Source organism: Ambystoma mexicanum, chromosome 7q (assembly GCF_040938575.1).
Source record: "Ambystoma mexicanum isolate Mex_15411 chromosome 7q, UKY_AmexF1_1, whole genome shotgun sequence".
Lineage (NCBI taxonomy): Eukaryota > Metazoa > Chordata > Amphibia > Caudata > Ambystomatidae > Ambystoma > Ambystoma mexicanum.
This window is the reverse complement of record NC_090941.1, coordinates 705,292,793-705,364,881: the sequence shown is the minus strand read 5'-3', so window position 1 is coordinate 705,364,881 and position 72,089 is coordinate 705,292,793.

Here is a 72,089-nt window from a genome sequence, read left to right as displayed (position 1 = left end):
TGAGGTTAAGGGAAACATTTTGAGCCACTGGGCATCAATGTGGATGCCTGTGATGGCGCACATTTAAATATTGTTGGAGGATTCAAGGCAAAGTTGGAGTTTGGTGTATCAGCAGCACAGATCAGTGTCTTTATAGCTTGCAAGGTTGAAGGCTGGCTTGGCTGGAACTAAAGACTTGAATGCTCTCTAGCAGGTAAGCATTATTGGACCCAGGGTTCTGTTCAGTAGAATAGGAATTGTTTAGTGAGGTATTTTCTGAAAACTTACGTTGGCTTAGGTTTCCAGCAAATAATCTGCCTCAAGGCAGGGGTCATACCGGTGGCACCAACGGTGTGAAATGTGACAATTAGTCTGAAGACAGAGTTAATGCAAGAGTTGAAACATCAGGGTGTGGTTGAGCTGGTAGACACTTCTGAGTGGGTACCCATATTGTTGTGGCTAAAATGCCTACTGGACAGATAAGATTGTGCATCCATCTACGTGGGCCAAATAAGTGTTAGTGGATAGTTCTAAGGTGCAACCTCCAGAAATCAGCGGGCTGCAGCTTCCCCGTATTAGCCCCCAAAACTGGAACTCATTACCCACGCATCTCAGAGATGTACCCTACTTCTTTTGTTTCAGAAAGCAGATAGAAATCTGGCTCCTCACCCAAGAGCAGACAAAGTTCACCTTGGGTATGACAGTGATCTCTCTTGTACATATCTGTATTTGCGACCTTACTGCCTTCATCACCATGATACCCATATGTACTGCACCACTGTATTTATATGTGTATTTCGGACTGTATCTTTGAATATATATATATATATATATATATATACATAAAAACAAAAAAGAAGGAAAAGGAAACAGAATATCGCTTCCTGGACGGCACTCTTCCTCAATCATAGAAATCATCCAGACACGTCAAAAAAGGATCTCCATCAAACGTCCTTTATTTGTAAAGTATAGTGGACAAGTTGCTCAGGAGAGAACAAAAACAACTACGCGTTTCTATATATATATATATATATATATATATATATATATATATATATATATATTGGACTGTATCTTTGTGCCTTATTGTACATAGTGTATATTCCATCACTGTTCTTACCTGCATTACCTGTACTCTGTTAATTGCCTAATGCTTCTGTAACCTATGCGCCTAGATACCCAAGGGTTTGGTGCGCTTTATAAATGAATAAACTAAACTTTACCCAACAAAGAGGAATTGTTGGAAGGGGGAAGGACACATTCTTTAGCACAGTCAATTTGGGATCTACATACCACCAGGTAAAGTTGCATCTAATCTTTGGTCCCAGAATGAAATCAATGAAAACACAAGTGACTCACCAGCTGTTAGCAGGTTGTGGGTTTATTCAGGATAAACACATTGCCGAAGGGGCAGTAGCCCTCAGCCCTCACCTGTCCCCACCGGAACTAATCAACCCTAAGCCTTCTAGAATACAAGCACTGCTCCCATGGTTCCACCACTGACACGTCTCAGTTTACAATGAACTACAATGAGAGCCTAACACTAATAAGCGTATAACAAGGAGAGATTATGAAAAGGATGAGGGAAAGATGGCCTGAAACAGTACTTGCAGGAGAACATGAAGCCACTATAGAAACGATGTACGATGTTTCAGAGGGCGGGCACAAAATATCGCAGATATACGAACTCCTGAGTGCTAAGGCGGGGCAGGAGCTGTCCCAATTGAGGCTTGACAGGAAGAGGGAGGTGGGGGAATCTATGACAGAAGGGCAAAGGGATAGAGCCCAAAGATACCACAAGAAAGTGTCCTGGAATGCGAGACTCCAGCAGATTCAATTATACATCACCCACAGAGCGTACTTGACACCTAGCAGAATAGCTAGGTTTGGCGGCTCAGGTGCGGAGAGGAGGAGGCGGGGCTGTTGCACATGTTCTGGGCTTTCCCGGAGGTGAGGAGGTTCTGGGTAGAATTGAAGACACAAATGGCCAGCTGGGGTGTGGTGCTGGATGTGGAGTCGGCTTGGGCATGCATGCTGGGGAGCTTCCCTAGGCCATGTACCCTAAAACATATTAGCAAAATGAAAGACTTGGCTTATATTTTGGCCAAGCGCAGAATAGCGATGAGTTGGAAAGCAGCCCACAGGCCTAGGGTTGAGATGTGGTGGGCGGATCTCCTAAATGGGCAGAGGCAGAAGCAGTGGTCTGGTATGAAGCAGTCACTAAAGGAGGGTAGGAGGAGGTAGGCCCTCTGATAGCCTGGAGGCAACTGGTAACCTCAATGGCGAACCCCCATCGGGGTAACCATGAGATGGAAGACCAGGAAGTGACGACGATAACCGAGACACCTGCAGATGCTCAAGCATATGCGACGGAAACAACGGCTCAAAGTTTTGGGGTGGGAGGGGGGAGGACGAAAGAGGGTAGTGAATGATGCAATACATTTAATTTGAAAATGTATGTCCGAAATGGTTGTAATGTTTGGTGTGTTGGTTGTTTAAAATAATAAAAAATTGTTTAAAAAGAAAAAGCATATAACGAGTGCTTCATGTGATGAATTGTTTGAAGCATTTGCGAAGGATGGTGTTTAACTTGAGCTCTGTTGCCTTTCAGGTACTGAACAGCCTGGCATATTTCTGTCCTGAAACACCTGTAAACTTGTGATTTTCAACTGCAGCAGACTTTAGGTTTCTCTTTTGTATTTAGCTAGGGCTTTCTAGGCATTGTATCCTCAAGGATCTGTTGAAAGCATACAATCAAGTACTATTTGGTGATATCAGTATTTTTTTTATTTTTTTTTAAACACATTTTATTGTTTTTCAAAACACACAAAACATAGCCATCACACCCAACATTTTCAGTTACAAGTTTTTTAGCGTACATTTGCATTTTATTTATTAATGTCTTCTCCCCACTGCCCCATTTTAACTCGAGCTTCCACCTCATTCTCTGGGCTTCCCTTCTCTTGGGGTTAATCCCCTTCACCGCTCTCGGGCGTGTCGCATTCACTGGAGTTGGCCCGGGAGGATCCTGACAGTGTGGCTACCATTTGTCTCCATGCTATCGGAGGTCCTACTTCATCATCCTCCCCCCTGTTAGCTGCCTCATACCATGCTACTGTCTCGGCGTCTGCCCATTTCAAGATATCATTCCACCATACCTCTAATCTGGGTCTGCCGGCTGCTTTCCAACTCATGGCTATTCTCCTTTTGGCCAAAAAGTAGGCCAGGTCCTTCAGTTTGCATACGTGTTTCAGGTTGCGTGGTCTAGTAAATCCCCATCATCATGCACGCCCACACCACTTCCACATCTAGGTTGATTCCCTTTTCGGATAGTCGTAGCTGGATTTCATCCCAAAGTTTTCCCACCTCCGGGCACGCCCAGAACATATGGAGCATCCCGGCATCCACCTCTCTGCACTTAGGAAATTTTTGTACTTCTGCACTTCCAAACCTGGCAATCGTTCGAGGAGTCATATATGCCCTATGGGTGACATAACTGAATCTGCTGCAGCCTTGCATTCCTGGACACCTTTTTGTGGTATCTGAGCTCTTTCCCACTGTCCATCTTGCATAGATTCTCTCACCTCCTCCTCCCAGACCTGTCTCAATTGGAGCAACTCCTTACCCACTCTGGACATTACCAGTTCGTAGATCCGAGATGTCTCATGCCCTCTCTCCGAGATGTCATACATAGTTTCTATGGCAGTATCAGGTTGTTCTGCTAGTGCTCTTTCGGACCACGTTTCCTTCACCTGTTTGATTATTCTGGTATATGTCATTTGTTGCCCCGTGTGTATCCCAGTTTCATCCACTATCATTTGAAAGTCCAGTGCCTCCTCCTCTTGCCATATGTCTCCCAAGGTCGCAAGGCCTACCGGCTCCCAATATTTACAGATCCCTCTCCTCAGTTGCTCATCCACCCCGTGTAGCGCCACCAGTGGCGCCTGCGGGGAGTATGGGGTCAGGTTTCCTATAGCTCGACATGCTTTTTGCCACATCTTCCACCCCATTTCCAACAATCTCTATCACCCATGCATCTCTGGTTTGGGTAGCCATATCAGTTCTTTTACGAAATAAGGGTCGCATTCGCCGCTCAACAGGCTAGATTCTGCTGTCTCGTCTTCCGACACCCACCTAGCAACATATTGTAGCTGCGCTGCCATGTGGTACATCTCGAAGTTCGGCAGTTTTATAGCCCCTCTATCATACGTATTCTGTAGTTTCCATAGGCCCACTCTGTTTCTGGAGTTGTGCCACAGGAAGCCTCTACATAAGCTTTGGAGTTTGGTAAAGAATCGTTTAGGTGGCATGTGTGGGATGTTCACGAAAAAGTGTAGCAGCCTAGGCAGGACCACAATCTTGAGTAGGGCCACCCTCCCCACCATGGCTAGGGGGAGCTTTGCCCAGAACCCCATGCTGTTCTTGATGCCTTCTACTGCTCTTTCTGTGTTATATTTGTGCTCATCTGCAATTGTGTGATATATGTTGATCCCCAGGTATCTAAATGTTCTGGTCTGCCAGGCTATCTGCAAGATAGGTAGGTTCTCCTGCGGAACTCCTCTATACCTCCCCAGGGGGAACATACATGATTTTTCGGAGTTCACTGCTATGCCCGAGAGAGTCGCGCATCGCTCCATCAACTCCAAGATATATTGCAAGATTTTCTCTGGGTATCGCAGGTATAGCAGCATATCATCCGCATACAATGATATCAAGTGCGGTCCCCCCCCCCTTTAGTGCAGACCCCTATTTCTTTGTACTGTCTCAGACAGATTGTTAGTGGCTCTAGGGCAGGATGTACAGCATCCTGTCTCGTGCCTCTACTAAGTTGCCATTTGTCTGAAATTATCGCTCCTGTTTTGACCTTGGCTGTTGGGGAGCTATACACCATTTTCACCCATCGCAGGTACCCTGGTCCCATCCTGTATTCTTTCAAGGCCGCCATCATCCAAGGCCACCTTACAGAGACGAAGGCTTTCACTGCATCTAGCGAAACTACTGCTATTTCACTTGGGTCACGCTCTGCCTGTTCTATAATGTGGTGGAGCCTCCTGTGGTTATCAGATATGCTCCTGCCTGGGACATATCCGGTTTGATCAGGGTGTATGAATTTATTTATTACCCGCTTAAGTCTATTCGCCAGCACCGACGTGAGAATTTTGCTGTCCTGGTTTAGCACGGACAGTGGTCTATACGATCCACAGTCTGTGCTTGGCTTGTCAAGTTTAAGGAGAGGAATAATGACCGCCTCCCTCAGAGATTCCAGCAGTTTCCCTTTATCGAAGGCCTAGTTTAACATTGCTAGTAGCGGGGGGAGCACTTCTTGTCTATATGTTTTATAGAATTCACTAGGGAGCCCGTCCACCCCAGGGGCTTTGCTATTGGGCAGGTGTATTACCACTGTCTCCAACTCTATTGTAATGGGGTCATCCAGGTTCTCCCCATCTTCCTCGCTCAATTTGGGAAGTCTGATGTCCTCTAGCATCTCCCGAGTCTCCCGCTCTGCCTTCTCTCCTGTATCTTCATATAGGTGTTTATAGAATCTAAGGAATCCCTCATTCACACTCTCCTGGGTGTTCCAGACTTAGCCCTCTACTCCCGTTATCTCTCTAATTGCTATCCTTGGTGTCTCATTCTTGTATAGCCAAGCGAGCAGCCTCCCTGGTTTGTCTCCCCCGCGTGTTGTCCCTCGATGTATTTTTCATAATTCAGGTTGCATAATCTCTCCCATAGCCCAGCACGTGCCTGTTGTAATTGGCTTACACGTTTGGCATCCTCCTGTGAGGTGCCCCCATTTTTCATAAATGCTTCTAGTGTCTTTTCTGTCTCCTGTAGCTCTCGCACTATCCCCCCTTGAAGTCCTTTGGATTTGGATATGGCCGCTCCTCTCACCACCACCTTAAAGGCCTCCCACAGAGTGCCCTCTGACTCCATGCTTCCTGTATTATTTTCGAAATACCCAATTATCTCCTCCCTTAAGTCCTCTCGGAATGCAGTGTCCTTCAGTGCCTCGGCTCTAAGCCTCCATGTTGGCTCTGGGGGGTTGATGTTGCCACGTCAGAATCAGAGGGGAATGGTCCGATAATATTCTCGCCTTATATTCTGAACCCGTCATTTCCCCCCACCAGTTCCGGAGCGGCAAACATGTAATCCAGCCTCGTGTACAGGTTGTGTGGGGCGGCATAGTGTGAGTATTGCCCACCATTCGGGTGTTGCTGCCTCCATATGTCTTCCAGCCCGAAGTCTCTCAACAGGGCTTGTAGCGTTTTCGCTGCGGGGGTGGACTTATCTAGTTTCATGTCCGACTTGTCCATTTTCGGGTTCAGCGTACAGTTGAAATCCCCCCCAACCCCCATATGACCGCTCCTCCTATGTGGGGACTGATCTTACTGTATAGTGTCTTAAAATAGGCCACTGTGTCTTGGTTAGGTGCATATGTGTTTGATGCACAATTCTCTAGCAGCCCCCGAATTGCTACCATCCTCCCATCCGGCTCCACTGTGGCCTGTAGCATCTGGAAGGGCACATGTGGCGCCACCCAGATGATTACTCCCCTGGCGTATGCGGAGTAGGTTGCTCCTACAGTGGTCCCTCTCCATTTTATGTTTCCTGCCTCTTGCTTCTCTTTAGTGAGGTGGTTTCTTGCAATAGGGCTATGTCCACTCTTTGCCTTCTCAGGTACATCATTACCTTGTTTCTCTTCAGATAGCTGTTGAGTCCTCTGACATTCCAGGTTACTATTCTAAGATCTCCCATTATTGTCCGTATCCCGTCCCTCCTCCCTTCCGCCTTGTCCCTCACCCCAGTTGTATTTGAGTGAATCATGCGAAGGGGCCCATGGGTGCAAGCTCATTCCCTAACTACCCCTACTACCATAACCATATACACTGCAAACCCCACCAACATTCTCCCCTCCCGCCTCCCTCCCAATCCCTAGCTGTAGCCCAGCTCCATCCCTGGATCACAGGCCTTCCCACATCTGGTCCTACCCTATATGTCGGTGCTAGGAACCCAGCAGGAGGTTGCCACACTACTGGCAACCTAACTAATCTATCTAGTGGGGTATGGGATGGGTCCACTGTGCCTCCTGCTTCAATATTTTCTACCCGCCACGTATACATCCTAACTTCTCCCAAATCTATGCAGAGCTATATTCAAGTCCCATTGTCATTATATATACAGTACCTCAGTGTTCCGGGCCGATTCTTCACTTCTCGTCTCTGCTCTCGCGTTGCTCCTCTGCCTCCTGCGCACCATTCTGTGCATCCAGTCAGTTCATGGCTTCTTCTGGGGGTCTCGAAGAACAATGCCTTATTTTTATGAAAGACTTTCAGTTTCGCAGGATACATCAGCATGTATCTGAGGCCCGCCTCCCGCATCCTTCTCTTAACTGCTCCAAAGTTTAGTTGGCGTCTTTGCACCTGAAGTGTGTAGCCGGGTATGCCGTTATTGCCGCAGATGCTCTCCGGTAATATCAGTATTGATGTTAATTTGACTATTTCAAGTACCTCTGTCCACCACAGCCTAGGAGTTAGAGAAATGGTATAATCCATGGTTCAATTTTCCTAATAGTCTTCAATGCCAATGTTGCTGCTTCGCATGGGTTAATCTGATTTCTTATTTGCTGGGTTCTTGATTACTCCTGATGTGGCCCTCCAGATGGTTTGTACTACAACTCCAGTTATCCTACCAAATTAACCAATCTGGCTATGTGTGATGGGAGTTGAAGTGCAAGCTAACTGGAGGGCTAGAAAACAAGTACAATTGATGATTTCAGTTTTGTTGTAAATTGTAATTGGTTATTTATAACGTGCTTAATACCCAGATGATTCTAAGCACGGACGCGGGTATCGAACCTGCGTTGCTCCATGTGTTGCTTCCAAGGTGAGTGCGTTGCCCCCCGAGCTATCCTTCCGAGTAGTGAATAACTCTGCAGGAAACTATTCAAATCAACAACCATGTCAGCCTGTTATATATGAGTCTTTTCCTCTGAAGATTAGGCAAAAGGCAGTGCATCACATTTTTTATGGAACCCCAAAGTGTAGATGCCACTGTACTCTTTCAAATTACTCAATTGGAACAATATGTAATGTATGATATATTGTGCATTTTGAGAACTGAAGGTTGAAACTCTGATGATTCAAAATGTATGGTGTTAAGGGCAGATGTGTGAAACTAAAAATGCTGTGTTATGGAAACAAAAATAGAAGATCACAAAGACACAGAAATGTAATATTTCAAACAGAATGCATCTTAATTCATGCATGGCAAAATGTCACTAATCTCTGTTAAAAGCACTCCTAGCTAGAGAGTGCTAATTGTTAAACCCCAACCCTCACAGCACCTAGCTCTACTCTCTCTAGCTCTCAGGCAGCCCCCAGCTCTAAGACTGAGACTGCCTTTCCTAGCTCAGAGCCTCTCAGCCAGCTCTGAGACAGCCCCCCCCCCTCTCCCTCAACAGAACAGAAATCTACTGTTATACAGAACAATGACACATTCATTTTACAAAATGCATGCATAGAAAACATTCTATGTCAACCTACGTGCATTCTATGGCTGCATGCGTGCATACATAATTTCAATATAGCATTATCGTGTACTGGAACACAATGACATGTTCTTCTACATTATTCTAAGAACAGTGAGCATATTGTGTAACATTCATGTCTTTTTGCATCAAGACAGTCTAACTGCAGAACAAAAACAAAGCAGAGCAGTCAAGGTGGTTTCCTAAAAGTCTGGCAGAAGTCAGGTTGTTATGATAACATCGCTCACACTGCGTTTGGCTGCGAACATATTTGCCTTCCGCGCTCAGCATGAGCTGGATTCATAATTGACAAAAACAAACCACATCTTAGCGCCCTGAAACACAGAATCTGCGCTATACAAATTAAACTAAATATATCGGCATAGACTTTCTGCCTGGCACTCAGCAAATATAGATCTATGAGAGATCAAAATTGTTGCATAGTTATATTAGTAGAATATAGAATGGTAGGATGGAATGTCAACCTCACCATGCCATGTAGAATGTTGAACAGTAGTGGAATGTTTTCCTTTGCTTGCTAAGCCAGTTAGCTGCTGAGGATGTGGGGAAGGATGTGCTCGGGGTCTTAAAGATTATACTTATGGAAATAAACAAGAGATTTTCTTGGCTAACTCAACTGTGTGAGCAGCATCCTTACAGTGGCGATGAGGATGGGAATAAAACCTAGTGCAACATTGCTGTATAAAGGAAATTAGCACAATCTCATCTTCATTGAGGAAATAAGCTTGCAGTAAGTGCATTTAACAAATTAAATGCAGATGGCCCTAGCAGAAGTACCAGGGCCTCCAGTGTTTTTGGCAAGTCCAGGACCTGCAAAGATCAAGTGGGCGGCATGGAAGAAAGGCTTTCTCCATTACATAAAAACTGCCTGTGGAAATTCTATTTTGGCTGAGAGAAGGGTGGCAATGTTAATGCATTTCTTGGGATTTGAGGGGCATAGAATTGTGGAGACACTACCTGACATTCCTCAAATAGATTTGGAGAGTGGAACAAATGAGTTTGAAGTGGTACTTTAAAACCTGGATCGTCATTTTGAAGTAAAAGCTAGTACTGTGTTGGAACATTATAATAATTTTGGGACAAGACAGCAACGGGAGGAAGAATCTGTTGAATATGTTACTGCATTGCGCCAGTTAGCGATTAATTGTAGGTTTGGGGATAAATTGGACGAACATATAAGAGATAAGTTTATGATCTAGGTTTGCAATGATAAGATTAGGGAGGAAGTATGGTTAAAAGATTACCCTGATCTGGATGAAGTGATTTTGATAGCTAAAAGAGTGGAACACACAATGGCATGTGTTGCCAGACTTGGCAAGAAAGAATGACGTAACGCCGTCTGAGATTTTGAGAGCGAGTGATGGAAATAAAGATGGAGGAAGGTAAAGAAGAGTGGAAAATGCATAATCAAGGTGGATTAGATAACATGGAGGGGAAGGTTGAAAGAGTGAAAACATTTAAGAGGTTGTGTTTTAGATGTGGAAGTGCTGCACATTTTGCAGGTTCACCAGCGTGTCCTGGGTGGAAGGTGATTTGCAAGTAATGTAAACGATGGGGGCATTTCGCCATATGTTGCAAGAACTACCCCATGTCTAGGGACAAGAAGGTATATGTGTCAGATGAGACACAGCAATCAGAGGAGGAAGAATGTGTTGAGGTTGTCACAGTGAATATGGTGATGTGTGGCGAGGAAGAGTGCGATAGTCCCTATGCAGATATATGGGTGAATGGGAAGAAAGTGAAGATTATGGCAGACTCTGGGGCAAAGCTTTCACTTATGTCTCAGGACATTTCTGAAACAATTGTTGGTGCAGATGTTGGGAAGTTACTTCCCTCATATAGGAGGCCAGGAGGATATTTGGGTAAAATTGATGTGATAGGGTATTTTACACCAATATTGAAGTTTAAGACGCAAGAAACACAAGGGAAGGTGTATGTGACAAAAAGTGGGGAAACATTGCTCAGATGGATGGAGCAAAAAGGTTTACACATAAGGTTGGATCCCAAGGCGGTTGAGCAGGTGTTACATGTGGCACATGAGAGTGATGATTTACAGATTGTTCAAGAAAATCCTTAGGTATTTGCAAAGAAAATTGGATGTGTGAGGTGTATGCTCCACAAAATAGTTTTGAAGTAAACCTGTTGTGGCGAAGTTACGTGCAGTACTAATGGTTTTGAGAAATGGTGTAAGGGAAGAACTTCGGAAATTAAAGGAGGCAGGTGTGATTGAGCAGGCAAGAAGCACGGAGTGGGTGTTGCCCATAGTAGTGGTAAAAAACCCAGTGGGGAGCTAAGACTGTCAATTTGATGGCTTTAAACAAATGGGTTGCTGCAGAAAGCCATCCTCTACCCAATATGTCTGAGATGCTAGCTACGGTAGGGAAAGGAAAAATGTTCTCAAAATTATACATGTCATCTGCGTATCATCAGATCAGGTTAGATGATGAGTCCAAGGAGCTTACTCGTTTGTTACCCATGAAGGGGTATTGTAGGATGCCATTCGGCCCAATATCAGCTTCTTCCATATTACAAAAGGTGATGGATTGTTTGCTTAAAGGTCTTCTTGGCGTTTGTTGTTTTCAGGACGACATACTTGTATGTGGTAATGATCAAGAGAGTCATGATATCAATCTCAGAAGAGTAGTGAGTATTTTGAGTTAGAGGGGAGTGACTCCGAGTGCAGAAAAATGCTTATTCGGAAGGGAGTCTATTTGGGCCATGAAATTTCAGGTGAAGGTTTGAAGCCAAACAAAGATATGGTAGATGGTATTCAGAGTAAAATTTCCGAAAGGAAAAGCAGATCCGAGATCATTCCTCGGTCTGGTGGAATTCTACCAGAAATGTGTTGGTGGATTTACGGATAAGGTAGTGAAAATGAGGTTTGTTGCAGAAAGGAGTGGATTTTAATTGGAATGCAGAGTGTGAAAAGGAGTTTGAGACAATAAAGCAAGAGATAGATATGGCTAAACCTCTAGCCATGTTTAACACCCAGAAAAAGAGTGTGATATCAGTGGAGGCCAGTGATTTTGGAATTGGGGCAGTGTTATCACAAATAGGAGAAGACAATGAAGAGTTGATGGTCACACATGCATCAAGAATGTTGAGAGGGTCTGAAATAAATTATTCAGTGGTGGAGGTGGAGGAGGAATTGGCCTGCCACAGGGCGGTGGAAAAGTTCAAACATTTTTTTGGGGGATTGGAATTCGTGATTAGAACTGATCATAAGCCCCTGAAGGATATATTTGAGAGAAAAGGGATGGCGAAAGTGTCGAGAAGATTTGTGTGTTGGGTTGCGAGAACACAGGGACACAAGTTTTGTATAGAGGTGGTGGCTGGAAGAGAGAATGTTTTTGCTGATCATGCCTCAAGATTGGTTGTGAATGAACATCAAGGTGATGAAAAGAGAGATGAAGTAATCACTGATACTTTGTTTGTGAATCATGAGGGCATTATTACCAAGGAGGAGTAGGTAAGTGCTATAAGAGAAGATGAGTTTTGTGAGGACAATACAATTTGTGCATGTGGGTGGCCTGAGAAGAGACTGTTAATTGGAGAGGAAAGAGCTTTGTGAGAAGTGAGGATGGAACTAAGAGTTGAAAGTAATCTTTTGTATAAGTTTGATAGGGCGGTAGTGCCCAGGGTTTTGAGGAGGAGGATGGTGGAGGCGGCCCATGAGGGTCACATAGGTATATCGAAGGCCAAGGGAGTTTTGCGAAATGATTATTGGTGGCCAGGATTCGATAGAGCTGTAGAGAGGATGATTGGAGGATGCATTGAATGTGAGACAGCCGGTAAAAACGCGATGGCAAGAGAACAACCCATGATGAAGGTAGATAACCTGGACAGAGTGTGGACTGATCTAGGATTGGATATTCTGGGCCCGGTGGACATGGGGCGAGGACGTGGACATTTTATGTTGTTGTATTTGTTCTCTAGATGGACAGAATTTAAGATTCTTATGGACATTTTGTCACAGAGTGATTAATTTTCTGCAAAGGGTGTTTGAGAGGGAAGGCTTACCAAATTCAATTTTGACGGATAATGGTAAACAGTTTGTGAGTGCAAATATTCAGGAGTATTTGAGATTGAGTGGGGTGAATCATAAGAAAACTGCTTTGTATAACCCACAGACCAATGGTATGGTTGGGAGAGTAAATTGATCCATAAGGGATACAGTGAGGATGGCAAAAGTGTGTGGAAGGGACAGAAAAACTGCAATTAGAGAGAGGATTTATGCGTTACGATTGGCGCCCCATGCCAGTACTGGGATAAGTCCATTTGAGCTCATGAGAGGGAGGAAACCGAATACCAGAGTGGTAGCTCAATGGTTGGAAAGAGCTCGAGAATCTGACAATGTGGTGGGAATGTGAAGGCCAGAATGGATGCCAGAAAGAAAGGTTAGTTAAGAGGGTGAATTAGAGGTTTGAAAGAAGAGAGGTGTGTGTAGGCGTGGGAGATTGGATAAAAATAAAGAAGGGAGTTGTGAGAAGAAAGAGAGAACCATTATATAGTGAACCCGTCCAAGTAAAGCAGGATTTGAAAGGAGCAGTGAGAGTGGATGGGGGCCAGGTATGGAATCTGGGAAGAGTGGCTGTGGCGAGTTCAATGAGACAAGATGGTCAGGATATATAGATCATCAAAATAAAATGTTTCCAATTTTAGTTATGTATACCAATTGATGATATTATTTCAGATGGAACACGATGGGTAAACGTTGACAACAGTATTGATGTTCACCCATAAGATGTGTATATCAATCTTTGGAACAATTTATACTGTTTTGTGGGACATGTACATAGTTATAGAATGTATATAGTTATGCATGGTGTCTTTGTTATACACGTGTAGATCGTATTTTTTAGAGGTATTACCAACAGAAGGAGATGTGCTGTATAGTTATATTACACTATAAAGAAATGATGCACTTGTCGCGCTCTTCCCTGTTTTTCTAGAAGCTATTTCCACATTTATAAAATCCTATGGTTGGGGATAAACCATGTACTCTTATCTTTTGATGTGTTGTCACTCATCTGTAAAAAAAATATTCCTTTTCTTGACTTCCCTCTGTCCTCCTGTATACCCTGATGCGATATTGGTATGTAAATCATTTTGTTATTTGCTTATTTTTAATTATGGTACAACAATTGATGTAAATATGTGACTCAAACATGACATTTTGGATTTAATGTTACAAATCCATTTTGTGATGTCAGCCTTGAAAACGACTTTGTCGAAACACGCGTCGGCTGCTCTGGCTGCTCAATAAAGTCAGGCTGCTCAACGAATTCAATATCAAGAATACTATTAATTGATTACAGATATACAATTCAATGTACTGTTGTTACTTCAATAGCTTCTAGAAAAACGGGGAAGAGCGCGACAAGTGCATCATTTCTTTATAGTGTTTTCTCATTGCCGGGTGTTAGTGGGTACGCCTAGCTTTTGATGCCAGTCACGCAGCTCAATCCCACATTTACTCAAGGGGTAGGCAGAGCGCATTCACAGGTCATATACCCAACCTTACACTGTATAGTTATATTAGTCGAATATAGAATGGTAGGATGGAATGTCAACCCTCACCATGTCATGTAGAATGTTGAACAGTATTGGAATGTTTTCATTTGCTTGAGAAGTCAGTTAGCTGCTGAGGATGTGGGGAAGGATGTGCTGGGGTCTTAAGGATTATACCTATGGAAATAAACAAGATGTTCTTGGCTAACTCAACTGTGTGAGCAACATCCTTACAAAAACAAACTATAATTCATACTAAATGGATGCATTTATGAATGAATGGATTAGTCCACGCTAAATAAACCATAGAAAAATGCAGACCAACAAATGTAGATGAACTCTGAAACAGAAAATGTTCCAACTTGATCATTTTTTGTTCTTGCTGGGTATTCATGGCTGACTAACAAGTAGTTTAAAAAAGGTATACCACTGTTAAAACCATTTATTATTAAAAGTATATCTTCTTAGGAAAAACCTGTACTGAATCTGGAGGATGTGAGGTCAATGAGCATAAATGTTACAAATAAATAGTATGTTGCAGATTGTGTTCTCATAAGGATAGGATGAACAAATGCCAGTCACTTATATAAAGGAGAACCCTTGGATTGAGGAGGATGGGAAATGTCTTGGGAACTTCATACTTATCAATCCAACCTACCTCCTAGGCAAGTGAGAAATCCTGATGTGACATCAGGCATCCACTGAATCACTTTGAAACGGTATGTGGAAAGACATGAGCCTATATTGATGTGTAGAAGCACCATACGAAATATCATGTTTTGCAATAGTTCTGTAACACAGTAAATGGTGATTTGGTACCAAGTATGTTTTTGTGTATGTAAGCGAAATTTAAGTTTTATTAAGGTAAACCAGTGTTTTTTGTATTAAAAAAAAGACAAAGGGGCCTCATTATGAGGTTGCTGGTAGGCCACCGGTAGTACCGGCAGCCTACCAGCAACCTCGGCTTACTGTTTCCGCCACCCGGTATCCCAGGATATTATGGGCGCCGGCAGAATGGTAAGTTCCCATTGCTATGGAGTCCCATAGGACTCCCATAGGATGGGAATCATAGAAGCACTGGCACCGTTGTTAACGGTGCAGGTGTTAGAGTAAATGATCTACCGGTAGGGGCCTGAACTACTGCAGGTCAGGCCCGCCGGTCGTTCACAGCCCCTTCCGGCAGACACGGAGTGAGCCGGACCAGAAAAGGTGCTGGTAACGTTATCAGCACCTTAATTCCGGACCAGCTCACTTGTAATGTCCCCCAATGTTTTTTAATCACAGCCTTCCAAGTGATTGTAGGGTAGCAGCATCTTCTGAGTTATATAAACTCAGACATAAAATCTTTCAAAAATATAAACACTGGTTAATCTCCCATAAAATACTGGGCTAACAGTAGTTAAAGGAAAAAATGATACGTCATTGTGTCTAAAGACTAACTTTTGGAAATTGATAAATAGAAAAGGAGGAGACAAATAAGATCCATAGCATGCCAATTGGGGAAAATAGCTAGACTTCGTAACCAATTAATTTGGTCCTCAGCAGTGTTACATTTGGGTAACCACGGTCATGTTTAAAGTTCATGTCTAACTATCCTGCCAGACACTGTTTGTGAAGATTAGATAACATTAGTATTAGTGCAATTATTATTGTTCAACTCGCCTCTCTAAGGATTCGTTTCAATGGTCTTGATTTTATGTCTCTTGCAGTCCCAGCCAACCTGGTACACTAACCTGCCAGGTACTGACACTAAAAAGATTTCCTTGGATGTAATCTTCATATGGGTGTGGGTCCTAGACTCGCTTTTCTTCTGTCTCCCACCTTCCTGGACTACTACTTTGTCCACCAGGGACTCTGATCCCGTATGTAGGGTCTCTCTCCTTCAGGCAACTTCTGCTACTACTTCTCAGGGCCGCTCCGTATCTACCCAATAGCCAGCATACCTTGCTTCTTGGTCCCCAATGGCTGCAGGTCTGACGCAATGCCAGCTGTCTGCTGTGGGGGGTTGGTCTCCATCCTCAGACGCTCCTCCGTAGACCGGCAGAGGCAAGTGAGGCTTTGGGGACGCGGTTTTGCTTCCTCGTGTCTCCCCATGGCCGGGCACACAGGAAGCTTCTGCTTCCTTGCTCAGAGAGCGGCCTCTTTACTTAGGACCGTCTTCTCTCCTTCTCGGTGTCCGAATCCAACTGCTTTCCGAACTTCCTCATACAGTGCTTGTTACTGAGGTTCCTCCAGGGAGGGCTTGACCTTGTGTCAAGCCCTTCTTCCATCTTTATACTGGTAAGCCTTCTCAATTGTCCATATTGACTAGACCGCGCTGTTAGTGCTTGCGCCGCATTCATCATTCTTCCGTGCTTCTTCGCCCTAGTAGTTAGTAGTTTTACTTTGATGTTCATATGGGTAGCTCGTGTTCATCTTTGTCTCATTACATGGTGTGACATTCATGTAGTCTACTCTGCAGCATAACATGGGGGAGGTAAGGATTAAGTTACCCTTTGGGGTGTGTAAGGGTATGGGGGTTTGATAAGGGGATATCTGTATACCGTGTTCTCCCCTCTATGTTGTGCCTCGTCACATGAGGGATATCCCTCCCCATGTGATTCACGGCTGCGTTCCACCCCTAGGGGGATTATTGGACTATGGCCGCACTGCCCTGGACACATGAGAAGGATTCTCCCCATGGGAGAAGGGACGACATCCAGGGATTCGTCACAGCAGATAATATACATTAACTTGTCAGAGCCAGGATTGAATCGGGCATCATTGTTGTCGATCATCCAAGACTGTGGCTAAAATCGCTTGCAAGCTCAGCAGGGCAAGGTTATGTCCATCTTCAATATGCAGAGTCTGTGATGAGCTGACTATGTTCCCAGAATTTAACAGAATAGAATAGAAATGACTTTCTCAATTTCATGGTGTTCATTGTAAAAAGAAATTGGGCTCATGCCTGTGCCCCTGTGTGACCTGCTTGTCGGTGAGCGATATGAAGCAGGACATGACCCCTTGCTCACAGCAGAGGCCAAGGAGGCTAGTTTTTCCCTTGGGAACATTGGGATGTACATTGCATTCTACAGCATTGGCACCTGGGGGTATTGCAATAAGCCCAGACCAACTTGAAAGTGTGGGGCTCCTGCATGGCTTTCAGATATTGTGGCACCTTCTGGGGCCTTGTGAGCGGTGGTTCAGTTTGGTAGACAATTTGTGCATTAGTATGGTAATGGAGAGGACACATTGTTTATCCATTGTCAGGTGTCTTCCAACTTCACTACTCCAGTACAACGCCAATGTGGCTAATATGATGTTTGCAGATCTTTTCACATCGGAAGCAAAATAGGCACACTGTGTACACCTGCTTGCTATCGCAATGGATGCGATGTGGTAAGTAAACTGCTCTCCACGTTTGCTGTTGTGGTTCTGGCAACATTGATCTGTGTAGCGCTGGTCGAATTCCACAGTGGTTCTGGGCTATAAGCCTTTACCCACCCACTCTCAACTTACAGAGAATATCTACCCTTGTTCGCAGAATGACCCCTTTTTGGGAGAGGCCCCAGAATTATCTGTGTGTCTATGTATTGCCAAGTGAGTAACAGGATACGTTTTTAAAAGAATTGGCAACTGATCAAGGACGGAATAGCAATCAAAAAAGTACCACTTTCTGCATTCAAAAAAGGAATGTGTGTAGAAAAACATCAGACAATATTTGCCAATTCACAACCACTTCAAAAGAGTTTGTAAACAAGAGAACCAAGTGGCATTCTCAGAATGGGTTTTATTGTATCATGTGCCCATGTGGGCAACTTTGCATAGGGCACGCATCACAGAGCGGGAGGATAAGAATTGGTAAACACTAATCAAGCAAATGTGGTGTGACAGTCCCTACAAAATGAGCTATACACTTAATACACCTACTGACTGAAGGTGAACGGAGAAGAGATATGGAACTGGCTCTCCATAAAAGAAACATTTTTAGTTTCAGATCCTAAATGACATTCATAGTGGTCAGACTACTCTGAAGGAGCATTACATGATGGCGAGGAGATCACCAATTTCAGGGCAATGTTTGAGCCAGGAGTAAGTGTCTAGTGGAGGCAGAATTGCCTATCCCAAGACTAGGATACCTTTGGTGGAGAATCATATAATTTGCAGACCTCTACCTTCCAATATGGCAGCTGGATTGGCAAAGTAACAGACTTCGATGATATGCCTTGTGCCGGAGTAGTGTGTGAGCACATGACAACTCACACCAAATGGTAAGAAATTGGTGACTCTGGAGCACTTTTTAGAGGTACACATACTTGCGAATTGGCCCTGGTTTGAGAACAGGCAGTGTTTCAAAAGAAGAACGTGGTCTCTGTTGTCATTCCTATAGGAAGAATAACGCCTCTGCACCGGATTGACTAAGACAACACAATATGAAGTGAGAAAACACTTTAAGAGTGACCAGATATGTACTTAAACAGGCATTATACAATTTGAGTTATAATTAGCATCTGCATTAAGTCAGAGAAATGAGTGTAGAACGTTTGGATATAAATTGTACCAGAGAAAATATATGGCCCTGAAATTGAACCTTTTTCAAGGGGAATGCAGAAGAACAGCAATTCAAGCCCCCCAACTGGTTCCAAAATGAGGCTATTGACGCTGTATATTCCTGACCTCGAGCCAAAATAGACAGACTTTGGCAAGCACCATCTGTAGCTAGAAATTCCAATGCACAAAGAGTTTGTTAAAGGGAACGGCTGCTTAGGGCTTGACAAATATATACACTTAATAAAAAGTTATTCTATCAAGTGTAAAGGAATGTTTGCCGTCTGGTAGGTAATGCGTCCATGAATTTAAAGGAATGAACACTATGGATTGTGGTCAAATAATCTTTGAAGCCATCACAATAGTGGGTGATTGGTTCCTTCAAATTAATTTAAATCAGCACTTGGATTTAGTAAAGTGTGGGTCCTCAAACTAAGGGTCAGAGGTGTGATAGGAGTAGACTACCTACAAATACCATTAAACACATCAACCTGATGACCCAAAGATACAAATTGTAAAATGTGTTTATGTAACATTAAGGCACTAGACTTATTATCAGAGAAAGCACAGTTGGTGTGAGGAAGGACAGTGATTTTGTTAGGATAACGGGGCAATTGACAAGTTATTAAAATGAGTCACTGTAGTGACTAGAGTACTCAGTCCCGTTTCCTCCATTCTTGTAGGCATTCCGAACATGGGGACGGCACCAGAACCTTTGGCAGTGAAAAAATGAGCTTCCCCTTTAGTCCATGGCATAGCCCCGAGTGTGGGAACGCTCCCTGAGGGTCCGCCCTCCGGCACCTCACCTCAGACCCCTTGTAGCACATCAGACGCTAAAATACCTGGCTATACGGAATACTTTAGCCCCTGGCATTGAATCGGGGGAAGGTGGGTGGGATGTATGGTGGAAAAGGGACTGAGGACTAGGAGTACTCTAGTCACTACAGTGAGTAACTTTAATTACGCATACGTCCCTTCCCCTTTCCTTCATCCTTGTGGGTGATTCCACTGAACAAGACCATAGGGTGGGGCTGTGACAACCTGCCTCATATCTAGGATGAAGCAAAAAGGTTCTTCAGAACCGCCCAAAACTCTGCATCTCGCCTGGAGCAGGTATCCAGGGAATAGTGCTTACAGAACGCAGACAGAGTGGCCCAAGTGACCGCTCTGCTGATGACATCCCAAGAAGCAGGTCGCTGAAACATGACAGCCGTGGCCTAAGCTCTGACTGCATGGGCATGAATCCCCTCAGCAACTGATTTGACCATGGCTGTACACGCCCCCGAAACAGTCTGGACAATTCAAAGGGCTATAGAAGCTTTGAGGTTTGGGCGCTGGGAGACGTTCTCCCAAACGTGAACAGCACCTCAGACTGCCTGAAGGATTTTGTTAGGGAGGTGCAGAACTTGAGGACTCTCTTGAGGTCAAAGGAATGCAAAGCCCTTTCAGCATCTGACTGTGGGTTCAGGAAGAACACAGGCAGGCGGATCTCCTGATTCAAATGGAATGCAGTGACCACCTTGGGCAAAAAGTTTGGATGGGTGCTCAAGATGACCATGTTATGATATGTGGTGAAGGGCTTGCACGATTACAAGGCCTGCAGTTGCTGACCCTGTGCGCCAAAGTGATTGCGACCAACAACACTGTCTTCAGTGTCACCAGCCTGATGTCCACCGAGGTCATCGGCTCAAAAGGCTTGCACTGCAAGGCAGCAAGGACCACATTAAGGTCCCAGACCGGATGATGCCTGTGTACCGGATGAAAGAGCCAGGCCAACCCCTTGCGGTGGACCTTCACCACCGGGTTGGCCGCTGAAAATGGCCAATTAACGAGGGGGGTCCTGAGAGTCCCTCTGCCAGACATTAGTACTGGTTACGAGAGCATTACCCATGATCTGTTTGGGATATTTTTCCTCTGTGAAAGATAGTGAGCTAAAGAATCTGGGTAAGGCTCTCGAAACCAGGACTAATGTCTGGCAGAGGCACTCCCAGGAACCCCCTTGCTAAGTCGCTGAAAAGGTCTGCCAGATAGGTGCAGCAGGTATCAGCCTGAAAGCCGCAACGAGCCAGATGTGTGGAAAAAGCCAAAACGTCGCCCAGGAAGCAGGTAAGGGGGTCTAGCCCCTTGTTGCGAGCCCAGTGGCAAAATCTTGTCCACTTACTCTTATATTGAGCCCACGCAGAGAGCCTCCTGACCTTGTGAAGGATATCCCAGATGTCCTCGGAGAACTGCGCATGATGGAGTCTCAGCTGGTTAGGAACCAGCCCACTAGGGCCAGCCTGGTCGGGTCTCGGTGCTCCACTGCCCCACCCTGCTGCACCAGATAGTCCCTGCTGGGGGATTGGAAGATGGACCAGTCCCTGGAAGCACAGCTGCAGAAGATCAGAGTACCATGCCCTAGACGGCCAGTACGGAGCAATCAAGGTGAGGCTGCATTCCACCGATGCTCAGAATTCGCAGAGGGTTCACTGGAGTAATGGTGGAGGAGAAATCGCATAGCACCTGCTGCAGTCCCAGCAGAGCTGGAACACGTCCGCAGAGACTCCTGAACCCAGCCTGCCCAAGACACAAACTGGGGGCACTTGGAATTCAGAGGAGATGCGAATAAGTCCAGATCCAGAAACTCCCATCTCTGGAACAGGGGTAACAAGCAGTTGATGTGTAACTCCCACTCGACCCCAAACGGCTGAGCTGGTCCTTTTCAGAATTGCTGTCCCCGGGGAGATGGACAGAGGAAATCCAAATCACTTCTGTGAGGGCCATTCCCAGATTGCTGCCGCCTCCATGCACAGGAGGGGGAGGACACCCCCCTGCTTGTTCAGGTAAAGCATTGTCGAGGAGTTGTCAGTCTTGACCACAACCATTGTGTCCCTGATGAGAGGCACAAAAGCCTTGAGGGCTAGGCACACTGCCCTGAGTTCAAGCAGATTGATATGCAGGAGGGCTTCTGCCCTGGACCACATGCCATGAAAGGAGTAGCCCCCCAGCTGGAAAGCAAGGAATCCATCGTCACCACCAAAGTGGGCTAAGGGCTGGGGACCTTATCCGAAACAGAGCAGGAGAGGATGGCAGAGCAAAAGGAACACTGAAGCCTGTGGAGACTATAGAAAGAATACAAGGCCTCTCAAAACAACACTTGCAGCAGTCCTGAAAGAGAGCCAGCCAGCCCCAAACAGGCGATATCTGTTCCCTGACCATCACGTCACTGTTTTTTGGCATCTTGGGCAGGAGTAGAGGAGGAGCAGCAGAGAAAAAACATGCAAAGTCCTCTGCTGCTTCCTCCTGTGGTCACTGGGTGACCTGTCAGTCCTCTGTGCACCATGGTCTCAAAACCTCTTGAAGCCGGTGAAAGCGCAGGATTTGAAGTCGGTCCTGCCCTGAGACCGAGGGAAGGACTTTTGCACTTGCTTAGTCAGGATGGCCAAGGACTTGGAGGTCTGTGTAGAGGTGGTCAACGTGTCATTCAGTGGCCGAATTGAAAAGATCCAATCTCTCAAAAAGAAGATCCAGAAGAACTTAGTGGCATGCATCCAAACCGCCCGTCTTACCTCGACCCTCAGGCACAGCCCTCTGCTGGTTGTATCAATGTGGGAGACCGAAGACTCCATGAGGTTCTGCGCAACTCTCCAGAGGGAGGTCGGGGAGGAACTCCCCAAGCTCTTGACACAGTTTCTGGTTCACTGGAGCTAGGAAGGCATCTGCATTAGCCTTCCACAAATGCAGCCCGAGATGAGGTAGCAACGTTTGCCGATATTCTCGAGGACTTTGTCCTCTTTGGAAAGTAAACTGGAGTCAGCCCCTGCAGAGGGCGACAAAGACAGCGTAGCATACAAGGAGGCCTCTGCCAGAGTGTGGCTGGGGGTGGAAGGCCAGGAGGACTGGCTCCCCCCACCATCTGAAAGCCTGAACGGCTATCCATTTTTTTGTTCATCTGGGCTTGGGCTTCTCCTAGACCTTTCTCGCAAGCTACAGGACATCTTTCTGGAGCGGAATGCCAAAACGGCTCTTGGCGTGCAAGACCAAAAGCTCGGCTAGCACTCCTTACTCCTGGGGGGCTTCCTCTGTGAGGGGCCACACCTTCCCCCCCCACCCCCCCAAGCACTGTACAAGGCTCTGAAGGCAGTCATGAAAAGCCTTTACAGAGGTAGAAGATTAATCGCCCTGAGCATCATCGTTATCGCCCCCACCCTTTTTTCCAGACGGAGGGGAGTCTGGGTCCTGAGACACTGGAGACGAAGGCCCCCCCCCCACCCCGATCTGGACCCGAAGATAGCTGTGGATCCATTGGCACCTGCAGGGGAGGCGTTGGTGGTACAGGAGGAGGCAGAGGGGTTTGAAGCAGCGGCAGGGCCTGGACCGGAGGGGGAACAGGCAACCACACCGGGAGCACCAGAGGAGGAACTAGAAGAGGGCCCAGAGGAGGAGGAGGCCTGGGAGACTCGACCTGTGGGATCACTTTCATGACTATACCCTTGAGCCCCGTCATCTGCAGGGAGCGCATGACGAGGAAGCGCTCAAAGAAAGCGGTCCTCGCAAGCTGCCGGATCTCGAGAGGCACGGCCCTCAGCGCCGCTGGGACACCTTTCCTGATCGTGGAACCTAGGCGCATGTGGCCATAAGGCTGCAAGTGATAGATTTAACCCTGCTGAGACAACCGCCTGTACCGTAAAGTCTGCTGCAGCTTCCAGAGGGAAGGGGACTGGAACCTTCTTGCATAGCCCACTCTGTGGGCAAAGGACCGGGGAGGCCCAAATTCGAATCCGAGATGGCCACCGGCCTAGCAGGCTCAGCCACATGCTTGTCCGCCATCTTGGGCCCTTGCACCATGCCCTGGGTGGGAGTATGCGAAGCCCCTGAGCCACGTGATCAGACATGGAAGCACACTCTTTGGCCCTACCTCAGAGATGGCTCCGGTAGTCTCAGCGCCCTCGGCCTGCTGGCCGATAGTCGAATCGCACTGCACTTGAACACAACCTTGGAGGTGGTAGTTGTTTTGGATTGTGCTACGGACTGACTCAGAGTTAGAACATGACGATCACTTGCCCACTGGGGCCAAAGAGGAGGACAAACCTGATTGCCCCTCTGTGGACCACCCAGAAGAGGCCCTAGTTCCCTCGGATTGAGAGCAGCACCCTTAACGGCCCGTGTCTGCTAAAGCGCTGCAAGCCGCGCATGCGTCCCTGCAGTGGTCGGGCCCCAGGCACTCAAAATAAAGTGCATGGGGGTCAGAGGCCGGGAGCGAGCGATTGCAGGATGCACATCTAGTGCGCCGGGGGAGGCAAAGAAGATTCAAGCAGAAAGTTAAAAAAAAAAAGTCTACATGTCTAGCTGCCAGGTCTGACACCGTCTGTGCAGAAAAAATGACTGAGGAGAGGCACCAAACGACAGGGCCTCGGAGGGGGGTGTGGCCGCGCCCCCCACGCTATACTAAATTTAAAGTGGAAGCTCAATTTTTCACTGCCAAAGGTTCCGGTACTAGCCCAATGTTGGGGGATGCCCACAATGATGGAGGAAAGGAGACAGTATGTATGAGTACACCTAGACCCAGTCAGTTTTACTAAAAATATTTTTGAAATGTCTAAATCACAGATCTTGAAGTTTAATTTAGTAAAAACATTTAAAATGGTAATCCTCATCACTGGTGATTTATGGCGAGCTGTACAATAAAACGTTTAAAACTGTTCAAATGTTTTATTGTACAGCGTGCCTTAGAAGGCCAACTTTGGCGATACACTCTTGTCGTCCATCAATCCCTCTCTGTGGAGGCAATAAGAATGGAACTGGGCTTAGTATTACCTACAATGCCTAGAATCAAACGCAGTCGGTTATACGTTAGGATAGTTGTAGATAATGAGGAAATTATCCCAAACTTATATGCAGACATGATTAGGGCCATGCTTAATGGAAACTTAGTACTTAAGGAATTTCTTTCCTCTTCCACCAGCTTCCACAAGGCTATAGGCTGTACCATAGATTATTCCTTGAATTACAGAGTGTTAAGGAAGCAGCTAATTGATAAAGCGTACTGTTTGGACCGTATTATCAACCCTGAATACAGAACCAAGAAAACACTCACAGAATATGCAGGACTTGGATTCCCCTATTTGGCACTTTTAATTATTTGGTTCCTATTCCGGACCATAGACTTAAAAGCTTAATTCTGCAGCTTCGGTTTAATTTCTTACTCATTATTCTGTATTCTGATAGAATTAGTAGACTGTTTGGAAGAACTACAATAAAGATTGCCCATGCGACTAGCGCAGGAAGTCTTGATTCTATTAAAGACACGGAGGCAAGCATTATGCTTAACTTCTTTAATTACTGCTAACCACAGCTTTTTAAATCTTTCTTTTGTTTCAATGTATTTTTTTTTTTATAACTCGTATAAACAACAGAAAAAATGAAACATGTTAGCCTTAACTCGGCTAAACTACATCCCCCATGAGGCTCTTCAATATGGTAGTCCAATAGCCTCACTCTCACTGTCCAATCAGGCAATCCCTTCTACTATAAGTCACTGCCTCTCTGGGTCCCTTCCTCTTCTTTTGCAGCTCGCTTTTACTGAACTAATGTCTAAAATCCAACTGAGTCTGTCCTTTCTACTCTTGGTAGGATCTCCGTATTCTAACTCCGCAGCTCTGCTGCTTTCATACACTCTAATCTCAGTGATTCTTTTGCTCCTCTCCTATGCAAAAAGAGCAATGTGCACGTTAGGGAGGGGAATACGATTTATCACGTTATAATCAAGAATTTACATAGATTTGCTGCGATATGTCTTACAGTTCATACCATGCCCCTTAGAGCTGTATTCCCTTATGGTGGGATAATGCTCGCCTCTGTGTCTTTAATAGAATGAAGACTTCCTGCGCTAGTCGCATGGGCAATCTTTATTCTATGACAAGACCGGAGGCGAGCATTATGCTTGTTCAAAGCTTTCAACAACAGCAGCTGCTATATTAGATACTGGTTTAAAGTAAAATGTTTTAAATACTGAATCGCTCGACCAGTCTGCTGCTTTCATGATCTCTTGCAGCGGAACTCCGACTGCAAAAGCTCGTGAAGCCATGGCACCCCTGGTAGAGTGCGCTCCAAATTTAGACATGTCTATACCTGCTAACTCCATCACTTCCTTCACCCATCTAGCAATAGTGGCTGACGTAACTGCTTTGTATGGTTTAATACGCGCTATAAGCAACTGGGTAACCCCTTTCGGTCTAACCGCTGCTGTCGCTGCTTCATAACACTTTATACAATTCGCCACACACAATTTCTCGTTATTCGGCCAGTATGGGTATGAGATCACTTTAGAATTGGTCTTTGTACATTGCGCTATGGTAAAGGCTATCCCTTCCGGGTAGTACTTCTTCCTGTCTATCTCTAGGGCTTTAACGTCTGAAACTCTTCTACAGGATACTAAGCAAAGGAGTGTAGCTAGCTTGCCTGAAAGCTGTTTATCTGACAGAAAGTTGTTACTCGGCCACTGCTCGAACAGATGTATGACTTTTTGGACATCCCATAACGATGAGTACTTGGGCGTAGGAGGTTTGCTCATCTTCACACCCTTTAGCAAATCGGGACACCGCTGGGTGTTCCCCTACTGGTACTCCGTCCACTAGCTCGTGTCCAGCAGAGATCTCTGACCTATATACTCCTACAGTTCTGAACGCCCTCCCTGTAGACGGGAGGCTGGCTAAGAAATTCACTACTTGGACTACAGGTGCTGAAATGGGAGATATACTCCTCCCCCTGCACCATAAGTCCCAGGCTTGCCACGCAGAATTATAGCTCCTGATCGTAGATGGAGCCCATGATAGATTGATAAGTCTTGTAGCGTCTTCTGAAAGGCCTGGCAAGCGCCATCTATGCCTGAAATTTTGCACGCCATCAGTGTTAAGGATTGGTCCACTATCAGAGGGTGAGGGGCTCTGTATGCAATCTTCTGTGGAAAATCCGTAGAAAGTTCCATCAGAACTGGAAACCAGGCTTGCGACCAACTCTGGCGTCACTATCACTATCTGAGCTTCGTCTCTGCGCACTTTTGCTAGTACCCTCGCCAGCATCGAAAAGTGGGGAAAGGCATAGTGTCTCTGCGACCCCCAATGATGCATGAATGCATCCATTCCCTGGGCTTCCGGGTCCAGCTTCCAGCTGAAGTAATCCTGAAGCTGTGTGTTTAGCCATGAGGCGAACAGGTCCATGTGCAATGGCCCCCATCTTGCTTCTAATTTCTTGAATATCTCTCTGTGCAGTTTCCAGTCGCTGTAATCTACTAGATGTCGTGAGTTCCAGTCCGCCACTGAGTTCAGGGCCCGTGGGAGATACTCTGCCTTGACTGTAATTTTCTTCTGTAGGCAGTCGTGCCAGAAATCCTTTGCCAATTCCGCTAACATCCTGGACCTGGTACCTCCCAGCTTGTTTATATACCTTACTGTCCATCTTGAGGAGGATGCTGCAGTGCGCTTTTACTGCGAAAGACCCTGCTAGTAATTCTAGGCAATTGATATGTAGTTCCAATTCTTCTTTTGACCATTTCCTGCCTGTTTCTATGTCGCCGCATCGCGCTCCCCAGCCAGACCTGCTGGCGTCTGACTCTATAACTAACCCTGGTATGTCTCCGAAGATGGCGCGGCCGTTCCAGGCTTCCATATTGTGGAGCCACCAGGTGAGCTCTGATCTGCTTTCTTCGTCTAGGGGAACTAGTCTATGGTATCTCCAGCCTTTCCTTAGGTACTTGATCTTCAGCCTCTGAAGAGCTTGATAATGTAACGGGCCGGGAAATATTGTTTGTATGGATGCTGCTAGAAGACCTACTATCCTGGCTAGATAACGAAGAGAGATCAGCAGTTTCTTGAGTGCTGTTCTCAGATCTTTCTTGATAGCTCTCATTTTGTGAGTTGGTAACTCCAAGGTAGCTTTCTTTGTATCTATAGTGAAACCCAAGAACTCTAGCCGCTTGGTCGGCGTAAGCTCTGATTTGTCTTTGTTCACTAGGAATCCTAGGCTGGAAATTAGCTCTATCGCCCATTGAATCTGCTTCTGTAAGCGATCTTTGTTTTTGGCCATAAATAGCATGTCGTCCAGGTAGACAATCATCCGACACCCTTGTTCCCGAAGTGCTGCCGCGATGGGCCTCATAAGCTTGGTGAACGCCCATGGTGCTGACGCTAGGCCGAACGGTAGGCATCTGAACTGCCAGAGTTCGTCTCTCCACCTGAATCTTAGAAAGGGTCGACAGTGGGGAGCTATCAGAACTGTGAGTTAAGCGTCTTTCAGAGCTAGGCACGCGAGCCAGTCCCCCTTTCTGAGTAAGTCCTCTAGCAGATGGATTCCCTCCATCTTGAAGTGCTTGTACACTAACCAGCTGTTGAGTTCTTTCAGATTGATTACTGGATGAACTTTGTCCTTGCGACGGACTAGGAACATATTGCTTAGGAAAGAATGGCCGCTCCCTGTAGCACTCTCTATCGCGTTTTTCCACGCAAGATCCTGGATCTCTGCATCTAGTAAATCTTCTTCGGCCTGTGCCATTTGAATTCTGTGAGGGGGGGCGATCTTGCACCGGATGACCTAGGAATTCTAGAATGAAGCCTTGTACGATCTGAATAACCCATGCATCTGACGATAGATTGCGCCAGTTGTGCAAATAGAGCAATGTCCTGCACCCCACAGGGGGGTAGGTCGCTGCGCGTTCCCTCCCCTGAGTTATTGTTCTGGTGTCGGTAATATCCGCGTCCCCGAGAACCTCGTCCTCTGTTCGGGAAAAAGGCGTCTTGTTGCCGGGTCTCCCAATACTGGGCTCTGGGGCCTTGTGCTCTTCTGTTATTGAATCGGCCAGTCGAGCGGCCTCTACATCGACCGGCCCCTGAAAAAACTCTCCCCGGGAATACCTTCCTAATGGAGGCTTGCGCTTTCTCCAGCGCTGTGTATGTTCCGACGAATCTGTTCATTTCTTTCACAAAAGTGTCACCGAACAGGAGCCCTTGGGCGCTTTCCCCGGCTTCGTAAGACGCCAGGTCTCCTAGTTTGTTATCAATCTTCAGTAAAGCCGATCTACGTCACTCTGAAGATATTGCGCAGTTTGCGTTGCCCAGCATGCAGACTGCTCTTTGCGCCCATCCTGCCAATATTAGAGGGTCGACTGGCTCCCCAGTGTCTTTAGCTCTCTCGGCTAAATCCATTATCTTCGCTATGGGGCCGTCTAGGTCTAACAGTTTATCCTGGCACGTCTTCCATGCCCTATCCATGCCTTTCCTTTCCTTTCCTGCCTTCGTTATGAATGTTAGCATTTTTGCGTCAAGTTCAGGAGTCTCTGCTACTTTCCCTGTTAGCTCTGGTCTCGAACACTCGGCTTTAAGTCTGAATCTAATGTCTTTCTCCATAGGTTTTCTTATTTTCTGGGACATATACAGGGCTACTCTTGGCGATGGGGTCCAGTCCGTTGATCTGGGGTGCCTTATTGTGTCGGGTTCAAACATGTCTGACATGTCTTCTTCGTCCAGAGGGGCCTCCACACCGCTGGCTTTAGGCTCGCTTGTAGTTTTCTGCGAGACTATGCTCACTTTGCTTATGCTCTGATCATCCTCCTCTCCCCTTTCCTGGTCCGAATGCTCTGAGGATGATGAGGTAGCCCCTATATTTGTCGCCCCTCGGGCAGGGGGTACGAGGTTGGGCACGGCTGTCTTAGTAAGTAAGGCGCTTTTCAGCCTATTGAAAGCATCAGCCACCTCTAGGGACTTATCCTTCCCTGTATCTGTGCCCGGGGGAGTAGAAGAGCGTTTCCTCTTCCGGGCCACTTTCTTCCCCTTCTCAACTTGTCTTAGAGGCTCTTGTGTGGAGGTTCCCTCACCGGGGTCGTCGAGCGTGCCAGCTTTTTTGCCCAGTATTTCTTCCAGGACCAATAACCTGTCTTGTAGAGGCTTTACTTCTAGTGCTACGGCTTGAACCAATGAGTCGCCTAGCATTCTCTTGAAGCTGTAGGAGAGGTCTATATCTTCTCCTATGTATTCTACCTCTTGGCTCTGGTTCTCTGTCACTCCCTTCACTCCAAGCCTCGTTATCCATGCTAGTGTGTGTGCCTCACAGAGGATGGCTATCAGGTTGAGAACTGTAGCTCCTCTTTTGTTGCTGGCAACAAAAAATATATTTGTTTTCTTTTTTTTTTTTTTTTCCTTTTAAAAAAAAAAAAAATTCTCTTGCTTTGAATGCCTCTGATGTGCGCAGGCGACCCGTTAACAAAATAACGAGTTTCGCGCGTTCGGGAGCGAAGAACAGGAGCGTAGAATTGCCTTTGGCTTTCTCCGTGCGAGAACAAAACTCTGTGAGAGGAATACAGTAATGCGCATGCGCGCGCTTCTCTTGTTTCTAAGGGGAGTGGGGTTTACCGTGTACTACGCGTTGCCCGCGATACTCTTTATTTCAGTGTGAGTTCTTTCGCGGCTGACTGGCCGAGCCCTAGAGTGAGTGAGATCACTCGCGAGCTCGGCAGTCAGCCGTCCTGAAAGTCCAACTTGTCCGCGAAATGAACACGTGCGTTTCGAACTCGAATACTAATACGTTCGCGCTAATGGTATGTGTACAAATATATAAACTTAACGTATCGACGATTAAGTATCATAAAAACACATCATAGCAAGGTACTGTTAGAATTGATGTCACTTATCTGTGGTGCAGCAAAAAAGAAGAGGAAGGGACCCAGAGAGGAAGTGACTTATAATAGAAGGGATTGCCTGATTGGACAGTGAGAGAGAGGCTATTGGACTACCATATTGAAAAGCCTCATGGGGGATGTAGTTTAGCCGAGATAAGGCTAAGATGTTTCATTTTTTCTGTTGTTTATACGAGTTATAAAAAATAAAAAAGAAATCCATTGAAACAAAAGAAAGATTTAAAAAGCTGTGCTTAGCAGTAATTAAAGAAGTTAAGCATAATGCTTGCCTCCGGTCTTGTCATAGAATCAACCAGACATTTGTTAACTCCATGCACTGCACTTTACACAATATATCATTCCAGATATGCCAATTATGTGAATGGTGTGAAGGATATAGCCACCAATCAGTTTTGGTCATTCATAGTATCCGGCAACTCCAGGGTTATTTTAAACACTGTACCTTTACTATGGAAATATGTCGATGCCATTCTAGAGTCAGCTTGATAGAGAGTCATTTCATTTCATGATTACATTTTTTTTTAGACTTCTCTTAATGCCACTCTTTACTATTTTGTATACATTGTCTTTCTATTGGAATATTTTGAACATTTCACGTATCTGATGTTTTTCCATGTTCTTGATATTTTGAATATTAGTGTAAAGTTTGTATTAACCAAGACACTCAACTGAAACCAATTTATTAAAAAAAAAAACGTTTAAACCCAGTCAATGTAGTATCTAGGGATAACCAAATCTGCTACGATGGACTAAACTGCATAATCAAGTTACTGTAACAAACACAACAAAAGAGACTGGATTACTTTGGAAAAAATTATAAGTTACTCACTGTAGTGACTAACGTACTCTTAGTCCATAGTCCTCTTTCCTCCATATTGCATGGGCGTCCCTCGCGACCGGAGACGGAACCTTTTTCACCAGAAAAATCTTCTTCCCCTCTAATTTTATAGGTGTGCTGAGGCACGGCCCTGGGAGCATGCGCTGCCCTGACTCCGCCCTCCCGCGCCACACCTCAGTCCCCAAAGACACCTCGACAATAGATATACCATTGCCTAATGACACCAGATTATTAGTGGGGAGGATGGTGCTACGTATGGAGGAAAGGGGACTACGGACTAAGAGTACGTTAGTCACTATGGTGAGTAACTTATAATTACTCTTACGTCCCGTCCCCTTTCCTCCATATTGCATGGGCGATTACAACTGAATGTAGCCCCAGGGTGGAGAGGAGACCCTCCTTAAGCAAACAGGTTCCGGAGAACCACCTGTCCGAAAGCCGCATCCGACCTGGAGCCGGCATCCAAACAGTAATGCTTGCAGAAAGTGGATGGAGTGGCCGCCCTGCTTATGACCTGCCAGTGGACATGGCGCTGAAAGGCGATGGCCGTTGCCTTGGCCCTGACCGCGTGGGCATGCATATTTGCCAGAAGGGGTATATGCTGGCCCTCGCATGCTTCCTTGATGGCAGAGACCATCCAGCGGGAAATGGAGGCTTTGGAGGCCTGCTAGCCTGGCGCCTCCAAAAGTGATGAATAGGGCATCTGACTTGCGGAAGCCCTTGGTCCTGTCCAGATAGAATTTCAGGGCCCGCCTGACATCTAGGCAGTGCAGAACTCTTTGAGGCTCCTTCTTCGGGTCAGCTAAGAATGGAGGGAGGACGATCTCCTCGTTTAAGTCAAAGGCTGATGGCACCTTAGGTAGAAATGCCAGATGGGTCTGCATGACCACCTTGTCCTTGTGAAAGGTAGTGTACGGCTCTGAGGGGCCTGGATCTCGGTGACCCTGCATACCGGTGTGAGGCCGACTAGCAGAGCCGTCTTGACGGTAACCAGCCTGATGTCCGCAGACGCCATAGGCTCAAACTGGTTGCGCGCAAGGGCGCCCAACACTAGGTTCAAATCCCACACGGGGTGTGGCTTCCCAATGGGCAGGTAGAATCTAGCGAGTCCGGCCAAATGTCTCCAGACGATCGGGTTGGAGGAGAAGGCCCCTTCCTCCAAATTCCTATAGGCCCCAATGGCTGAGAGTTATGTGCTGCAGGTGTCCACCTGCACGTCCAAGTTGGCGAGGTGCGCCGAGAACGACAGCACGTCGTCCAATGAACAAGCCAGTGGGTCGATATCCTTGGAGTGCACCCAGTGGCAGAACCTGGTCCATTTACCTTTATACTCTGCTCTGGTAGCCTTGCTCCTAGCCCCCTGTATGATTTCCAGATTGGCTTGGGATAGGTTGAGGTGGCTGAGCGTCACCTGCTCAAGAACCACGCTGTGAGGGACAGCTTCTGAGGGGCGGGGTGGACGACCCTGCCCCCCCCCTGCTGAATCAGATGATGTGCTGGGCCCGTTGGGAGGTGGATTGGAGGGACCGCCGAGAGGCTGAGCAGCTCCGAGAACCATGGCCTGGCTGGCCACCACGGGGCTATCAGAATGATGTTGAGTTGGTGAGACTCCTTGAACTTGCAAAGCACTATGTGCATCAGTGGAGTGGGCGGGAAGGCGTATGCTGACATGCCATTCCGCTGGATCCCTAAGGCGTCACCCAGGGAGCCTAGGCCCTGCCCCTGCCCGGTGGTGAACTGAGGGCATTTCTTGTTGTGCCTGGTGGCAAAGAGATCCACCTGGGGGAGGCCCCATCTGTGGAAGATCTCCTGTGCAACAAGGACATTCAGCTGCCACTCCTAGTTGTCCACTCCCAACCTGCTGAGCCTGTCCGCTTCCAGGTTAGATTACCCCGGAAGGTGGACTGCCGTGAGGAAAATATTGTTCTCCAAGGACCATTCCGACATGTTGATCACCAGTCTTCACAGGGTAGGGGACCCTGGTCCCCGCTTGCTTGTTAATGTAGTACATACTAGTCGAGTTGTCAGTCTGGATGAGGACAACCCTTCCCTTGAGACGTGGGAGGAAGGCTCTGAGCGCTAACCAGATGGCATTCCGTTCCAGCCAATTGATGTGGTAATCTTGTTCCTGATCAGTCCACGTGCCGTGGATCGAGAGATCCTCCAGCGTTGCTCCCTAGCCCTCGAGGGAGGAGTCTTTGGTAATAGTCACCTGCGGAACAGGGGGCCTGAAGGACTTGCCCGTCCACAGGTTGTAGTCCTTGGTCCGGGTGGAGAGAAATCAGGATCTTTACGATTTCGTCCTGAAATCCCCTCTCCTGGTTCCATGACGCTGATAAGTGGAGTTGAAGCCTTCTCATCCTGAACCTTGTGTGGGGGACGGCCAACAGTACTGCTGCAAAAAGGCCCAGTAGATGCTGGTACCACGAAGCTGAGGTAGCGCCACAGCTGAGAAAGTGACATTTGGCCCTCCTGATGGCCGAGATCTTGTCCTCCGAGGGGAAGACCCTATCGGAGCTTGTGTCCCAGATGAGGCCCAGGAAGGTCAAAGACTGTGTGGGTTGTAGCTGTGACTTCCTGAAATTGAGCGAAAAGCCCTGGTTGTGTAGCGTGTTCATCAGTGCCTGGGAGGAGTGGTGAACTACTTCTTGAGATGTAGCCCTGACGAGCCAGTCGTCTAGGTAGGGTTATATATGGAGGCCCCGAGCCTGGAGGAGGGCTGCCACCGCATTCATGAGGCTGGTAAATACCCTGGGGGCCGAGTTGAGGCTAAAAGGGAGGACCTTGTACTGAAAATGGCAGCCCAGGATTCTGAACCGGAGGAAAGAACGATGGGGTTGCCAGATCGGGACGTGTAGATATGCGTCCTTCAGATCCAGGGAGCACATCCAGTATCCCCTGCATAATGTCTCTGCAATAAAAGCTGGCGTCACCATCTTGAACCTCTATAGAGATAAGGAGAGGTTGAGGGTGGAAAGGTCCAGTACAACTCTCAGGCCAGCCTCGTTCTTTTCTGAATGGCAAAGATCCTGGAGTAGAAGCCCGAGCCTCGCTGGGCGGCTGGGACTTCCTCCACGGCCTGACTCAGGACGAGCGACCGAATCTCCGCCAAAAGAGTTGCTGTCCCAACTTGTGGAAGAGGAGTAGAGGAGGGAGGAGAGGCAGGAATAGGTAGATGGTACCCCGAGGATACTACTGACAGGATCCAGGGGTCCGCAAAGTTCTGTCACCAAAAGTGTGCGTGAAGAGCAAGCCTGCCCCCCACTGGTGACACGTGGACCTGAGTGGCTCTGTCATGAGTTTTTACCCTCGAAGGCCAAGGCAGAGGAGGGGGACTGGAAAAAGCACCCCACCCTTTTTGATGCTTGCGCCAATTAGGGGTCGGCGAGCATTCCGGCTGCCTGGACCTCTGTTCCTGGAAGACGCGGAAGTCTCCAGATGAGCGACCCTTACCCGAGCGTTGCTGAGACTGGGAGTACGCTTTGGTTGTGGTCTTTGTCAGAATGGATAAAGACTTAGCTGTCTGAGAGCTATTCTTCTTCTTGTCCAGCTCTTCATCTGTGCTCGAGTGAAAGAGGTCACTGCCCTCGAAGGGCAGGTCTAGAATACGTTCCTGGACATCCGGGTTGAACTTGGTTGCACGGAGCCAGGCTATCCTTCTCATGTCCGTGGCAATGCAGATGGCATGTCCAGAGGTATCAATGTGTGCCAGTGTGGACTCCATGATATCCTGAGGCACAAGCTTGGCCTCGGCTAGCCCCGCCTTGAAACGTGATTGGCTGTGGGAGGGGTGTTCCGGGAGGAAGTCGGCAATTTCTCGCCATAGTCTCTGGTTAGCGGCTGCCAGCATGGCATCTGCGTTGGCCTGTCGCAGGTGCAAGGAGGCATTGGAATACAGCTTCTTACCGTATGCCTCCAAGGTCTTCTCCTCCTTGCTTAACAGCGCCATTGAAAACATGGACGACTGAGGCTTGGAGTACAGTGATGCCGCAGTTATCACCGAGGAGTGTGGCTGAGAATGGGAGGAGAGCAAGAGTGTACCCCCTCCATCTGCCTCTACTTGGCGTCCAGGTGGCGGTTGACCGGCTGGACGGAGTGGGGTTTGAGCCAACCCTTCTTGGCAAGGGAGACTACATCGGTCTCAGTGGTATTCCCGTTCTGGCATAAGGGCGCCTCGTGAGGACTTCAGCGAGGATGCCCTCTGCCGGCTGCTCTACCTGGGGCTAGGAGAGGCCCAGGTATTGCGCCAGGCCCTAGATCCGTTTGTGGAAGGCCCTGGCTGATGATGGCATGTCAGGATCCTCCTCCTCATCAGTATCCTGAGGGTCTGGGGGATCCTGTGGAGGAGGAGTATCCAGAGGCAGGGGCGAAGGGACCGCCGCCGGAGGCTGAGGAAGAGGCTGGTATGGAACCGCGTACCGAGTAGGCTGAGGAGCTGGCTGTGCCGGGGCCAAAAGGCGACGGCTGAGGAGTCTGTAGTGCCACTAGCATAGCGGGAAGGACTTCGCCGACTGCGTCCTTGATGATAGCCCCCATATCTGGAGATTTCATGAGGCCGAGGAACCTCTCAAAGATCCGGTCCTCGGTGGCCGAGGAGGATACTGATGGGGTAGCTAGAGGCAGTTGAGGCCGCTGCCGACCCTCTACATACGGACGCAAGGGGAAACAACGCGTTTAAGAAGGGTAGGCCATAGGCTACGTACCTGGTTGATGCCAGTCCCACCTCGATACTCGTTCTTCGCCGAAGTCCTGCAGAGGCATCGAACGGGTATCCTTTTCTGGCACATCGGCCATCTTGTTGAGCTGCCTACCACGTGGCTGCGACTTGTTGCTCGGCTCGTGGATGCAAGCCTCTGCCAATCTCTTATGTTAGCGACGTACGACTTGCCCCGCTCCTCGGGCCCGTGCCCGGGAGGTATGTCCACCTCGACCCGGGGGTCGTTAGAGCTGCGTTCAGGCGCCCCCTTGGACATGCTGCCGGTAACAGGGCATAGCCCCTTGGCCATGATACCGGTACAAGGGCAGAGCCCCTCGGGTGCAAGCCCGGTAATATAGCCTAGCGGCCCCTCAACACTGGCACCAGGAGGATCCGAGGACCCCTCAGCCCAGAGGCCAGTAGCTGTGACAGCCTCGGTGCGTGTGCTGGTCGAAGAACCTGACCGGTCCCTCCCGCGCAGGAGAGGCCGTGGGAAGGATTCTCCCTTGCAGGGTGCGGACGAAAATAAAGGCCCTACCTCAGGCCTGGATCGGAGCTTCACAAAGTGCTTCAGATCCTCAGAAGGAGATCGCTGAAAGAGCTCCCTCCACCTGGCTAGTCTGTTCTACAGCGCTTTCGAGGACAGCGAGTCACACGCCGAACAGGCTTGCCAACCGTGGTCTGGGCCAAGGCATGGGGGTCTGAAGTTGGAAAGGGCCTGTTGCAGGATGGGCACCTGTTGAAGGCGACATGCGCCGGGGAGGAGCTGTGGCGTCTGATGACCAAGTAACTATTGAAAAAACTATTGAAAAAAGAAAAGAAGAAATAGAGGAAGAAGCCGCGCATGGAATTACATGGCCAAAGCCAAACCCAGGAGCGCTGGTGAATTCAGCCCATTCCCGTCGACGCGGAAAAAAGGGGACTGGGGTGTGGCGCCGGAGGGCAGAGTCAGGGCAACGCATGCTCCCAGGGCCGCGCCTGCACGCGCCTATAAAATTAGAGGGGAAGAAGTGTTTTCTGGTGAAAAAGGTTCCATCTCCCGTCCCTCACGAGGGACGACCATGCAGTATGGAGGAAAGGGGACGGGACGTAAGAGTAAGAGGTTTTCAACTGACATGGAATTTCCAGAAGCAAAGAAGCAGGTAAATATTCGAAAAGCAGGGCACCAAAAAGGAAAATGCCTGCCTTTGGGTTTGAACTTCATGCACATTAGGTATTGCTATCAGCAAGTGCACTTTTCTGGAAGGAGGCTCTACTACATCCAGAAACTTGCATTTTAGCTGTCAAATATCAGGAGTGATAAGCCACACAGCCAAGTTTAAACAAAATATGTGACTCTAAAGCAAGTCAGTTCAAAGAGGTCAAGAATGAAGGTTATATATAATTGCACTTTCTGGCGCCAGATACAGGCTTTGATCTAGTTGTTGGTGTTCCTTGGAATGAACATGTGGAAATCCCCACAGTTTTCCTTCAAGCTGGCATCTTCGGTTGTGGAGTGAGTAGTACACACGGGACAGTGGTGGAGACAGTGCCACCTGGCCCAAAATTCAAATAAAGATGTATGGGGAGTTTGAATACCCAATTTGGGTTCATGGGCTTTTCATTGGGCCCAGAGCTAAGTGCCCTGGATGGGGTCAGTGTAGCCTAATCAAATGCTGTTCGGTGATTCCCCATATGTGCAGCTTTTTCTTACCCCCTGTAAGAAACCACAGGGTGTCTCACCCACTAGTCCCTGGGACCGATCTCTCAGGTGGCCAGGGCACAGCCATCGCCTTTGTATCTAGACCCTGGGAGTGGACCAGTGCGGTAGGGTCACCTGGATGAGGGTTTTTAGGGAGTGGGGGTGAGATAGCTAATGGTGAGACACTTATCCCTCCTCTTTTGTTCAACTACCCCATCCTATTTTTTAGGATTTACCAAAGTCCCAACTCCCTTCCACCCCCCGACCCACTTTTTTACATAAACACTGGGCAGAGGACGAGGCTCACAGAGTAACCAGACTAACTCTCTCACATCATACTGGACATGTCCAGTTAAATCGGTGCTAGGCAGAAACCTGTGCCGTTCCCTCTGGGACCACTGCAAAAGATTTAAGACTACAGATGTTTGGCAGTAAACCCACTTGGTAGCAGTCTGTACCACACAGATTCACTTGGTTGCTGTGGCTGAGCAGCAGACTTCCCTCAAGAAGAGTTAGGCAGTATACAGAGTATTCACAATAGGTCAAGAGCACACAATAGAACAAGTAAACACTGACCAGAGCTTGGTGTAAAAGAGATATAATTATTTATTTAAAACCACATCTAATAAAACACACAGGCACTAATTTTAAGCAGTTCAAAAACACGGTCACTAAAAGATATACACTCCCTTAAAAGAATATTAGACAAGTCTTAAGTAAAGCCCCACTTATTTTCAGACAGCAGTGAGCGCTTTACGCAAATGGCACTCTAATAATTCATTTTAAAAGGGAGAGAAAAGCAGAGTATAAATTTAAACAGATCCCAACACTTTCACAAGAACACAAGAGAGGAAGGCAGAGTCAATCCATGAAGTTAGAGTTCAGAAGGCCAGATCCACTTTAAGAGGATCAGAACGAAATGTGTCCAAGGTCACATGGTTGAAAAGTACACAAAAGTCTCGAAAAGGTTCAGAAAGAGTTGGACCAAAAGAAAGGGACCAGTTAGATGGTCAAGGCGGCCAGCCCAGTACAGAAGGTTAAGGGATTATTATTACCTTGTAGCAATCTTTAGAAAGGGAGGCCTGGCGGACACAGTACCTTAAAGTGGCGAGAATCCTCCAGCGGGGGCAGTTGTTCCTGGCAGCGGATGCAAGTCTGTGCTTCGTCCGGGGGAAGAGAGGATCTCGTTGGGGAGGAAGACAGGAGTCTGTTGCACTGCCAGGGAAGAAACCAGCCGCGGAGTTCTCAGTTAAAAAGAGTGGTCCTTTAGTTGGCGGTCCAGTGGTAAGTGGCTATCCGGTTGCCGGGGTGTTTGGCACGGGCAATTCGACCACAAGACGTCCTGGGATGCGAGAAAAAGAAGGTAAACTGGTTGTGCCCACCAGTCAGGGGAAGAAGACTCTCCAGCAGGGAGATCTTCTCTGTCGTCGGGAAGTGGTGAGTCGGTTCTGCAGGGCTCCACCGGTGGTGTCGTCGTGGTAGGTCGGCTCAGCGTCTCCCTCGTCGGATTCTCAGGTCCTGTGGCGACTTCTGAAGTTCCAGTCCCCAAAGCCCTGCTTTTATGCAGCACACCCCCATTCACTCAGCCTAGCTGTCAATCAAACATGCTAAGTGGTGAGCCGGCCGGCTCACCACTTGGGCCAATCACACAAGAGTGTGACTTGAGTTACCAAGGTAACTCAGTCCAGGGTGCCTATACCCCCTCCCACACCCCCTGTGGTACCCAGACAGAGTGGCACCACTTTTGGAGGCTTCTGTGGAGAAGCCTGCCAAAAGTGGAACAAAGGGCTCGGCTTGGGTTGGAGTCACAGAAGAGAACACAAACGCCATTTTAGAATCGAGTATTGGCAAAAAATACCAACCGGAGAATATTAATTAAATAAACCGGCGGTATGTTCGAGGCTATGAGAATTAAATAAAGTTGGTAGCCTCGAACAATGGGAAAATCCCATAGGAAAATATTCGCGGTCGAATATAAAAAGTAGTTTCCACTGCCACCAGCCAAAACTCGATCAGGGGGTACGGAGACGTGCCCACCTGGACTAACAGACCCCGGGCCAATCGAATTGCCCCGACCAGTACGTCCACAATATGATGGTTTGTACTGGTTTCTGTTAATAATTTGGGACTAGTAAAGCCAATGGTGACTTTACATGCCCTGGGAGACAGTAGTCAGTCCCAGGGTATGGAGTCTATGGTGGGGTGTCACTATGACACCCCTGTGTTACTGCACGGAGGGTGCTGTGTAGCACACATAGGAAAAACACAGGAGACCTTATGGAGTAAAGGACGCCATAGCCCATAAAACACATTACCAGTCAAAGGAATACCATAAGTCATGTCCAAGAGTGGGGGAAAAAGATTCTCACTCTTGGCAGGAGGAAAAAAACAAACTTCAGAAATCCAGCAAAGCTGCTGGGGGACTCACTAGGTTAGGAAATTCAGCCTAAAGAGAGAATTCTCCCTAACATGGGGCGGGCCCTTTCCCCATATTTTGTCGCCGCCATCGGGTCCCCAGTGAACCTCTCTGCCCTGATTGCGATTGACCGTATTTCTTCCCTTAAGGCTTTGACGGATGCTCGTATTTTATCAGTGTCCTGCACCCTTTGTCGCACCTCTAGGGCCTTAATCTATTCTTCCAGCCCTCGCATGGATCTTCTAAGGGCTTTTAAGATTATCCCTACTATTAACAATGTTAGGAGAAATTATTTTGAACACTGATTTAATCACTGTCCACTTAGCTCTATTCAAATATTTGAAAGCAGTGGTTGATTAGATTAACAATTATAATCACTGCTTTGTGCATTCAATATCTTGCAAGTGTACAAATATAGGCTGCTTAATGGCAGTTCTCGTAAATAGATTTTTGGAGCAGAAATGGCAGGGTGACTGGTATGCCTTTGAACTAAACAAGCACAATAGCATGTTAACTACTACTGCTCTTACCCTTGTATGTAGCAGCCAGTGGGATATTTTCACACTGGTCTTCTTAATCGTCAACCATCTGATTTTCTTTCTCCACTAATAACCGGTCACTAGGATACTCTGCCATATGCCTATTCCCTGCAAAGTACATGGCTATGCGTCAGTTGCTCCTACTCCAAACAATAAGTTAATGGTGCGAATATCTTTCCAGTATGTCATGACCTACACATAAGAATACTTTAGGAAGTGATCCTGTTCTTGAATCCAGCATAATCTTCTGTTGCAAAAAAGTAAGTCTGAGGAAAAACACCAAGGAAAACATGCAATATCTAGTCATGGGGTGATTCTTAAGCTAGCCCATTTTAGTAAGGGCAAGAAAAGCACTGAGCAATCGTAGGCAACATTGGGTGTGAGGTGTAGGAACGGCACGGTATCACAAGTATTGACAATGACACAATGGATACAATTTGTAAAACCTTTATTGAAAATGTTGGAGAACCTCCTATTTTGCCCTATAACTAAGATGGGGTAGTCTCAACCATCAAACGATAAAACAGTCCCAGTGAAGTCCATCAAATCAAAGTGGCCTTCGCTTTTTTTGTTTAAACTAACTTTATTGTATTTTCTTATGCCGAGCAACATCTACATACAACCATTAGTCCCCATGTGACCGTAAACATTCCCAAACAAAATCACCCCCCTCTACTATCCCTGCCCCAACCCACGGCTCGCTCATTTTGTTTTCAGTCCAAATAGTATTGCCTGAAGGGTGGCCAATAGTCTATGGGTCTGCTATTGGGTGGTAGAGTTTGTGAGTACCAACATTTGCACTGCTCGCAAAGGTGCATGAACTCCAACCATTTATCATACGTAGGGGCGGTACACTTCCCCCACATGCTAGCAATAAGGTATCTAGCTGTCACAGAGGCCATACCCAGAAATTTCTTTTCACCACGTGGTCCAACTCCCATCAGGGCCAAGAGCTATAAGGTTGGTGTGTACTCGCATGCGGTAGCCAGCATTACCGACTTAGCCCCTGCTATCCCTTCCCAAAGGGGGCGCACCAGTGGGCACAACCATGCCACAAGGTAGAAATCGGCGGCTTCCATGTTGCACTTCACACATGCAGAGGATCTCTCTGGATAAATTCTGTGCAGCTTGGTGGGCGAATAATATACTTGGTGCAGAAACTTATAATGTATAAACCTGAATCGGTTGTTCAAAGATAGGTTGCGGTTGTTCATTCAAACATTCCCCCAAATTGACCTCCCATTTAGCCCTGTAGTTTTGTGCTTGATTGGTCCTCCCTTCCCCCAGTTTCAGGGGCGACAGTGGGTGTAACACGTATTGTAATGTAGAATGGGCAGGTGGGGCCCTGGGAAAATCTGGCCATTTTGAACGGAGTACTTCTCGGATCCTGTAATACATGAGCAGGATAACTGTTGTCCATTCGCCCTTGGTTTGCAATGTGTTCCACGTTATGAACAACCCGTCCTGTACCAGATCACCCAGTGAGTGGATACCTAGTTTTTGAAAGAGGGTTTGAAAGGATATTTCGTGTGTTGCTGGTATTCCATGAATGTTGTATAATGAGAGATCAGGTGAATATGTGGACGATGCGCCTGTCAGGTGCAAGATGCGAACCCAGGCATGTCACGGCCGTGGGTTGTACTTCTCTCCTCGGATCCAGGGTTGTGTGCCCCACAGCATTCCCGTTATATCGTCTGGTTGTGCTATCTTTGAGTGAGGGTAATCTGTGGTGGTTTGTTCCCGCCCTATTCGTATGGCAAGGTGACGGTATCATGGGGAACTCTAGCATGTTTGCCCGCCCACGCCAGTCTAATCATCAGGCTTCTGACCCGATTCCAGAACCCACGCGAGGGCCAGACAGGTACATTGTTAAACATGCACAATAACTTGGGTAGTAGGACCATTTTCGCCAAGGCGATGCAAGACGCCTGGGATATGGGTAGATGTATCCATGACTCTACTTTTAATTCCAATGCCTCAAGAACTTTAACATAGTTATGAGTATATAGGTCTCCCAGAGGGGCACCAACGGAAGTATAGGCCGAAATCCACTTGTCGCACTGCCGGGGTCAGGGGAAGTATCTCAGACTTTGTCCAGTTGATTTTAAGCCCCGAGAGATTACCAAACTTGCCGACCTCCCACATCGGTGGGGGCGGGGGAAGAGATTCTCTTTAGGGTGTTTGACATATAATAAGATGTCATCCGCGTATAACGAGATGTTAAGGTGTGACTGAAGCCGTACCCCTCGGTGTGCATGTAGGTCTCTAATGTGGCATGCCAAAGCTTCCATCACCAGGACAAAAAGTATAGGGGAGAATGGGCAGCCCTGCCTTGTACCCCTGGATGGATATAGATGTTCTGACATCATCCCATCGATGTATGCTGCCGCCCTAGGGGCCGTATATAACCGCTTAACCCATTGTATGAATTGTAGACCAAGGCCAGAGCGTCTGAGTACCTCAAACAGAAATGGCCATTCCACTGAGTCAAACACTTTCTCAGCGTCTAGTGCTGCTATCACTGTGGGGATATCGGGGTTGACATTGTGTATGTATTCAAATACGCTCCTCCGATTGTGTTTAGTGGATCGGCCTGGAACGAACCCTGCTGGAGGACCAGTGCTGGGATGTGTGGTAGTATTTTTTCTGTTGGGATTTTCGCGATCATCTTATTATCAATGTTAATCAGGGACAGAGGCGGTATGAGGAACATTTCTGGGGGTCTTTATCTGCTTTAAGTAATACAGTAATCCTGGCCGTTCTCGTAGATTCAGGGAGTATACATGCTACCAGGGCATGATCATACATACTTTTCAAGTTGGGGAGAAGCAGGTCTACGTATGCTTTGTAGAATTCTGCAGTGATGCCATCATTATCCGGTGCCTTACCATTCGGGAGGGAGAGAATATCTTTCCTGGATTTCCTCTTCTGTGATTGCTTTATTCAGCTCGCCGCAACTTTCCAGGTATAACCAACCTAGCGTGACCTCATCTAGGTATTGCAGCATCGTGTTGTGGTGCGCTCTGGTTTGGGAAGTGTATAGTTTCTCATAGTATCTAAAGGTTGCATTAATAGACGACAGGTCATTAACGAGGGTGCCCTCCTGATTTTCGATGGCCATGATGGGAGATAACTGCCATTCCTGCTTTATTGCCCTGGCAAGAGTCCTACTGGGGCGATCCCTTTCCCCATATCTTGTCGCCGCTATCGGATCCCCTGTGAACTTCTCCGCCTTGATTACGATTGACAGTATTTCTTCCCTTAAGGCTTTGAGGGACGCCTGCATTTTGTCAGTGTCCCGCACCCCCTGTCGCACCTCTAGGGCTTTAATCGATTCTTCCAGCCCTCGCATGGCGCTTTTAATACGCCCCCTTCCTTAGAGATACAGCAGCCTCTCACATAGGCCTTTAAAAGCCTCCCAAATCACTCCAGGATCGGGTCCAGAGTTCCCATTTGTGGTGAAGTAAGTCTGAATATCTTGGGCTATTTTGGCACGGAACACCACTTCTTCTCGTGTCGTGGCTCTGAACCTCCATCTCAGTTGTTTATGGGGGCCCAGTGGGCCGGGCATGCGCACAAGGACAGCGCGAGGGGGCGAAAAGGGTGCGAGGCTATATAATGGACTATGTTACACTTCTCGTCAGGGTGGAGGTGGCCATTATGTAGTCTATCCTAGACGAGCTGCCGTGGATGCCCGAGAAGTATGTGTTCCCACTTGTCGTGTGGGTTTCACACCAAATGTCGTGCAGGTCATGTTGGTGTGCTAAAATGGGCCATGCCAATGCGGCTTGAGGCAGGGACAATTGTGCAGTGAAGGCTCTATCCAGATCCAGCGTAAGGGCCATGTTGAAGTCGCCTACCCAAGTGATGCTGTATCCCGGGAATGTACAGATGTGGTTAGCGCATGCATGAAAGAATTCATGCATGCAATTCTCTTCTGACATTGCAATTTGCCCAATTCATGTAAGAACCTTCCTCCTCCCCTCTTCATATCCTATGCAGTGACTTACCTCGGTCTAACAAGACTAACATTTGCACTATGGCCACTACGTTGTAAAGCGCATCTACTAGCAAGCTTGTCTTGCCTTGTAATGCCTCCTTCTGCGCTAACATACATGGCACGCTGACATTTGCCCATGAGGCCCCTATTGCATAGTCTGTGTTGAGCCCTGCGGTCACGGTTCACCTAGCACATTTGTACTGCCATTACTGTGATTGACATGTATATTTATTGCAACTGACGGCAGCTTAATTACAAGCTCTCTAATTGAAGCTTGTCCTACCGAAATGGTGTCTAGTATAGACTTGCAATTAGCTACACATCCTCAAGACCTTCCATGGTTGTTTGTCACAGATAGTGTACTCCCAGTTATATCAATTATTGTCTAATGCCCTCCATAATCTCTATTCTAATGCCGGCATTGCTCTAACTTAGACCTTTGCTAGCTGTTGTAATGTACGATTGCCAATCTCCATACCTGTTTTGCTAATGGCTGATAATATTGATATTGCTAATCTTCATATCGCCTTATCATGGCCCGGACATCAGCCTGCTTCATCCTATGCCTTAATTAATGTTGTTGGCCGATCAATGCCAGTCATTCTCTAGTTGCACTTACCAATCTGCGTCATTTAGCTGTAATTGAGGCACCTATGTGCTGCACCTCTTTGATATTGTAATTGGAAGGATGATAAACCCAGTAATACTGCTTTGCACTATGGCTGTTGCCATGTATGTGAACCTTAGAAGCCAAGAACACATTGTCCAGTCACTAGTACCTTTCTTAGACCCTAGCTTGCCAACTCCTACAAATACTGTGCCCACAAACCCATCCATACATGACCGAGCCCTAGAGACAGTATCCTACGCCTCTCTACCATGTGCCACGTCCAATAGAAATGACAGACTCCGTGCCAGATTAACCAAATTATACTAACCTTTGAGAAGATCATTACCGGCCACTAACCTTAAAACCAACCGTAAGCCTAGCCTGAGACCTAGCCATTCAAAGTTGTCCCCTCCAACGGCCATCTCGAATTTGAATACCCATCAGCTTAATAACTATAAACTTAAGTCCTGTAAAAATAATTCTGACAACCCCATCCTAGTCAACAAAGCATCTGAGACTCCCCCCCACCCCCCTCCTCAAAGGAGCGCTTCTCAATGCAAGATCGCTTGTCACCCATGCTACCGACATTGCCAACCTAATCTCTGAAGGCAATTTGGACTTCCTCGCAATTACAGAAACATGGCTCCATGATGCAGCAGGACCCACACTTATACTAGCTATCCCTGATGGCTATACTATAGTTAGACAAGACCGAGACAATGCCCGAGGTGGCGGTATTGCCATTATTTCTAAAACTACTCTGGGACTTAGACTACCACCTACCCATCTGTCTCAATCATGTGAAGTTCTTACTGCCAAATTTCAGATAAATAACTCACAATCACTTACGATTCACCTAATATATAGACCGCCTGGCCCTCTTGGTTCCTTTGAGGAAGATCTGCATAACATAATCTCGAACAACCTTAAACCTACCTCGCAACTAATCCTATTAGGAGGCTTTAATTTAGGCTTCAATGACCTAACAGATAAAAATGCAACAGACATAGTCAACACAATCAACACACTAGGCCTTTCCCAAAAGCAACAAGTTACTTACCTGTAACTGTTGTTCTCCAGCATGGGTCTGGCATGGATTCACATGCTCATGAATATTCCCCGTCGTCAGGCTGGGAATCCTCGGTAAAGAAAAAAAAAACCAGTATCAGTTTCGTTTCTGATCTGTCTTTCGTAGTAATACCAATTACTGGTCTCTGCGTCATACTGACCACAGCCAATGACTGCCCTCTACCTAAGCACCGCCTCTGGCAGCCATGTTCAGATTTGGAAGCACGTGAAGTGGCAGTATGACCAAGTGAAGAGCCGCAGAGGGGTAGGCGGGAGGGTTCGCATGTGAATCCATGCCAGACCCATGCTGGAGAACAACAGTTACAGGTAAGTAACTTGTTCCTTCTCCAGCATGGGGTCTGGCATGGATTCACATGCTCATGAATAAAGAATACATAGCAGTACACACATGCACAACCACGGGAGGTGGCAAAGGCTCAACATTAAGCATTACATCAAACTCAACATTAAGCATCTTAACCTCCTCACCAGGCTCACCTCAGGCGAACAGGTTGCGCAGCACTGCTTGGCCGACCCTGGACTCCTCCCTGGAATCCCGATCGACGCAGTAGAATTTCGTGAAGGTGTGCGTCGACCTCCACGTAGCAGCCCTGCATATGTCCAGCAGGGGCACACCAGGAAGGAACGCCGTGGTAGCTGGGATCGCTCTGGTGGAATGGGCTCTCGGACGGCCAGGCAGCAGTCGGTTTGCCAACCGATGACAGTACATGATACAGCCGGAGAGCCATCTGGAAATGGAAGCCTTCGAGAGAGCCTTCCCCTGATTGACAGGTCCAAAGTTCACAAAGAGTTGTGACGTCTTCCGAAAACACTTTGTGCGGTCCACGTAGAACTTCAGCGCTCTAGCCACATCCAGCGAGTGCAAAGTCCTCTCAGCCGGCGACGAAGGCGACGGGAAGAACACAGGCAACACCGAGGGTCCGTTGAGATGGAAGTCCGACGGTACCTTGGGCATGAAGGAGGGGTGCATCCTGAGCACTACCCTCGTGTTGTGAAAAGTCAAGTACGGGGCCTTGCAGGAAAGGGCCTGGATCTCTCCCACCCGTCGTGCGGAGGTGATGGCCACAAGAAACGCTGTTTTCCACGACAGAAACTTCAACGGGGCCGAGTGCAGAGGCTCGAACGGAGGTCCCATGAGCTTGGTCAGCACCATGTTGAGCTCCCACGCCGGGGCCGGCGCCTTCACCGGCGGGAACGATCTGAACAGTCCCTTCATGAACTCTTTCACCAGACGATGAGACCACAGGGACGACCGGCCCGTGGTTCTGGTGTATCGGGAGATCGCAGCAAGATGAATCTTGATGGACGCGTGTGCCAGTCCAGCTTTGGCCAGCGTCAGCAGGTACGGCAGTACCTGGGGAGCCGTAAACCGTAGAGGGTTAATCTTCTGTGCGTGACACCAGACAGAGAACCTCTTCCATTTGTGTCCGTAGCATTTAAGAGTCGAGGACGCCCTGGCCTTTGCAAGAACCTCTCTGCAGTCGGCCGGTATGTCGTATCCTCCAAACTCTAGCGCTGCAGGAGCCAGGCCTGCAAGTTCAGCGATTTCGGGTCGTGGTGGAGGATGGCGCCTCCTTCCCTGGAGAGTAGATCCGCGTCCACCGGCAGCTTGATTGGCGGGGACGCTGACAAGTCCAGAAGGTCCGGGAACCATATCTGCCTCGGCCACGCAGGTGCGACGAGGATCATCCTGCACCGTGACCTCTTGAGCTGGTTGACGAGCCGGATTAGCAGTGGCAAAGGAGGGAACGCGTAGAGGAACAGGCCCTCCCAGGGGAACGAGAAAGCATCGCCCATGCTCCTCGCCTGGGGAAACCTGCTGGCGAACCTCTGGCACTTGGAGTTCGTCGCCGTCGCGAACAGGTCGATCTGGGGTGTGCCCCACCGTCGGAAGAGGCGATCCACTAGATCCTGCCCTAGTTCCCACTCGTGGCACGAGCGCAGCTCCCTGCTGAGTGAGTCGGCGATGGTGTTTTTTATCCCTGCCAGATGAAACGGCACCAGAAACATCCCTTGGGCGACTGCCCATTGCCACAGGTCCTGTGCCTCCTTGGACAGTGCTGGGGACCTGGTTCCGCCCTGTTTCCTGATGTAAAACATGGTGGTGGTGTTGTCGGTGAAGATCCTGACCACCTTGCCCTTGAGGGACGGAAGGAAGGACCTGAGGGCCCAGAACACTGCACGGAGCTCCAGGACGTTGATATGGAGGAACTTCTCCGTCGGGAGCCAGAGGCCTCTCGCGTGCAGATTTTCGGAGTGCGCTCCCCACCCTTCCAGGGAGGCATCCGTGGTCACTGTCTCCTGGTGGTCTGGGGTCTGGAAGTCCATGCCCGCCGTCAGATGCGCGCGGGTGCCCCACCACCGGACCGCTCGGCGGAAACTCTCGTCGAGTGTGATCCTCTCCTCGAAGCCGCCCGTCGTTTGGATCCAGCGCGCGTCCAGAAACTCCTGCAACGGGCGCATCCGGAGCCTGCACATGGGAATGAGGTAGATGCAAGAAGACATCATTCCGAGGAGGGACATGATGGACCTCACCTTGGCCGCGTCGGAAACCAACATCCGCTGTACCTTGCCCAGGATGGACCTGGTCCTTTCCTCCGACGGGGAGGCCAGAAGGGACACTGTGTCGAGCTTCGCTCCCAGAAACAGTGCGTTTTGCGCGGGTACCAGGTGGGACTTGGCGTAGTTCACGGAGAATCCCAGGTCCGTGAGAAGTTGGACGGTCCTTGCCGTGTGCTCCACGGCGAGCTCCCTCGTCTTGGCTCGGATGAGCCAGTCGTCCAGGTAGGGGTAGACGTGGATCCCCTCGCGGCGCAGCTGTGCCGCCACTGGTGCAAGGCACTTGGTGAATACCCTGGGTGCCGACCGTAGTCCGAAGGAGAGGGCTTTGAACTGGTAGTGACGCCCTTGGACCACAAACCTGAGGAATTTTCGGTGCCCCTTTAGGATGGGAATGTCCTCATGTAAGCAGTAGAGACAAAAGGAGTGTTTGTCCTCCTTAAAGACGTTCTGCAGCTGTCATCCAGGGCAGACCCTGAACAGCTTTCCGGGCGTCGAGCTTCCCTTCTCCTGGGCCATGTCCGGGCCTGAGAAGCTTCTGGAGTCCTCCAAAACGTAGCTCGACGAAATCTTCACCCTTGAGGGGCGCAGACGAATCCGACACGGGTCCCCGTTGATCGGATGGAGAGTCGGTGGAGCTTGAGGCTCTTTTGACTGGAAAAAACGAAGTTTTGAGAAAAAAACGTGAAAAAATAGCACTAACGCTCGAGAGCAATAGCACGAGGATCCCAACACATGAACGCGCGGTAAAAATCTGAAAATGGCTGCCAGAGGCGGTGCTTAGGTAGAGGGCAGTCATTGGCTGTGGTCAGTATGACGCAGAGACCAGTGATTGGTTATTACTACGAAAGACAGATCAGAAACGAAACTGATACGGGTTTTTTTTTTCTTTACCGAGGATTCCCAGCCTGACGACGGGGAATATTCATGAGCATGTGAATCCATGCCAGACCCCATGCTGGAGAAAGTCAACGAACCTACCCACCTAAAAGGGAGAATACTGGACTGGATAGTGGACTTTTAACTGTTCAGTTACTATCTCATCCATCATGCCGTTATCGTGGACAGACCACTTTCTAGTGTCATTCCACCTATCTACTATAAGACCCACTCCAATGGCTCAGCCATTAGCGCCACCATGCTGAACTAGAAGCAAAAAAAGTATCACTGTAGAGAGAGTTATCCCTGCCATCTTGCCCACCCTTAATGCACTGGCATAAAATCTTGATCCAAGTATCCTATTTCAGGAATTTAACAATATTATGCTCACCACACTGTACAAAATATCTCCTGTCAAACTCAGACCTAGTAAACCATTACCCCACTTAAACAAATGGTTTACACCTCAACTCAAAGACCTCTGCATCTTAAAGAATAAAAGTGAAACTAATTGGAGACGGTGCCCCTCTAGTGAGAACAAAGCTAAATTAACCTCACTTTCCTCACTTTATAAGAAGGAAATTTGCCAGGCAAAAGGTAATTCCTACGATGAGCGTATTGCCAACTCCAATTCAAGCATGAAAGAACTCTTTTCCATACTCAAGGAACTAATCTCCAATTGCTGTACCGGATGTCTGCACCAAGGACAAATCCTGGTGTACAGATATCCAACATGCACTAGCCAACAAAATGAACACACTCCAAAATAAAATTCAACAAAAAAAGAAGTACTGAACTTACAGCACTCACCTAAAACCCGGACTAATGTTTCACCACCGGCGCACAATACTACCTTCCAATTTTCTAAAATGTCCACCTTGGAGGTAGAAAAAATCATCCTGTCATTGAAGCCTTCATACTGCAAAGGGGATATCTGCCCAGCTCAACTAATAAAAGATACTGCCAGAGAACGATCCCCATTCATTACTAAACTGATAAATGCCTCATTTGCCACAGGTACCATCCCTGCTAACCTCAAACAATCATGGGTGCTCCCCCCTCCTCAAGAAACAGTCATTAGATCCTCTTATTCCTACTAATTACCGGCCTATTACCGCGGTCCCATTTCTACTCAAAATATTGGATAAAGCTGCTTATATCCAAATTCAAAAACACCTTGACTGCATAAACTCCTAGGTAACAGACAATCTGGTTTCCGGCCATTACACGGAACAGAAACAGCCTTAATCAACCTAAAGTCCCAAATAGACGAGCAAAGAGACAAAGGGAGGAAAGTACTCTTGCTCCTACTTGATCCCTCTGCCGCATTTGATCTGGTCATTCACAAGGTTCTATGTTGACACCTTGACTCTGCGGCCCTCTTCTCCACTGGAGCCATTAAATGGATTGAGTCTTTCCTCAGTGAGAGAACTATGAGAGTCTTCTCCCCATCGGCAGCCGCTGACCCAACACCCATCCTATGCAGTGTTCCTCAAGGTTCCTGCGTCTCGCCAACCCTTTACAATATCTTCACTAAGCCACTGTTTGACGATCTGGACCATCGGGGTATCATCTATACTAATACGCAGATGTTCTCCAGCATGGGGTCTGGCATGGATTCACATGCTCATGAATATTCCCCGTCGTCAGCTAGGAATCCTCGATAAAGAAAAAAACAGTATCAGTTTCGTTTCTGATCTGTCTTTCGTAGTAGTAACCAATCACTGATCTCTGCGTCATACTGACCACAGCCAATGACTGCCCTCTACCTAAGCCCCGCCTCTGGCAGCCATCTTCAGATTTTTACCGCACGTTCAAGTGTAGGGATCCTCGTGCTATTGCTCTCGAGCGTTAGTGCTATTTTTTCACGTTTTTTTCTCAAAAACTTTGATTTTTCCGGTCAAAAGAGCCGCCCACTGTTTCTTCATCCGATCAACGGGGACCCGTTTCGGATTCGTCTACGCCCCTCAAGGGTGAAGATTTCGTCGAGCCACGCTTTTGGAGGACTCCAGAAGTTTCTCAGGCCCATCTCGGGCATGGCCCAGGAGAAGGGAAGCTCGACGCCCGGAAAGCTGTTCAGGGTCTGCCCTGGATGCCAGCTTCAGAATGTCTTTAAGGAGGACGAACACTCCTTTTGTCTGTACTGCCTACATGAGGACAAGACTCACGTGGAGAAGGACTGTGCGTTTTGCGGCAATATGTCGGAGCAGACCATGAAGGACCGCCATCAACGTCTCGGCAACTGGCTGGAAGGGAAGAGCCCGTCAAGCGAGAAGAAGAAGAAATCCGAGCGGTCTTCTAAGACTTTTGAGGACGCCCCGGCGACGGGGGTCCAACACAAGGCCAAGCACCGCGAGTCCGCTGGCACCAGGAGCGCCGAACGGTCTGGCTCTACAGGCGCCAGGCAGGGCGCACCCTCTCCGGCACCATCAACCACGAGCCAACGCTCTGGTTCGGGTAAGAGGAAGGCCGAGCACCCGGCAAAGCTCCTGGAGAGGCCCCGGTCGAGCTCGAAGGCCCCATCGGAGGGAGAGCGAGGCAGTGACCCTCCCCCCAAGGAGAAGGTGGTGAGCGCACCTAAGGTGGTGAAAGCCTTAATCCATCTGGCCAAGGCCTCTATCGAGACAGTCGCGGGTGCCCTGGCTCAGCCTGTGGAGGCTACACCAGTGGTGGCGACCTCGGGGCTCAGAGTCTCCCTGCCACCGCGGAGGGAGTCCTCTTTTATGCCCATCAACAGGACCCCCGTGAAACCTCCGACGGAGAAGAAAAAGGGGGGGCAGGGGGTCGTCGTGGATTCGGCCTCAACCTCTGAGGAACAGCTGATCGAAGTCTTAAGCCACGGCGTTGGCGTAGAAGAAGACCAGCCCGTCGGGAGGGACCCCGACGTGGGAGACGCCGATAACGTCGAGGGTGCCGACGGGGCCCCTGACCGCCCGTCGGAATCCCCTCAACCAGTGCCGCAAGACAACTCGGCGGCCATTTTGTTGGCTATACAGTCCTTATGCTCGGAGATAAGGACGAGACTGCAGTTACCACCAGTGGAGGAACCGCTCCCGACGGGGGACCCGGAGCAAGGCCCTTCTGGGAGCCCTCCCCCTAAGAGAAGAAGGATTCATCCTCCACCTCCTTTTCAGCCATCGCGCCCTGTTCAGCCCTCCTCCCCGTCCACGACTCGTGGGGATGATACAGGGACTGACACAGCCGCGACGGGTACGGACGAGGTTTACGACGAGGATCTGTCATCGTCACCTCCCACCCAGGCTTCCCCGCCCGACGAGATTGGATCGTTTCACTCCATGATCGCCAGGGCATCCGAGCTTTTCCAGCTCTGCCCGGAAGAAAAGAAGAAGGAAGGTTTCCTTTATCAACGGCGCGAGGCCAAGAGGAAGACGGTCCTCTCTGTACCTCTACTGGATGATATTTGGGATGAGGGCCTCGCCCTCCTCAAGAACCCATCCACGACGCCGGCTAGAAGGGATCGGTACGAGAAGAAGTACCGGGTCCCGGCCGCGGCCCTCTTCTCCACTGGAGCCATTAAATGGATTGAGTCTTTCCTCAGTGAGAGAACTATGAGAGTCTTCTCCCCATCGGCAGCCGCTGACCCAACACCCATCCTATGCAGTGTTCCTCAAGGTTCCTGCGTCTCGCCAACCCTTTACAATATCTTCACTAAGCCACTGTTTGACGATCTGGACCATCGGGGTATCATCTATACTAATACGCAGATGTTCTCCAGCATGGGGTCTGGCATGGATTCACATGCTCATGAATATTCCCCGTCGTCAGCTAGGAATCCTCGATAAAGAAAAAAACAGTATCAGTTTCGTTTCTGATCTGTCTTTCGTAGTAGTAACCAATCACTGATCTCTGCGTCATACTGACCACAGCCAATGACTGCCCTCTACCTAAGCCCCGCCTCTGGCAGCCATCTTCAGATTTTTACCGCACGTTCAAGTGTAGGGATCCTCGTGCTATTGCTCTCGAGCGTTAGTGCTATTTTTTCACGTTTTTTTCTCAAAAACTTTGATTTTTCCGGTCAAAAGAGCCGCCCACTGTTTCTTCATCCGATCAACGGGGACCCGTTTCGGATTCGTCTACGCCCCTCAAGGGTGAAGATTTCGTCGAGCCACGCTTTTGGAGGACTCCAGAAGTTTCTCAGGCCCATCTCGGGCATGGCCCAGGAGAAGGGAAGCTCGACGCCCGGAAAGCTGTTCAGGGTCTGCCCTGGATGCCAGCTTCAGAATGTCTTTAAGGAGGACGAACACTCCTTTTGTCTGTACTGCCTACATGAGGACAAGACTCACGTGGAGAAGGACTGTGCGTTTTGCGGCAATATGTCGGAGCAGACCATGAAGGACCGCCATCAACGTCTCGGCAACTGGCTGGAAGGGAAGAGCCCGTCAAGCGAGAAGAAGAAGAAATCCGAGCGGTCTTCTAAGACTTTTGAGGACGCCCCGGCGACGGGGGTCCAACACAAGGCCAAGCACCGCGAGTCCGCTGGCACCAGGAGCGCCGAACGGTCTGGCTCTACAGGCGCCAGGCAGGGCGCACCCTCTCCGGCACCATCAACCACGAGCCAACGCTCTGGTTCGGGTAAGAGGAAGGCCGAGCACCCGGCAAAGCTCCTGGAGAGGCCCCGGTCGAGCTCGAAGGCCCCATCGGAGGGAGAGCGAGGCAGTGACCCTCCCCCCAAGGAGAAGGTGGTGAGCGCACCTAAGGTGGTGAAAGCCTTAATCCATCTGGCCAAGGCCTCTATCGAGACAGTCGCGGGTGCCCTGGCTCAGCCTGTGGAGGCTACACCAGTGGTGGCGACCTCGGGGCTCAGAGTCTCCCTGCCACCGCGGAGGGAGTCCTCTTTTATGCCCATCAACAGGACCCCCGTGAAACCTCCGACGGAGAAGAAAAAGGGGGGGCAGGGGGTCGTCGTGGATTCGGCCTCAACCTCTGAGGAACAGCTGATCGAAGTCTTAAGCCACGGCGTTGGCGTAGAAGAAGACCAGCCCGTCGGGAGGGACCCCGACGTGGGAGACGCCGATAACGTCGAGGGTGCCGACGGGGCCCCTGACCGCCCGTCGGAATCCCCTCAACCAGTGCCGCAAGACAACTCGGCGGCCATTTTGTTGGCTATACAGTCCTTATGCTCGGAGATAAGGACGAGACTGCAGTTACCACCAGTGGAGGAACCGCTCCCGACGGGGGACCCGGAGCAAGGCCCTTCTGGGAGCCCTCCCCCTAAGAGAAGAAGGATTCATCCTCCACCTCCTTTTCAGCCATCGCGCCCTGTTCAGCCCTCCTCCCCGTCCACGACTCGTGGGGATGATACAGGGACTGACACAGCCGCGACGGGTACGGACGAGGTTTACGACGAGGATCTGTCATCGTCACCTCCCACCCAGGCTTCCCCGCCCGACGAGATTGGATCGTTTCACTCCATGATCGCCAGGGCATCCGAGCTTTTCCAGCTCTGCCCGGAAGAAAAGAAGAAGGAAGGTTTCCTTTATCAACGGCGCGAGGCCAAGAGGAAGACGGTCCTCTCTGTACCTCTACTGGATGATATTTGGGATGAGGGCCTCGCCCTCCTCAAGAACCCATCCACGACGCCGGCTAGAAGGGATCGGTACGAGAAGAAGTACCGGGTCCCGGCCGCGGCCCCCTTGTGCCTTTGGGCACAGCCGACCCCGGACTCGGTAGTCTCCGCAGCAGCCAGGAAGAAAGCAGGGGGGGGGGGGGCGCGGCCTCTACGTCGACCTCCCCGCCGGACGGCGAGGGAAAGAAATTAGATACTATGGGACGCAGGGTCATCTCGTCTGCAGCGACGACGATTAAGGCGGCCAACGCCTTGGCTATCGTAGCCCGCTACGACAGAGAGTTGTGGTACAAACTGGCCCCCCTGCTGGACTTCCTACCGGACAACAAGAGGGCGGATGCCCTAGAGATTTTGCAGGAAGGTGAGGTGGCATCGGACCACGCCATTACGATTGCGACGGACATCGCTGACACTGGATTTCGCCAGTTGGGCAACGGCGTGTGCCTTAGGCGGCGTGGATGGCTCAAGGCTACTGACTTCCGTCAGGACGTGCAGACCAGGGTCTTGGACATGCCGTTCGACGGAAACAACCTGTTTGGGAAAACAGTGGACGATTCCCTTCAAGCCATCAAGGCAGACACAGACACGGCCCGGGCTCTTGGGGTTCTGCAGCAACGGCGGCCGCCCTTTCGGAGCGGCGGAGGCAAACAGGGTGCCTCCAAAGGTTCCGGCGGCGGATTTTCCACCTACCGTCAAGCGGCCCGTTCGTCGTCGCAGGAAGCTTACAGGGGACGAGGCAAGTCAGGCGGACCCCGCCGTCGTCGCCAAGGAGGTCAAGGCGGCAAAGCCTGGTCGAAGCAGGACTGAACCGGCCGTGGGGTCGGGCCCCCACTGAAGCACCCCGGTGGGAGGCCGGCTGGCGAGCTTCGTCAGCGTGTGGGAGTCCATCTCCACCGACCGTTGGGTGCTGGACGCCCTAGCCCAGGGTCACGCGCTCGAGTTTCTAAAGAGGTGCCCGCGCGTACCCCCTGTGGCCAGGAAAGAACATCACGTCCCTCAACTTCTCTTGGAGGTAAAGGCGACGCTCAGGAAGTGCGCCATCGAGCTCGTCCCAAAGAGGCTTCGGGGTTCCGGAGTTTACTCAAGATACTTCCTCGTGAAGAAGAAGACGGGAGGATGGCGTCCCATCCTGGACCTACGACGACTGAACAAATTCATCAAGGCACAGAAGTTCCGGATGGTCACCCTCCAACACGTCCTGGGTCAGCTGGAGGAGGGCGATTTCCTGTCGTCGTTGGATTTGGAGGATGTCTACTTCCATATTCCCATCCTAAAGGGACACCGAAAGTTTCTCAGGTTCGTGGTCCAAGGGCGTCACTATCAGTTCAGAGCCCTTCCCTTCGGACTGAGGTCGGCACCCAGGGTGTTCACCAAGTGCCTCGCACCGGTGGCGGCGCAGCTGCGCCGAGAGGGGATCCACGTCCACCCCTACCTGGACGACTGGCTCATCCGAGCGAAGACGAAGGAGCTTGCCGTAGAGCACACGGCAAGGACCGTCCAACTTCTCACGGACCTGGGATTCTCCATAAACTACGCCAAGTCCCACCTGGTGCCCGCGCAAGACGCACTGTTTCTGGGATCGAAGCTCGACACAGTGTCGCTTCTGGCCTATACGTCGGTGGAAAGGACGAGGGCCATTCTGGGCAAGGTGCAGCGGATGCTGGTTGCGGACGCGGCCAGAGTGAGGTCCATCAAGTCCCTCCTCGGAATGATGTCTTCTTGCATTTACCTCATCCCCCTGTGCAGGCTCTGGATGCGCCCGTTGCAGGAGTTCCTGGACGCGTGCTGGATCCAGACTACGGGCAGCTTCGAGGAGAGGATCACACTCGACGAGAGTTTCCGACGAGCGATCCGGTGGTGGGGCACCCGCGCGCATCTGACAGCGGGCATGGACTTCCAGACCCCCGGCCACCAGGAGACAGTGACCACGGATGCCTCCCTGGAAGGATGGGGAGCGCACACCGAAAATCTGCACGCAAGAGGCCTTTGGCTCCCGACGGAGAAGTCCCTCCATATCAACGTCCTGGAGCTCCGTGTAGTGTTCTGGGCCCTCAGGTCCTTCCTTCCGTCCCTCAAGGGCAAGGTGGTGAGGATCTTCACCGACAACACCACCACCATGTTCTACATCAGGAAACAGGGCGGAATCAGGTCCCCAGCCCTGTCCAGGGAGGCGCAGGATCTGTGGCATTGGGCCGTCGCCCAAGGGATGTTTCTGGTGCCGTTTCATCTGGCAGGGATAAAAAAACACCATCGCGGACTCGCTCAGCGGGGAGCTGCGTTCGTGCCACGAATGGGAACTACGACAGGATCTAGTGGACCGCCTCTTCCGACGGTGGGGCACACCCCAGATCGATCTGTTCGCGACGGCGAAGAACTCCAAGTGCCGGAGGTTCGCCAGCAGGTTTCCCCAGCCGAGGAGCATAGGCGATGCTTTCTCGTTCACCTGGGAGGGCCTGTTTCTATACGCGTTCCCTCCATTGCCATTGCTGATCCGGCTCATCAACCAGCTCAAGAGGTCACGGTGCAGGATGATCCTCGTCGCACCTGCGTGGCCGAGGCAGATATGGTTCCCGGACCTTCTGGACTTGTCAGCGTCCCCGTCAATCAAGCTGCCAGGGGACGCGGATCTTCTCTCCAGGGGAGGAGGCGCCATCCTCCATCACGACCCGAAGTCGCTGAACTTGCAGGCCTGGCTCCTGCAGCGTTAGAGTTTGGAGGATACGACATACCGGCCGACTGCAGAGAGGTTCTTGCAAAGGCCAGGGCGTCCTTAACTCTTAAATGCTACGGACACAAATAGAAGAGGTTCTCTGTCTGGTGCCACGCACAGAAGATTAACCCTCTACGGATTACGGCTCCCCAAGTACTGCCGTACCTACTGACGCTGGCCAAAGCTGGTGTAACACTCACCTGATTCCCGTAGAGGCGCCGGTCTTGACTGGGCGTATACCGTATCTTCAAAGGTGATGTGTAACACACGGCTGGCTCTTTGGGCTGGACCTCTGTGCACTGTATGTCTGACTCGAAGGGTAAGATGTCTGCAGATAGAAAATATGGGATTAAGGAACTGGGTTATTGAATGTCTCTCTCTTCTTCCCTTTCTCTTCTCCTGTAGAACCCCAAAGGTTAACGCTCTCACCTTAGGTAAGTGAACGCCATGCTCTCCATCTGCCTCGGGGCAGGGCGCTGTAACCAGTTTCGTCACTGGATAAGGGGAGCAGGCCTCTTGACTTCAGAGGACTGCTGTCCGTCGTTTACTGCACGAACGGTAAGTTTCAAGTAATTCTAATGTCTTTAAAGTCTTTAGTAATGATGTTTCTTGTTTTGCAGGGTTCCGGCGATGGCAGATGACGGGCTGAAGTGAGTTGAAGATGGAGCCCGTGTGATGAATAGAAGCGCCTGGAAGCACGTAAGTAAGCGCTTGTTGCCTGCTTCACGATGCGCTCTAACTGTCTTTTTATTTTGCAGGTACAAGTTCGGAGCGGGTGCAGGGTGCCGGAATACCCACTGGGTTAGATGTGGAAAGGAGTAATGGCACGTGAGTATTAAAGTTCCCCAATGTCTTTAAACGCATCTTGTTTTGTCTTTCAGATGCGGGATGCAGCGCCGAAGGCCTCCGGAGTGTGCGAAGAGTTGGTAAGCTTTTGTCTTTCAGATGCCGGAATGCAGCGCGAGGCGTTGGTGACAGCCGATGGACCAGGTAAGTGAAGAGCTGTCACTGAAGACTAATGCTAACCTGTTCTTTCTGGTCTTTATAGGTGTTGCTGAAGACTGGATTCAGGATGGTAAGCCTTTTTCCTTAGGCCCAGGATCAGATGCAGAAGACACGATGAGCGTTCTGCTGCAGAGGATGCAGAATAACGCAAAGCAAGATTCATCCATCGGGTGTGGTTTAAATAGCCTCCTGTAGTGCTTAGGTGTCTCCTTCCACAGCCACGCCTAGGTAAGAAAAGAGTTCCTGCTTTCCAGAAGAGTTCCAGTGTTCTGAATCTAGGGAGTGGCTCCTGCCCCACCCAACAGGAAAAGTAGTTCCAAACAGAAGAGGATCAGAGGCTCAACTGGCAGGCAAGTAAGCAGCATGGTCTGCTGCAGGTAAGTCCACCCAAGCATTATGAGCCCGGCGCTTCCAGCGCTGGGACTGGGCATATTTATGAGCCTGGTGCCACTGGCGCCAGGACTGGGTCCAAAAGGTCCCAATTGGGACTGGTTGGCACTCGGAACCTGGGTTATGGATCTGCTTCCAAGGGAGTTGGGAAAACCCTGACCTTTTGGAAGCAGAGATCATGACAGTTGGACTGGCGCACGCATCCATCAAGATTCATCTTGCTGTGATCTCCCGATACACCAGAACCACGGGGCGGACGTCCTTGTGGTCTCATCGTCTGGTGAAAGAGTTCATGAAGGGACTGTTCAGATCGTTCCCGCCGGTGAAGGCTCCGGCCCCGGCGTGGGAGCTCAACGTGGTGCTGACCAAGCTCATGGGACCTCCGTTCGAGCCTCTGCACTCGGCTGCGTTGAAGTTCTTGTCGTGGAAAACAGCGTTTCTTGTGGCCATCACCTCCGCACGACGGGTGGGAGAGATCCAGGCCCTTTCCTGCAAGGCCCCGTACTTGACTTTTCACGACACAAGGGTAGTGCTCAGGACGCACCCCTCCTTCACGCCCAAGGTGCCGTCGGACTTCCACCTCAACGAACCCTTGGTGTTGCCTGTTTTCTTCCTGTCGCCTTCGTCGCCGGCTGAAAGGACTTTGCACTCGCTGGATGTGGCTAGAGCGCTGAAGTTCTACGTGGACCGCACGAAGTGTTTTCGGAAGACGTCACAACTCTTTGTGAACTTTGGACCTGTCAATCAGGGGAAGGCTCTCTCGAAGGCTTCCATTTCCAGATGGCTCTCCAGCTGTATCATGTACTGTCATCGGTTGGCAAACCGATCGCTGCCTGGCCGTCCGAGAGCCCATTCCACCAGAGCGATCGCAGCTACCACGGCGTTCCTATCTGGTGTGCCCTTGCTGGACATCTGCAGGGCTGCTACGTGGAGGTCGACGCACACCTTCACGAAATTCTACTGCGTCGATCGGGATTCCAGGGAGGAGTCCAGGGTCGGCCAAGCAGTGCTGCGCAACCTGTTCGCTTAAGGTGAGCCTGGTGAGGAGGTAAGTTTTGCTTAATGTTGAGTTTGATGTAATGCTTAATGTTGAGCCTTTGCCACCTCCCGTGGTTGTGCATGTGTGTACTGCTATGTATTCTTTATTCATGAGCATGTGAATCCATGCCAGACCCCATGCTGGAGAAGGAACAAGTTACTTACCTGTAACTGTTGCTCTCCAGCATGGGTCTGGCATGGATTCACATGCGAACCCTCCCGCCTACCCCTCTGCGGCTCTTCACTTGGTCATACTGCCACTTCACGTGCTACCAAATCTGAAGATGGCTGCCAGAGGCGGGGCTTAGGTAGAGGGCAGTCATTGGCTGTGGTCAGTATGACGCAGAGATCAGTGATTGGTTACTACTACGAAAGACAGATCAGAAACGAAACTGATACTGGTTTTTTTCTTTACCGAGGATTCCCAGCCTGACGACGGGGAATATTCATGAGCATGTGAATCCATACCAGACCCATGCTGGAGAACAACAGTTACAGGTAAGTAACTTGTTCCTTACTCAGATTCTCCTCCCGCTTTCTGGGGATTATATTACAGACACGGGATTAGTGAACAAAGTTTACCTTATCATCCAAGCATGGATGGCTACTCATGGCCTGTGCTTGAACAATGATAAGACTGAGCTAATAATTCTGGGCTCACAGGCCAATATAAAAAAACTAGGCCAAGAATGTTCCTCTTTTAATATTGACGGGAACACTATTAAAGTCTCTAAGGATGTAAAAACCCTTGGATTCTACATGGATTCCACATTGTCCTTTGATAAACAGATTAAATCCCTTACCTCCTCTACAGCTTACACTTGCAAGCTACTCAGAGCTGGTAAGCCTTTCCTCTCCGACAACATTTGTTTGATCCTGGCTAGAGCACTAATACTCTCCAGAATTGACTACTGTAATGCCCTATACAGTGGTGCTAATAAATCTACCATCCAAAAGCTCCATACACTACAGAACAATGCCCTAAGAGCAGCCCTAGGCATAAATAAAAAAAAAACACATCTCTGAGACGCCAGCATAAATGGTTATCTACATCCAATAAAATACAACTAAAAATCCTCTCCTTGACCTACAAAGCCCCCAATAACGCAGCCCCCAGCTACCTTGTAGATAAACTCCAGAGAAGAACTTCTCTCAGACCTACCAGAACTGGGAATGCTAATTGTCCGACCATACCTAAATACAAGCTCACTACTATTGGTGGCAACCGTTTTACTGTAAAGGCCGCTAAATACTGGAACTCACTGCCTCAAGATCTGAGAGCTGACCAACCTTACCTACATTTCAGAAAAAATGTAATAAAATACATCATCACCAGTGACCCCTAGTTCCTCTGTACCTGTTGTGGACCTGCCCATCTCTGAAGAGACCTTACCTTGCGTTAATAGTGTATTACGGCACCACATTCAAAGACCATGTGCAATCTAGTCTTCCTGTGCGCGATCCAATCTACTTGTGAGCCTAGTGATACACGAAGGGCCCTACCTTTTGTAATATATATTTTTGTACAGTGCTTATTGTTTTCCCTGTAATTATATAGGCCATTTTTATTCTTTGCCATTATTTTTGTACATTGTGCATATCTTGTAAGCATGTAAAAATTATGTTTATGCTTTGCATTTCCATACTACTGCGCCCTTTTACTTACGAGTCTGGTGCGCATAACAAATGAATAAACAAACAATTCGGGCAAATCTATATTTGGTGCATACACGTTTATCAATAATAGTTTTAGCCGGGGGGGGCGCTGTTGCGCTCGAAGAAGATGGCCGCCTGATGCTCCGCTCCGTGAGGCACCTTCCTGCCACAATCCTGCCCCGCTGCCTGCATAACACCAATATTCGACCACCCATTCGGGCTGCTGGAGGTGTCGGGCGTGTGCTGCCTGAACGCTGCCCTTTAACTCAACTGCTGCGGAGCTACAGCCTTCTGGAAGCAGGCCGGGAGCTTGCGCTCCTCCGGCCCCGCTCTTGGCTCCAGGGGATCGTGCCTGTGACCCGCGGCCTGAGGCCTGCTGTGGGGGAGGGGTGCTGTGCCGCGCTGTACCGCCCTCCCCCGCCTGTCGCGGGACCCCAGCGACTAGCGCTGTGCCCTCGGGCCTCCCCACTGTGACCTGGGGGCCGTCATTGAGATCCAGAGTGGACCGCACCGCCGCCCCTCCCTGGGCGGCGTGCTGCCTTCTACAACCCCCAGGGATCTCGTTGCAGGCCAGCCCTCCAGACGTCCCCGGCTCGAGCTGCCACGGTGAGTCGCTCTGGGCCCCACCTGAATGCACTGCAATTGTGGCCTCCTACACCGCCTACCCTACCAAGTCAGGACTCCTGGTGCCCCTGCTGCCCTCGGCGCCTACTGAACTGGGTGGTTGGACGCCCCAATGCGCGACAAAGGGACTGTGCCGGCAATCCGCTCTACTACACCAGCACCCAAGGCCTCAGCCCGTTTCATCTCGGCTGCGGAATACTGATCCTTGGGCCCCGGCCCTCTCACGGGACTTTTGGGGCCGTCTGCACCGGTGGGCTCATCCACTGACTACTTGGTCCCACATGCACCTACTGGCCGGGGAGGCCTCCTAGGCACTTGATCTGTCAGTCATCGGTGATCAGCCCACCTTTTTTCAATCTGCGACACTACATTCTACCTTGACATTGAGGCCCTCTGAATGTCCACGACACCCAGGACAGCCCGATTGTCCCCTCTCCGGTGCCTTGTCCGCTCCCTCGGCCGGCCCCAGAGCCCCAGCCCCCTTCTGGGCCTAGGCCCACACTTTACCGGCATCATGACAAAGGGAGCTGGAAAGAAACAATCCTCTATTAACATGTTTACAAAGACCCCGGTGGGACCGGTGGCGGAGACGTCAGGTCGGGAACCATCCACTTCACCAACGCCGGAACAGCCTGATTCCCAGAAAATGATGGAGTTCATCCGGGAAGGGTTCACTACACTCCATAGCAAACTGGACGACATGAAGGGCACGATAGCCTCCATCAAGGCACATATGGAGAGGACCGGCGGTCGGGTGGCCGAAATCGAGACTCGAGTGAGCACTACCGAGGACAGCTTGAGTTCCCTCCGGGCAGAGGTCTCCGCGCTCTCAGCCCATGTCACTGAGGTGGAAAAGAAAAACGAGGACCTCGATTCTCACTCGAGACGCAACAACCTCCGCATTATCGGTGTACCGGAGAATGGTATACAGGAACCCATGGAGGACTAGTTAGAGGGCATGCTATTACGACTGCTGGACTCCCCAAAGCTCTCCCCACAGTTCGCAGTCGAGAGAGCCCACCGCACGCTCACGGCAAAACCGAGACCGGGCGCACCACCACGGCCTATCATAGCCAGAGTCCTAAATTTCCGCGATCGCGACGCCCTCCTCAGGGCGGCGAGGGCAAAGGGAGAACTTCTTTTGGGTGCGGCCAGGATCCACCTATACCCTGACTTCTCAGTGGCGGTCCAGCGTGAGCGCAAAACCTTCCTGGCGGTGAAGAGGAGGCTGTGAGACTTGCAGGTCAAATATGCCATGCTATATCCCGCCAAATTGAGAATTGAACATGCAAACCGGGTGTACTACTTCATGAATCCGGAGGAGGCCTCCAGGTTCATTGATGAACACTTCCCTGGCTGACCCAGTTGCAACATATATTGGTAATGTTTTGTTCCCTATCGCTTGTGCCCACGTACTGCGACATTGATTTACTACAACATAGACTAACTGTTGAGCAGATGATGTTGGGAACCATTCCAGAATTCACCTAGCACCATGACATGCCCTTATTACGTATTGTTGTACCCACACATCGCCATGATCCGATAGAGAAACCACTCATCCCGGATTTGTGTACGCTGTCTCCCTATGGTGCTACCGTGCCTTGCTAATCCGAAGAGATCCCTGCCCGGGTGATACTCTATACCATCACTAGGCACCATGATAGCCTCATATTGCCTCCCGGTTCGGAGCATCGCCGACAGGCCAGCTCACAGGCCCCCCAGGCGTTGATGCCATTTGTTTGGATTTAGTTGTTTGGTTATGGGGTTGTCATTCCTCTGTTTGGCGGAGAGATGTGGGTAGGGGTGGGGGGTTCTGGGTTATATGTTAAAAAAGACTTGGCACATGCAGTTAGGGTAGAGTACGGGGCGTCATGGAACCAATGGTATTGCAGACCTAACCAGGCTATGAACGGTCCACGGGGGGCACCCCTCCATTTACTTGCAACTCCCAATGGCTGCCCCAGACCCATTGAGTGAAGACACCTTGACATTTATGAGCTGGAATGTGCGGGGGCTGGGGAACCACAAGAAAATGAGACTACTACAGCTCCAGGCCGAGCACCATTGGGGTTAAAGTTCTGTTCCTACAAGAGACACATGCCCGTACTGAGTTCTGTGAAAAGTTTGCTAAAATATGGGGTCCTCAAAGGTATTATACCAACTACTCCACCCAAAGCTGTGGGGTTATGACCCTGATTCACAGGACCCTTAAGTTTAGCCCCATAGCCACGTTGATCGACCCCAAGGCAGATACGTACTACTCCATAGTGTCTTGCAAAGCAAAGAGGTGGTCCTGCTAAATATTTACGGCCCCAACATTGATGATCCAGACTTTTATCTACACCTCATGTCTCTCCTTGATAATTTCCTGTTACCAATCCTTTGGGGAGGTGATTTCAACACAATATTCGACGTAGACCTTGAGATCGGGCTCTAGACCCAGTCGGCTTACTAAAGCTGCCTACTCTACACTTTCGTCTCTCCCCCGCCTGGCCCTTGTAGATGCGTGGAGGCTCCTTTATCCTGACTCTCGCTATTACTCCTTCTACTCCTCGGTGCACGACTCCTATTCCCGAATTGACAGGTGGCTGGTGTCTGATATACTCATAAGGAGTGCATCTTCCCTTGAGATCCTACCCAGAACCCTTTCTGACCACTCACCGGTGACCATCACCATGTGCTGGGGTCCAGACCGTGGTCGGACCAGACACTGGAGAATGAAACCACTCCCTTCTCGACTATGTTTTCAGCTCCGAGTTGGAGTCGGCGATCGAGGAGTTCGAGATCAACACCAACTCAGTGTCCTCGCAGGCCACCCTTTGGGAGTCCTTTAAAGACTATATCAGAGGTATTGCCCTCTCCAAGGAAAACGGTATCCTTAAAACTATCCGAAGGGAAATTGCCGAATGTGAGGCCACTTTGTCCACACTGGAAGCCAATGCGCGCTACACCAAACTCCCGAAATCATTGCGTCAATCGGTGTAGAACTGGATCGTTCCCTTGGGGACTGCAAACTGAGGTTCCTGGACAGTCCGGGCCTTGCGAGGAAATATGGCAAGGGTGAATGCCCGAGCCGCCTCCTGGCTAGACTCCTTCGCCGATAATTTGGCACCCCTCCCATCCCCGGGATAGAAAGACCTGACGGAACTCTGGCTACTTCACCCCAAGGTATTAATACCGAAGGAAGTCCTCTCCTTCTATGAATCACTATATGCCCAAGCGGACAGTGCCATTACATCGGAAATCGACGCATACTTAAATGATCTCCCCCTCTCGTCCCTTTCCCCTGTGACCATTGGCTTCCTTGAGAATCCATTCACACCTGAGTTGTTCTCGGAAGCTATAGACTCGCTTTCCTCAGGTAAATCCCTGGGTTCGGATGGAATCCCCATCGAATTTTGCAAACATTTCAAATCACTCCTGCTTACACACTTGGTGGCCCTCTGGGAGGAGTCACTGGAAGTGGGTCAGTTCCCCCCCCCGCTCTGCGAAGCTATAATAACCGTTTTGCTAAAACCTGGTAAAACCCCCACTCAATGCGGCTCCTACCGCCCACTTTCACTCTTCAACTGCGATGTTGAGATCTATGCCAAACTACTTGCCTTACATCTCGCGCCCTACATGCCACACATCATTCACCCTGATCAGGCGGGATTTATTCCTGGACGATCCACCTCCCTGAACCTGAGGCGCCTCTTCAATATTATAAGTAGGGTGCGCCCAGATGTCCACGCAGTGGCCGCAACATTCGATATGCAAAAAGCTTTCGACTCCGCCTCGTGGAAGTACATTTGGCGGGTGCTTGATAAATGTAAATTCGGCCCCACCTTCCCTTCTTGGGTCAAGTTACTCTACTCCAATCCTGTGGCCAGAGTTCGTACCGAAGACCGATGCTCTCCCATCTTCCACATAGTTAGACAGGGCTGTCCCTTTTCCCCCTTAATCTTCGCCGTGGCGATGGAGCCATTTGTGGACATGCTTCGCCAATGTCATGCACACATGGGCCTGCGTATCGCCGGTTCGTCGGGCATAGTTTTCCTATACGCCGACGACGCCCTCTTTTTTATCCGCTCCCCGGATACTAATCTAGCCCCGATCTTGGAGGATGTTGTCCTCTTTGGTCGAATCTCAGGCCTCAAAGTGAATTGCTCTAAATCCACCCCGTTTCCACTCACTGCCAGTACACCCCCTCCCGCTGATACCTTGGGATTCACATGGGCCCAATCTGTCTTTACCTGCCTGGGCATCGTGGTGTCACGTCAGACTGAACAGGTCTTTGAGGAGAACTACCAAAAATATCTCGCACATCTCACAGTAAAGTCACAGGGTTGAAGCAAACTCCCGCTCTCACTGGCAGGCAGGATAGGGATTCGGAAGATGGTGGTGCTGCCCTAGCTCTTATACAGGTTTGCCAACATCCCACTGTGGCTGGGTAATGGGTTCTTCTAGGCGCCGACTCATACCCTAACACCTTCCTCTGGCACTCGGGCGCGGTCCGGCTTAAACTCAAGACCCTAGCTGCCCCAATGGAGGCTGGCGGCTTCAGGGCCCCTGATTTCCTTAATTACTGGCTGGTGGTGCAACTCCAACATACTGCATACTGGTTCAACTCATCAGACCCCCCACCCCAAGTCAGACTCGAAAAACTATCAGTAAACGACCGTGACATCCGCTCCCTGGTGAGTATGCCCATCCCGATGGTGTCTGATTCACTTGACCCGGTGACCTGTACGTCACTGGCCCTATCCAAAACGTGGCGACTGTTGGACGTCACCCACCCCTTTCACAGTAATTTGCCACTTTGGAACTTCCTCCCAGAGGTCCCACGGGTCCCTCCCTCTATTGTTCGCCGGTGGGCTGAGGCGGGATATGAATTGCTCCGGGATGTATTTGATCAGGGCAATTTCATAGAGTGGCCTGACCTCCCTTCATCCTTGAGGCAAAGACATTCCGTTTGGCTCCAATACTCATCCCTCTGGAAAATCCTTAAACACAAATACCCAAGCTTCCCGGCGTTACCACCTGATGAGCCTGCCATTACGGAACTCTCCCCCCCCCTCCCCTATGAGGGGCAAAGTCTCCAGGCTGTATGCCTTGATACAGACCAGATCGCCCCCCACGCTTTCCAAATTAAAACGCTCCTAGGAGGCCGACCTTGCTCTTGAGATGACCGACGAACGGTGGGCCCAAATGTGCTTGCGCATCCATGGGGTTTCCTTCAACTCCCGCTTCAAATTGATCCAATTCAAGATACTCCATAGGTACCACTACACCCCCACCAGGAATGCATCGCATTTCGAATGATCTTTCCCCGAGATGCCCCAGGTGCGGTTACGACAACGCTGACTATATTCACATGCTCTGGGCCTGTCCCCGCCTTACTCAATTCTGGGGTGCAGTATGCTCCACTATGTCAGCAGCCCTTGAACACCCCATCGCCCCGTCCCTGATGCCTTTTTCATGACTTCCCAGAGCTCCACCGTGACTCCAGGAAACTGGCTGGCCTCTGTATGCTACTAGCAGTGAGCTCTATCCTACTCTGTTGGCTCCGGCCCACCACACCCACACACGCAAAGTTGTTCAGGGCGGTCACATGGGTTTCGGACACCGAGGAATCCTGGGCGGTACAACAACCCGCCCACTCCAGGCCTAGAGATATCTGGTTAAAGTTTTGTTCATTTATGTCCCCTCCTGACATGGACTCAGACCCTGCATCTCCACCTCCCTCTTCTCGCCCCTCCCCTTCTGACTCCTGAATAGCTTACTTCTTACCCCAGCACTTACTTTGGATGTAACCCCTGTGTGTATAAACTGATCTTTGTGTTTGCTCTGTGTACCTGTGCTGCCTGCCTTGTTTTGATTATACATGCCCTGTGTGTTCCTCGCCTGTACCTGTGTTGCCAAGTTCAATAAAAAGAAGTTAAAAAAAAAATAATAATAATAACAGTTTTAGCCCATGGACCTCCCCGGCTAATACCACACATCTCCCCTCCTCGTTACTTATTTGTTTGTGAAGTCTAGGGAGTTGTGAATGTATGTTGCTACCCCCCTGGAGTGGGTGGTGTATGAGGAGCCATATCTGTGGATACCCCAGCCTGGCATTCGTGGGATGGTCACGTCCCGGGCCAAGTGTCTCTTATAAGCATAGGATATTGATGGTATGGTCCTTGCAGCAATTACTGATCAGCCTATTTTTTCCCATTAGTGATGCCCCTAATATTCCATGACATTATGGGCAGACTGTAGCCTGACTATCACCAGTGACTAGCATGCTATTTACAGGCTTTTAGTGACGGGTGCATCCACTGTATTGGGTAATACAGCGTTGGGTCTGTTACTATATCATTCAGTGTGCCAAGCCTTTGGAACATCTGCATTGGGGTTGCCGTGTAGTGTCTTTTGGATTCGCTAACCATTCTGCGCTCCACCATGTACCTGTTTAATAGCAACAGGTTCCCCAGGATGTCGACCAGGAGTCCATCTGTGTGGTCTCCGGAATTCCCATGATGCAAATGTTATTTCCTCTAGAACGGCCTTCCAGGTCTTCGTTCTTGGCAATTACTTTTTTAACAGACTGCTGTAAGGCTGTCATCTCTGCAGGGTCACTATTTTATCTTCACCCTGTCCGATTCTCAGTTCAGCTTTCGTCATTTGCCCACATAACTTGTCTATCTGGATCACTGAGATATCCACTTTGCACGTGTGTGCATCAATCTTCGTCCCCAGGCTGTCTGTGCTACTCTTTAGTGCCAGCAGAGTCTGATTCAGAGCTGTCACATCTGCTTGCGACGCTGGCTGTGTTCAGGTAGAGGGGGCAGGTGATGGAGCTTGTTCATTGCGGGCGAATTGATCCATTTTCGCCTGCTTTTTTTGTTGACCATGCTGGTCCCGACTAGAATACAGTGAGAGGTGCGGTGCATTATCAGGATTGGGCATTGACCCCGTGAGGTTTCCAGCCCCTGTAGGTGTGAGCAGTATTCCAGAGGTTCCTACTGTTAAGGAGCTTAGGCTGGTTGGTGGTGTGTCAGTTTGCGCTGTTTTGCAGCTGTGCTAGTGTCTTGTGAATTTTAACTACCTTGTCTCTGGTTCCGCCTTTGGAGTGGTGCGACCTCTGGGATTTCCAGCTCTCTTTCCGCTAGCAGGTGATTCACACAGAGTATTGACTGGCGATAGGGTCCATACACTGCCACACTGCTGCACTGGGGGGGAGGGGCGCGGCGGCCCCCACAAGCGGGACCCAATTCTGCATGGGGGGCCGAGTAGCAGCACGGATACCACTGGGGATCTCGCCGTCTTCTATTTCAACCACCTCCACCCCCCTTCATTCAGTTGTCGTTGAGGGTCTCCGGGTGTCCCAGTATGCATGCCCCCGGGATTGGTCCGTGACGGGAGCTGCCAAGGACAGTGGTAAGGGGTGGCGTGATTCGTTGTTGTGCATTCCAGGTGGCAGTGCTAAAATCACAGTATTTGATAGAGTTCGAGGCGTGAGCGGCGACAGCAAGCCACCCCCAGCGTTCTCCACACTATGTTCTCCACCAGACATCTCCCAGGAGCTGAATGGGGCCTGCCACATTGAAGCCCTCACTGTGCGCCGACCCGATGGTTACATCCCGGTTGGTCTTGAAGTGGAGTGCAAGGTGGAGCCCTAGTCTTGTCACCGCTACAGCAGCTTGGTGTGTGGGCGTGATGTCAGGGTTCTATGGGGGGATCCGCTGTATTGCAGACAGCGCTAAAAGACCCGGGGCTACGCTGATGTCAGAACTATTGGGACAGGGGGCTAGCTAGTCTTTTAGCTGTAGCTTGTGAGATTCTATCCGGGGCTACAACCAGAAGATCAGGGGCTATAGTCCCCTTAGCCCCCCTAGCAACGCCCCTGTTGCAGACACACCCAATATAGGTACCATTACACCAGTCGCTATGCAAGATAATCATGCTTTTATTTGGCCGGGGGCCAAAAGCTAAATCTCTGGTCAAATTATTAAGGTCAACAGAAGTTGGACTATCACCGAGAGGCAATGGTATGCGGCAGGCGTTGTCGCCCTACAAAACCTGGAGACAAGAGCGTTGCTAGCATATTGATGGAGATGCCAAACTCTCTTTTTATTACATCACCCTGTATTTGACATGTTCATATCCATTGTTCAAAACATAACCCACCCCCCCCAACCAAACCTCGCCACACCATACCTCTGCATTGCTCCACGGTGCTGTTGCCAAAGGTTGCATTTTACATCAGGCATAGTTTAAAAAAATAAGCACTCACAGGATGGCTTTTGTACACAATGGACGTCTTGTGGGCATAGCTGGATTAAGCAAGGTTTTGCTACTGCAGTTCCCATATGAGGTTTGGTGCATGGCTAAAAGGCTGAGATTTAAGATATGACTTTGGACTGTGCAAGGAGGCATTAAAACATTGTTACCTTTACCAGTCAACCCAATGAGGAAGACTCACTTTCCTCATCCCATTGCCCCTTCAGTGTGGTGCACAGTTTTTCTCCTCCTGGATCCTGCGCTCAATGATAGCAACCACAGACTCTGGAAAATCCCACTGCATAACAGGCGTGAGCTGCGGCAAGCAAGGTGCATGTATACAATGCTTACGCTAGGTCTATGATGACAGTCCATGTTCAATTGAGGCAATAAATGATATTGCATAGGTGAACTAGAGTTATATTCACAAATTGAATTAGTCTGCATTTTTTCATGCATAGTTTGAATATATCATTTTGAATTGTAGGCAAGTAAACCACAAAGAGCGTGTTTCGGATCCATTTTCCACCTCCTTTATATTATATATTATGTTTTCACAACCAAAACAATTGTGTACTTTGCCCAGAATAAAACATTTACCGATAAGGAAATCCTAAGAACATTTTACACAATTACAAAGTAAAAGTCAAACAACGATTGGTCCCTTTTTCATGTATTTAATTCAGGTATAAAAGAGTGCATTAAAATGTCACTTTCAACATATGAAACTGCAGGTGGCAGAACGTTTTCCTTCTGCATTAGAACATTCCTATTTTAATTCTGTACAAAAGAAATACATTAAATGTGTAATGCACACACAATACATACAGCCATATGGCATTAAACTTGATACTTCATTTTTTAAATTACAGTTCCTTGCTTTGTAAGCCAAAATAATGAAAGAAAATAAAGAACTCCGATTCCCTGCTGACATTCTGTAGGTAGAGACGGACAGCTGGCAAGCAAAAAAAAAAGAAAATAAACTACAAATAAAGCACTGGTAGGCCAGGGATCATCTGTTCTCCTCCTGTTCAACACAAATGAACCATGCATCAGTGGCAGGTTCTTGTAGCAAAGGGTTGGGTGCAGGGACATACTTCAAGTAATGTGGATGGGTGCTTTGAAGAAATCCGGCAATAACAGTCTCAAAGTTTTAACCAAACAGACAGAAAATACAGCATTTATCATTCAATCAAAGGTCAAAAACAATATACTGATGGTTTTAAATCAACTAATGTGGGTAGATCCATATGCTATCCATTTCAAAACCCATGTTTAAAAAACTGGCT